Source organism: Equus przewalskii, chromosome X (assembly GCF_037783145.1).
Source record: "Equus przewalskii isolate Varuska chromosome X, EquPr2, whole genome shotgun sequence".
In the NCBI taxonomy this organism is placed as follows: domain Eukaryota; kingdom Metazoa; phylum Chordata; class Mammalia; order Perissodactyla; family Equidae; genus Equus; species Equus przewalskii.
In genome coordinates this window covers 1136475-1208563 of record NC_091863.1, presented here as the reverse complement: position 1 = coordinate 1208563, position 72089 = coordinate 1136475, and the positions used below count along the sequence as shown (strand labels likewise).

The 72089-nt window shown below is 42.9% G+C and overlaps 1 protein-coding gene and 1 long non-coding RNA gene across 3 annotated transcripts; both read right to left on the bottom strand.

Annotated features, from left to right (window-relative positions):
- Positions 1-11029: 11029 nt before the first annotated feature.
- Positions 11030-28070, bottom strand: LOC139080965 (uncharacterized). Its single transcript, XR_011535856.1, has 5 exons — positions 27797-28070; positions 16945-17248; positions 13955-14215; positions 12808-13295; positions 11030-12011 (listed from the first exon to the last, which is right to left on the bottom strand). It is a non-coding gene; the product is annotated as an uncharacterized lncRNA (long non-coding RNA).
- Positions 28071-41690: 13620 nt separating this feature from the next.
- ARSF (arylsulfatase F) lies at positions 41691-68123 on the bottom strand. Of its 2 annotated transcripts, XM_070606620.1 has the most exons (11): positions 67850-68123; positions 66381-66441; positions 65340-65489; positions 63392-63513; positions 62585-62707; positions 59142-59565; positions 55718-55854; positions 47870-48004; positions 46801-46963; positions 42555-42676; positions 41691-42154 (listed from the first exon to the last, which is right to left on the bottom strand). In XM_070606620.1, the coding sequence occupies exons 2-11, from the start codon at positions 66389-66391 to the stop codon at positions 41784-41786; spliced, it is 1758 nt and encodes a 585-aa protein (XP_070462721.1). In that variant the 5' UTR covers positions 66392-66441; positions 67850-68123; the 3' UTR covers positions 41691-41783. The 2 variants fall into 2 exon arrangements, with proteins under 2 accessions (XP_070462721.1, XP_070462722.1); XM_070606621.1 differs by lacking the exons at positions 63392-63513; positions 65340-65489; positions 66381-66441; positions 67850-68123 and adding an exon at positions 63205-63263 and having other exon boundaries at positions 62585-62962.
- Positions 68124-72089: the final 3966 nt, after the last annotated feature.

Here is a 72089-nt window from a genome sequence, read left to right as displayed (position 1 = left end):
TGTGAGCTCCACAATCTAAAAGACAAAGGAATGCTTCCACCCCCTAAAGGGCGGGGAAATGTAAAGATGTTTAACTGCCCGCTGAGAATGCAGATAGCCCTGGGGATAAGACACCCTGGAGTCGCCTTTTGTTCCCATTAACCATCTACACTAATGGCGTAAATGATTGAGGGAGGCAGGGATGGCTCCACCAGGATGTAACCAGACTGACTGCTGTCCTATCCGGAGGCCTGGACCTTCTCTCTTTGTTTTAACTTTACCATGAATCACAACAGATGCCTAGGTACCTATCTCCTTTAGCTTAGAGACAACAAACACTAGTTAATTGCGGAGAAGACTACCCTTAACCTTATGCTATGTAGAATGGAATGCTAATAAATATTCTTGTGCTCGTTTTTTACTTCCTTATCTCTCTGAGAATATTTGTAGAACTATTTCTGTACTAATCCTGAAAAATATATAAACGACACTTGTGCACAGTAAAGTCGGACTTGCTAACACCAACCCAAGTCTCACGTCCCCTTTATTTTCCCCTCATTGTGCCGACGCCGTCCATCCCTCAGGAACCTGGACTCAGCCGGGGCGGGACCCCGGCATTACCCCATATACTTCGTATGGGATCAGAATTGGCCCCACCAAAACGTGTCTATTTGGCATGTGTATTTTTAAGAACAAAAGACTGTGAAAGAAACTTTGACCTCCCCACAAGCTGTCTAAAAGAATTTAAGATACAAGGCCTGTTCCAGGATGGAGCTGACACTTGTATGATGTCAAATAAGTGTGATTCAAAAAGCACCAGCAAGACCATTTTTATTAAAGTTCTGTCTCCACGGACACATTGCTTATAGGCGGCCCAGCAAACCCTTGTTTAATGAATATTTGCATTTCCATCTCCAGGTAAATTGCCTTCTTCCCTGCTGAAGTCCCAAACCACTACCTTGGACATCTTGCATTGTCCTTTGCTGAAGATTGCATTTGAGGTGGTGGCTTCAGCCATTCTGGTGAAGTCTGGGTTTCTCCTTGCCTACATATTATAAAACTTTGTTTGATTTTCTCCTGTTGTTCTGTCTCATGTCAATTTAATTCTTAGATCAGCCACCAGAACGCACTGGGTAAAGGACTGGTCTTCCTCCCCTGCAACCTCAATGTGTGAAAATCTCCTGTCAATTGTAACAAATATTGATTCTAGATGCTAATCACAGTGGAAACTGTGGTGGTGCATGGCTACATGGGAACTCTCCGTACCTCTCTGCTTATTCTTCTGTAAACCTAAACTGCTCTAAAAATAATCTATCATGTAAAAACAAAAGGATTGCCCTCCATCGGTATGCTTGTATTTTCACCAGAAAATTTAGCTGGCTTTGGAAATGAGAAAGCCGAGTTTCTTTTGTTCCCCGTCTCCAGGAAATGCATATTCTCTGCAGACAAACAGTTCCATGCATCTCTTTTCCCCTATGTGCAAATAACAGACCTCCTTCCCCAGTCCCTTCAGGCTGTGGGATTTCGTGGGTGGTTAATTCTGTCTTTTCTCTTCCTTCTCCCCACGGGAAGTCCCCGGGAGGTCAGCACATGGGAGTCCAGCCCAAAGATCGGTTGCTTTCCTACAGCTCCATTTGGATCCTTAAGTGCTAATCTCCTTCAATTAAGAATATGGCTTTGGAGCAAGTTGATGGAAGTCTGTTTACGCCAAACAAGTTTTTTCTCTCTGCAAAGTAATGTGCCCCTTAGGTTGTTTCTTACTCCCTATTCATAATACCAAAGCAACTGTGACTTTTCCTGGCCTGGATGGCACCTTTCTTTCTTTGTTTGCATAACAAAAAAGGAGCTATTTGCTGAAAAGGAGAACAGAGGGGTTCAAAGGGCAAAGAGAGCCCTTGTTCTTTGAAGAGATAAACAGAGGCCACCAGAGAACTTGATTGATTTCTAGCTGGGGGCAGCCTCTGGCCATTTGCTCCCCTCTCTAAATTTCAGTGTTTTTATTTGCAAAACGGGATAAACAATGATACCACTGAGCTGAATGGGTAATAAGGTTCCAGCAGACTCTCCACCAGGCGTTAAGAACTCAACCAGCACCGGCTAACGCTAATAGGAGGAATCTTTGTAAAGGATTAGCAGGATGATTAACACGCAGTAACCTTTCATTATCGGTAGTAATTCATTATTTTGTCAAAAGAATCCACAGCCCACAAGACGTCTCTGTGGCCGCCAAATCCTTCTTTGCACAGGCAGGCATGCACCCATCCAACTTTCCCCCATCAGGAAGCGTAAAAGGGGAGGGCATTCCAGCCCTTTGTCCCCTACAAAGCCGCTTCTCCCTGGAGTTGTAAGAGGGGTAAGTTGTCACGTGTGGAGTGACATGCTCAGACCCTGCTTTCTGTGACATCTGGGGCTCTCCAGGGAAATAGAGCCGTTAGAGGTTCTGTGTAGCTATAGATATACATAAAGATACAGATATGGATACAGAAACAGATACAGATATATACACACACATATCCTATTGGTTATATATATATATAAAATCCTATATATAATACATATATAACATCCTATTGGTTTTATATACATATATACATATATATACATACAACACACATATATATAGTCAGTCAGACACTGCTTAACTGGGACACGTTCTGAGAAACGTGTCATTAGATGATTGAGTCACTGTGCAAACATTGTAGAGTGTGCTTCCACAAACCTAGATGGTATAGCCTCCTACACATCGAGGTTGTATGTACTAATCTTATGGGATCACCATAGTCTATGTGGGCCATCACTGGATGAAATGTGCTATGTGAGACTCTGTGTGTGTGTGCGTGTGTGTGTGTGTATGTCCCACAACCTACTGGGTATTTGTTTATACATATATATACATCTTATTGGTTATATACAGATATAGATATATACACACCCTCCTGCTGGTTATATATATATATCTGTATATGTATACACATACACACATACATTGATTACATACATATACATCTTGGTGGTTATATATATATGTATAAATACACACACACATTCTATTGGTTATATATACATACATATACACACCTCCTATTGGTTATATAAACATATGCAAACATCCTATAGATTATATGTATGTACATACACACATCCAATGGTTTTACATATACATGCACCTATCATATTGTTTCTATACAAGCACACATCCTATTGGTTCTATGTATACGCACTTTCTATTGGTTCTGTATATGCGCACATTCTATTGGTTCTGTAAATACACTCATCCTATTGGTTCTGTATATATGCACATCCTATTGGTTGTGTATATACACACATCCTATTGGTCCTACATATACACACATCCTATTGGTTCTGTATATATGCACATTCTATGGGTTCTGTATATACGCACATTCCATTGGGTCTATGTATACACTCATCCTATTGGTTCTGTATATACTCTCATCCTATTGGTTCTTTATATACTCTCAGCCTATTGGTTATTTATAATCTATTCCTATTGGTTCTGTATATAGTCTCATCCTATTCTATTTGTACACACATTCTATTGGTTCCATTTATACACACATTCTATTGGTTCTGTATATACTTATATCCTATTGGTTCTGTGTATACACAGATTCTATTGGTCCTGTATATACACACATCCTATTGGATCTAGTTATACCCACATTCTGTTGGTTCTTGTATACACGCACATCCTATTGGTTCTGCATATACGCAGATCCTATTGGTTGTGTATATACGCACATTCTAGTGGTCCTGTATATACGCGCATTCTGTTGCTTCTTATATATATGCACATTGTATTGGTTCCCTGTATACGCACATTCTATTGGTTCTGTATATACGCACATCCTATTGGTTCTGTATATACGCGCATCCTATTGGTTCTGTATATATGCGCATCCTATTGGTTCTGTATATACTCTCATCCTATTGGTTGTGTATATATGCATGTTCTCGTGGTTCTGTATATACACACATTCTATTGGTTCTGTATATACGCACATTCTATTCGTTCTGTACTTATGCACATCCTATTGGTTCTGTGTATATGCATGTTCTCTTGGTTCTGTATATACTCTCATCCTATTGGTTCCGTATATACTCTCATTCTATTGGTTGTGTGTATACGCACATTCTATTGGTTTTGTATATATGTACATTCTATTGGTTGTATATATACTCTCATCCTATTGGTTCGGTATATACTCTCATCCTATTGGTTTTGTATATACTCTCATCCTATTGGTTGTGTGTATAAGCACATTCTATTGGTTCTTTATATACGCACATTCTATTGGTTCTGTATATACGCATATCCTATTGATTCTGTATATACGCACATTCTCTTTGTTCGGTATATACTCTCATCCTATTGGTTCTGTATGTACGGATATTATATTGGTTCTGTATATACTCTCTTGCTATTGGTCCTGTATATACACACATCCTATTGGTTTTGTATGTACGGACATCCTATTGGTTCCCTATCTACTCTCAACCTATTAGTTCTGTATATACTCTCATCCTATTGGTTCTGTATATAGGCACATTCTCTTGGATCTGTATATAAGCACATCCTATTGGTTCTTTATATACGCACATCCTATTGGTTCTGTATATACTCTCATCCTATTGGTTCTCTATATACTCTCATCCTATTGGTTCTGTATATACGCACATTCTCTTGCTTCTGTATATACACCAATTCTATTTGTACTGTATGTACGCACATTCTCTTGGTTCTGTATATACTCTCATCCTATTGGATCTGTATATACGCACATCCTATTGGTTCTGTATATACGCACATCCTATTGGTTGTCAATATACTCTCATCCTATTGGTTCTGTATATACGCACATTCTATTTGTTCTCAATCCTATTGGTTCTGTATATGCGCACATTCTATTGGTTCTCGATATACTCTCATCCTATTGGTTCTGTATATACTCTCATCCTATTGGTTCTGTATATATGTACATACTTATTGTTCTGTATATGCGCACATCCTATTGGTTGTGTATATACACACATCCTATTGGTTCAGTATATACGCACATTCTATTGGTTCTGAATATATTCTCATCCTATTGGTTCTGTGTATACGCACATTCTATTGGTTTTGTATATATGCACATTCTATTGGTTCTGTATATATTCTTATCCTATTGGTTCTCTATATACTCTCAACCTATTAGTTCTGTATATTCTCTCATCCTATTGGTTCCATATATACGCACATTCTCTTGGTTGTGTATATACTCATCCTATTGGTTCTGTATATACGCACATCCTATTGGTTCTCTATATACTCTCATCCTATTGGTTCTGTATATATGCACGTTCTCTTGTTTCTGTATATATGCCAATTCTATTTGTACTGTACATACGCACATTCTCTTGGTTCTGTATATACTCTCATCCTATTGGTTCTGTATATACGCACATCCTATTGGTCCTGTATATACGCACATCCTATTGGTTCTGTATATATGTACATCGTATTGGTTCTGTATATACTCTCAGACTATTGGTTCTGTATATACGCACGTTCTCTTTGTTTGTTTATACTGTCATCCTATTGGTTCTGTATATACTCTCATCATATTGGTTGTGTGTATACGCACATTCTATTGGTTCTTCATGTACGCACATTCTATTGGTGCTACATATACGCACGTTGTCTTGCTTCTGTATATATGCACTTCCTATTGGTTCTGTATGTATGGACATTCTATTCGCTCTGTATATACTCTCTTCCTATTGGTTCTGTATATACACACATCCTATTGGTTCTGTATATACGCACGTTCTCTCAGTTCTGTATATCCGCACATTCTGTTGGTTCTGTATATGCTCTCAACCTATTGGTTCTGTATATACTCTCATCCTATTGGTTCCGTATTTAGGCACATTCTCTTGTTTCTGTATATACTCATCCTATTGGTTCTGTATATACGCACATCCTATTGGTTCTCTATATACTCTCATCCTATTCGTTCTGTATATATGCACGTTCTCTTGTTTCTGTATATACGCCAATTCTATTTGTACTGTATATACGCACATTCTCTTGGTTCTGTATATACTCTCATCCTATTGGTTCTGTATATACGCACATCCTATTGGTTGTGTATATACGCACATCCTATTGGTTCTGTATATACGCACATCCTATTGGTTCTGTATATACGCACATTCTATTGTTTCTGTATATACTCTCATCCTATTGGTTCTGTATATACACACATCCCATTGGTTCAGTATATACGCACATTCTATTGGTTCTGTATATACTCACATTCTATTGGTTCTGTATATAGTGTCCTCCTATTGGTTCTGTATATACACACATTCTTATCGTTCTGTATATACTCTCATCCTATTGGTTCTGTATATACACACATCCCATTGGTTCAGTATATACGCACATCCTATTGGTTCTGTATATACGCACGTTCTCTTGGTTCTCTATATACTCTCATTCTTGGTTCTGTATATACTCTCATCCTGTTCGTTGTTTATATATGCACATCCTATTGGTTCTGTATATACTGTCTTCCTATTGGTCGTGTATACACGCACAGCCTATTGGTTCTGTATGTACGAACGTTTTCTTTGTTCTGTATATACGCACATTCTATTGGTTCTGTATATACTCTCATCCTATTGGTTCTGTATATATGCACGTTCTCTTGCTTCTGTATATATGCTCATTCTATTGGTACTGTATATACCCACGTTCTCTTGGTTCTGTATATACTCTCATGGTATTGGTTCCGTATATGTGCACATTCTCTTGGCTCTGTATATAATCTCATGTTATTGTTTCCGCATATACTCTCATACTATTGGTTCCTTATATACGTACAGCCTTATGGTTCTGTATATACTCTCATCCTATTGGTTCTGTATATACGCACATCCTATTGGTTTTGTATACACGCACATCCTATTGGTTCTGTTTATACACACATTCTATTGGTTCTGAATATACTCTCATCCTATTGGTTCTTTATATACTCTCGTCCTATTGGTTCTGTATATACTCTCATCCTATTGGTTCTGAATATATTCTCATCCCATTGGTTCTGTATATAGGCACATCCTATTAGTTATCTATATACGCACATTCTATTGGTTCGGTATATACACACATTCCATTGGTTCTGTATATACGCACATTCTCTTGTTTCTTTATACACTCTCCTCCTATTGGTGCTGTATATACTCTCATCCTATTGGTTCCGTATATACGCACATCCTATTGGTTCTGTATATACTCTCACCCTATTGGTTCTGTGTATACACATGTTCTCTTGTTTCTGTAAAAACTGTCATCCTATTGGTTCTGTGTACACTCTCATCCTATTGGTTCTGTATATACTCTCATCCTATTGGTTCTGTATATACGCTCATCCTCTTGGTCCTGTATATAAGCATGTTCTCTTTGTTCTGTATATACTCTGATCCTGTTTGTACTGTATATATGCACGTTCTCTTGGTTCTGTATATACTCTCTTCATATTGGTTCTGTATATACGCACATCCTATTGGTTCTATATATACGCTCATCCTATTCGTCCTGTATATACGCACATTCTATTGGTTGTCTATATACTCTCAGCCTATTGGTTCCATACATACACACATCCTATTGGATCTGTATATGCGCTCATCCTATTTGTTCTGTATATACGCACATTCTATTGTTTCTGTATATACTCTCATCCTATTGGTTCTGTATATACACACATCCCATTGGTTCTGTACATACTCTCATCCTATTGGTTCTGTATATACACACATCCCACTGGTTCTGTATATACGCACATTCTATTATTTCTGTATATACGCTCATCCTATTGGTCTTGTATATAAGCATGTTCTCTGTGTTCTGTATATACTCTGATGCTATTTGTTCTGTATGTACACGCGTTCTCGCGGTTCTGTATATACTCTCATCCTACTGGTTCTTTATATATGCTCATCCTATTGGTTCTGTATATACGCACATTCTATTGCTTATGTATATACTCTCATCCTACTGGTTCTTTATATACTCTCATCCTATTGATTCTGTATATACGCACGTTCTCTTGCTTATGTATTTACACATATTCTATCGGTTCTGTATATACCCACGTTGTCTTGGTTTCGTATATACGCACATTCTATTGGTTCTGTATATACGCACATCCTATTGGTTCTTTATATACGCATGTTGTCTTTCTTCTGTATGTACGCACATCCTATTGCTTCTGTATATACGCACATCCTATTGGTTCTGTATGTATGCACATCCTATTGGTTCTCAATATACTCTCATCCTATTGGTTCTATATATATGCACATTCTATTGGTTCTCAATCCTATTGGTTCTGTATGTACGCACATTCTACTGGTTGTCAATATACTCTCATCCTATTGGTTCTGTATATACTTTCATCCTATTGGTTCTGTATATATGTACATCCTTATGGTTCTGTATATATTCACATCCTATTTTTTCTGTATATACGCACATCCTATTGGTTCTGAATATACTCTCATCCTATTGGTTGTGTGTATACGCACATTCTATTGGTTCTGTATATATGCACATTCTATTGGTTCTGTATATACTCTCATCCTATTGGTTCTGTATATAAACACGTTCTCTTGGTTCTGTATATACTCTCATCCTATTGGTTCTGTATATACGCACATTCTATTGGTTCTGTATATACTGCTGATCCTATTGGTTCTGTATATACGCACATCCTATTGGTTCTGTATATACGCATGTTCTCTTGGTTCTGTATATACGCACATCCTATTGGTTCTGTATATACTCTCATCCTATTGGTTCTGTATATACTCTCATCCTATTGGTTCTATATATACGCACATCCTATTGGTTCTATATATACGCACATCCTATTGGTTCTGAATATACTCTCATCCTATTGGTTGTGTGTATACGCACATTCTAGTTGTTTAGTATATACTCTCATCCTATTGGTTCTGTATATACGCACGTTCTCTTGGTTCTGTATAGACTCTCATCCTATTGGTTCTGTATATACGCATATTCTATTGGTTCTCTATATACTCTCATCCTATTGGTTATGTATATACGCACATCCTATTGGTTCTGTATATATGCACGTTCTCTTGTTTCTGTATATACCCTCATCCTATTGGTTCTGTTTATACTCTCATCCTATTGGTTCTGTATATATGCACATTCTCTTGCTTCTGTATGTATGCATATTATATTGGTTCTGTATATACGCACCTTCTATTATATATGATTTTGTATTCCTTGGCTCCAGTCCTAACGGTCATGCTGTGTCTACAATATATATGATAGTACGTGCCTTCTTTCCTGTCCTCCTGGTGAAGTTGAGAATACCATATAGTCATACCTTATATGACAGTGTACACCTTGGATACAGTCCTCCTGGTGAAGTGGAAACTATGGTTTATATATTAGTATATACTCTGGTATCACTCCTCCAGGTGTAGAGGAGTCTACCGTATGTATGATAGTATATGCCCTGGCTCTAGTCCTCCTGCTGATGTGGAGTCTACCGTTTGTATGACACTATATGCCCTATCTCCAGTCCTCCATGCGATGTGGAGTCTACCATATACATGAGAGTATATGCCTTGGTTCCACTCCTCCGTTTGAAGTGTAGTCAACCGTATATATGGTAGTATATGCCTTGCCTCCAGTCCTCCTAGTGAAGTGGAGTCTACTATATATATATATATATATCATAGTATATGCCTTGCCTCGAGTCTGCCTGCTGATGTGGAATCTACCTTATATATGAGAGTATATGCCCTGTCTGCAGTCCTAAGGTGATAGAGTCTACCGTATATATGATAGTATATGCCTGGCTCCACTCCTTCAGGTGAAGTGGAGTCTACCGGACACATGACAGTAGATGCCCAGACTCCAGTCCTCCAGGTGATGTAGAGTCTATCACATGTCGATAGTATATGACTTGGCTGCAGTCCTCCCGGTGAAGTGGAGTCTACCGTATATATCATAGTATATGCTCAGACGCCATTCCTCCAAGTGGCGTTGACTCTACCGAATAAATGATAAATGCTGGTGATATCTATTCAAGCTGGTCAGTTAAAATGCCAAAGTGATTATTCCCTCCTCAAAACGTTCTTTCTCTTTTTAATACCACCCTTGAGAATTTTATCAATTAAATTACGACAGCATTTCTTTACAATCGAATAGGAACATTTTGCAGTCTTTGCTGAATATGGCTCTTTCCCAAAATCTCAGTTGAATTTTATTTCCTTAAGTCATTTATCTTCCTAACTCGCTTCTGAAGGACCCACGTTTCCTCCCGGGCTAGAGTGTAAGTGAATGTTTAGAGTTCCAAGTGGTTTTGGCTTCGATGTTGACGTTGTAGCATCTTTACTAAATTTCTGTGCCCATATTTTCCCCGTCTTATTCAAAAAACACTTCTGGGAAAACCAAACATTACCTCATTCTGTGTTGGAATTCCTTGCTCTTCAAAAATTCTGGATAGTCACAGACTTCGTGGGCTCACAGTGTCTGGGCTTTGTCTGGTGCTGACAAGAAGTGGATGAATTCCTGACTCGTCAGAACTGGTTGTACGAATTGCTGTGTTTAAGCATCCACGGTGGCACAGAAGGCATGAAATCATAATTTATCCCATCTAGTCAAGACCAGTTTTCCCTACTTGTTCATTTTGATGGTCGTTGGTGTTTCCTGCTCACAAATTCTATATATGGCGTTAAGAAAATCCACCAGTTGTGTAGAAAGAAGGGATTAGTATCTTTTATTCGCACTGAAGTCCTTGGCTTTCTTCTTGTTTTTAATTCCTTATGAGGAAAGTGCAGTTACTAAGGAAATGTGATCGACACACAGGAGCCCTGCCAGCGAGAGTGTGGACTCACTCCTGGGGCTCTATTGTTTATTCTTTCTATCCTATTCTGAATAGGATTTTTTTTTCCCCAGAAAAGCATTTCACTGGCAAGAATCAGTATGAGTCAGAAGTTATAAATCTTCCTTAAAACAAGCCACTCTTTATTCAAACCTAATTATATTTTAAGTCAGTGCTCTCTTGGAGGGCCAGTAAATTCTTGATCATGGATCTTACACACACACACACACACACACACCCCTAAATTCAACTGTAGCCCCTAAATCATCACTGTCTCTATCCCATTATAGTCTCACATGAGCTCATTCACATTTCCTTTTTCCCCATTTTCTGGGTCTGATCTCTGGCTGCATCTGCCATGCTTTGGCCACTTCTAGACATATTTACAAACCGGGTACATTTCTCTTCCGCCCTCTTGCCTCTGCTACTTGCACCTCAGCACTTTATCCCTTAAAATTCAGCCCTGCCTCTGCCATGCTCACAATGCAGTTTTTTGTTCTGTCCGTTCTGAGGAGAGTAACCTGAAACTCCACTTCACAATGAGGTCTTGAGGGTTTCGGGAGGCAGAGAAAGCTTCTCAAAACACTCCGAGTTTGGGGCCTACAGAAGAATAAAAACACACACCATCGTTACACATGGTTTTCATCAAAAGGACTGAAATAATTCCAAAGAGGTCAGCATTTTTAGAATTAATTAGCGCTCTGCCTCTCGGTGGAAAACCAAAGGCTGGTCTGTTTCACAGCAAACTGAGGTCGAGTTCTTTTTCCTATTTTTCTAAGTCGAGCAGATGGTTTGCATTAAAAATGATACTTGCTAAGGGAGTTGCAGTCTTTGGGGAGACGCGTCTCTAAAGTTTCATGAGACGCTACTCCAACCTGAGCGAGTGTGTAGAGAGTAACTGAGCACAACAAGGCACCAGGGCAGTTCCTTTCTCTCCCGCATCATACTCCACGACAACATGTCCGAAGGTCACCAAGAGGCAGCTTGCCTCCTCCGAACAGATTGGGACCACTTCCCGGGAGCCTCTTTCTGGTGCACTTGAAGATGGAGCCACGCCCTGGAGGCAGAACGGTCATCGCAGACCTAGCTGATTTCCTCCAACACAGAAATTTGGAAAGGATGCAAGAGAGAGAATGAGTCAACAAATCATAGAATCAAAATTCCCTGAGCTCCCTTAAATGACCACTGTTCCCAAAAAACGATCCCAGATCTGCACCTTGGAGAGACTGAGCATGCAGACAAGACAATGGCTGGACCGTCTATAAAAACCTACAACCTACAGCAACCTGCCCAACATCCCTTGTGGCAATTGGCCCCAAATGGCCAGAACTTGATCAATAACTGCCAACATCCCTAATTTTTACCCCCCTTTCCAAATCAGGACCAACCAGAGAAGGGCAAAAATGCACCCCTAACCAATCCTGTAGGATGCCCTGCTTCTGGCTAGCCACCTCTAGCTTCTTCTCAATGCCAACAGCATCAATTTTAGCAATCAGGGCACGCCAGAACTTCCCTTTTATCCACTCCTCTGCCTGTCTTGAGTCTCTGCCAAGTGCAAGTGACGGCGGCTGCCTCCCTTGCTTGAGCAAGCTCTCAACCAAATAGCCTACGGCTGTCCTCACTTGCGTGGTCCTTGTTCGTGCCCACACCGTCATTTCTACATCCCTCCTTCTCTGCCCCCGCCTCCTACGTTCTATTCCTCCGATGTCTTCTCTCTCATGGCTCTGAGCCTGGGCACCTGCCATCGCCCTGCTCACAACCCAGAGCCCACCCCTTCCTTCTTCCCTCCAGGTTGTCCGGCCACCTGCCAATCATCTCCCAGGGCTCAGTTAGGTGACCGGCATCCAGAAAGTCTGCTCTGATCCCCTTACACCCAAGTCACTCAAGTCACCTGCCCAACACAACCTGTACCAGGTGCCATCACCGTCTGCTCATCCGTCTGCCCATCTTTCCTTCTGAGGTGGGAGCTCAAGAAAGTCAAGAAATCCATTCCGGTCTCCTTTGTACAGCTAACACCAAGCGCTGTGCCTGGCAGATCGTGCTTCCCCTAAAAGCATTTCTTGATGAACTAATGCATAAATTGTGAAGTCTCCTTTTTTGCACCCGGGCAACCGTTCTGTAATGAATCATCAACAGTGGGGATGAAAAGAGGAGTTTGCGCCAAGTTGGAGAAGCTACTTATTCTCTGCAGGTAAAGAGGCGAGCTTGGTTGAGAGCCGTTGAAACTTGTTTCCTGGCTGAAAAGATCACAGCTTGATTAATGGGTTGGGAGGGTGGAGTCAGCTTGTCTGTTTCTTCTGTCTGCGGAAAACAGAAGAGCAAGTCCACTTAGCTGGAAACCAGCGTCATCCTCCCTGGAGAGGATTTTTTTTTTTCCACCTGAAAGAGGAATTTGATAGCTATATATTGTAAACGGATGAATAAAACGTGCAAACACACAGACATGGTTATTTCATCAATTTTAAAAAGGTCTGATGATGGATACATGTCGGAGAACTATTTGAACAGTGTTCTGTTCTTAAGGCTTTCGTGAAATAGCGACATGCAGGATATAAGAGAAAGAGGCTTTTCTCTAATTTCTCTAATTTTCCAAATATTGCCTCTCCTCTTTCTTTTTTTCTCACTACCTTTTAGATAAATGCGTTAAAAACGCTGATGGTGAAAAAGAAAAGTTAAATACACAAACGCAGAGAAGAATGAAAACAAAAGAACACCTCTGCTATTTTTTTTTCACATTCCTATAATCTCAGTTATAATTTAACATATATCCTTTCCCTGGCAAAGTTTTAATTAACTTATTCATACAGTTTTTAGCATAAAGTGCATTATATTGCGCATACTCTTTGTAACTTGCTTATCTTCTCAATATATCATAACCTTTTCATTTTATCATATAAATAAACACCGGATCCTTTTTAACAGCTGTTGAATTTATTTAGTCTAATTGCTTTGTCCAATCTCCCACTGACAGATATTTATATTGTGTCTCTTTGTTATAAGGTCATATGCAACATCAGAGTAAATATTATTGCACCTACCGTTTAAAATGTTTCCTTGGGTTGCACTCCTGGGAGCGTCATTCCAAGAATCTGGACACACAGAAAGTGGCTTTTAGTTTGTCTACCAGGAGACCCTAATTTATACCACCGTGAATGCTTGAAACCGCCTTCTTTTCCAGGAGCTTTGCAGAAATAAGTTTGGGAGGAGGTTTGCTGGATTCTTCAAAGAGGCGAGTCTCAGCCTTGTAGGAGCTGCTAAAATGGCTGTGAAACGACGTTTTCCAGCTTCCCCAGGTGGGCCTGCAATATACAGACATACATCTATCAAGTAAACGAGCCATTCATTTTACAACTCTCCTGGTCGTATGGAAAGTGGACTTTCCTAATACTTTGGGTTTCATTAGGAACCACGTAACTCAAGAGTGGCTTCAAAATTCTCCTTGGAGCTGCAAGATTTTCTTCCGGGAGCCGGAAGTCCAGTATTTTATCCGTGGCGACATCAGTTACTTCCCCAAGCAAGAAAAAGAAGAGCTAATTGGATGCGACTGTGCATTTGCACAGAAAATGCACATTTCCAGCTTCCTACTGGTTTCTGACATACTGTAACTCATAACTCTAACCCTACAGGGCCACAGCCATTGAGTATAAACAGCCTGTTTAGGGATGATGTCTAACACTTTATAAATGGCTTCTTATACAGTGAAATCACATTTTTTAAAAAAAAATCGCTAAGCAAAACAAAACGATTATTCAAACGAGACGCATGCTTGAATATTCTAAAAAGACTGGTAGCTTATTTTTCCAAATGTCCCCTCTGTTGGGAGCTTCCCTTCTGGGTGGCTAGCACAGCAAGCCACACAGCGAGCAGTTCCCATAAAACATGTCAACTGTGAACGTTCTCAAGTTTTCCCACCCGGCTCACTGGGGTGCAACTCACAGATCGAAAGCAAGGTCCGCGAACAGCCAGGAGGCACAGGAAAAGGGGCTCGACATCACTAGTCATCAGGGAAATGCAAATCGAAAACACTTGAAGAATTTTCCCCAACTGTTAACTCTTTGACCCATCGTTCATCCGAACGCTTCACTGGAAACTGACCGTCTCCAGATGACCCCGGCTGACGGATGTTTCCTTTCTCCCAGGAGGCTCATCACTAGTATAAATGGCATAGTGGGGTCCCCAACAGGACTGGAAACCACCTGCGATAGTTTGCCAGTGACCAAGGCCTTATTAACCCTCACTTCTTCTCTTAACACTGGACTCTTCCATCGGTAAACCCCTCCCCGGCACACTTAACAGATATAAGCGTATGCAACAGACATAATAGAGGGAAGACACAGTAGATGATCTCAACACACCCTTCCAGGGAAAGGAAAACACATCAGCAGAGAATTCACTCCACATCCCGCCCCCAGACCCACCACCCTACCTGAGTCTTCCCCTCCCCTCATCTTATCACAGAAGATGATGGAAGATGAAAAGCAGGAACAATAATTTCCCTCTGTCCTTCTAGTTTCATGGCTGGGACCACCCCCCCTGCCCCCAATAAAAGATCAATGGGAGAAAAGCAAACAGAAGTTTAATAACATGGATACCTCCCATACACATGGGAGATATGCAGGGAAACTGAGTAACTCTCCAAAATGGTCCAAAGTAGCACCTTAAATACCATCTCCAGCTATAGACAGAAGAAAGATGTTCACGGGAGATGGATGGTGACCACTTATGGGAGGTGACCAGCAAAAGCACAGTAACAAGGATACGGTTCTTATAAAGAGTTAAGTCATTGCCTTCTCCGTGGATAAGAGAGGCCGAGATTGGAGCGATGTTTCTACAAGCCAAGCGCAGGGGTGGGGAAATCGCTTCCCTCTACCCTCCTAGGTTCTGTGCCTGGAGCCTGCAAATTAAACTGATAAAAGACAGATTAATCAGAGAATAGCTAGCTTTAATTATGTATTTACATGTGCCCAAGAGTTCATGAAGAAAGATGTTGGCTCAAGGAGGTGGTCAATTATTAGGGTTTATATACCGTCTTAGGATCAACAAAAAAAAAAGGGGTTTGGGGCGTCTGAGTGGGGAAAGAACAGTTATGGGAAGGCGGAGGGGGAAAATGTCTGATAAATAAGATCATCTTGTTACGCAGATAAGACTCACTCAGATGATGGAAGTTCTCTCTGGGAGTGGCTCTCTTCCTGGTACAGAGACATCTTTATAAACGGATGTTTCCTTTATTAATAGAAATTTCCTTTATAAAATAGGAAATTTATACTCTATTTTTCGGTAGTTAGGGGGAGGTGAAGAGCTTTTCCTACACCTGCAGGTTCTCAATTCCCTTTAGCTCAAAACAATTGACAAGAGATTGTTGACATATTGAGGTATATGGGGTAGCTTCTGGTTCAAACCTGATTCGTCTGGAACTAAAGAAATCTGACTTATGGCTTATCAAGCATCCATTGTACATCTGCTTTAACCAATCAAGCAAAGATTGCACTCACTTCCGATAAGAACGCATACTTCCTCCTCCCAAGCCCTATGGGTAAAGCGTTGACCTGCTAATTTGCAACTGAACACCTCTTTGAAACTTTGGTGAAAATGTATCCTGGGTATGTTTACCTTATGTTCTTTTTTCCAAAAAGATATAAGTCCATACTGACAGCCGTGCTTCTCCAGAATGCTTTCTTCCTTTCTGGAAAAGCCCTTCCCGGGTTATAATCCTCAGCCTGGCTCAAGCAAAACTCCCCTCCCCTCTCTGATCTATAGAACAGTTATGGACTACTTTGCATCAACAGGTGTAACGGGAGATGTGTGGCATCCAAGAAAATTTTCTTGATCTCCCCCCGCCCAAGAAAAAGGGAGATTAATATTTCTACTAACAGGAAGCAAACTAATGAGCCAGCAGGGAGTAGAAGCAGATTTTTATCCACTGTTGGGTTGGCTGTTACAAAGGCAATCGGTGGGCACAAGGGAAATAGCAGCAAAAAGCCACAGTGTTCAGAAATGTGAAAACGTGGCAGTTCTCCTCTCGCCTTACCCCTGGGGTCAAATGGACCACGGAAGTCACTTCCTCATTTTCTCTTTTTAGTTCTGGACGATCCTTTCTGAAATTCTCTGCAAGTAGGCACGCATCCATTGGGCAATTAACATTCAGCAGAATCTTGATTCCTCATTCGGAAATACACTCGATCTCCCTCTCCATCCAGCTCGTCCTCCAAATTGTTTCCAGTTACCTATTTTATGTTTCATTCTTCTGGTCACATCCATTGAATTCGAAAAAGAGGCTGAAACTTGTTTTTCTCGTTCAGCAAGTTCTAAGATGTTTCCAGCCAGACACCACTCTGTGAAATGTCAAGTTTAAATAAATCTGAATCAAAGTGGGGTCCACTGATGTCAACGATAACCCCTTTTGCATGTTCTCAGCTCGCCTACAAGTGTTTTATTTTATCTATTTTCCCCTCGCTTAGAGTCACTCAATTTTATTTCCTGCAGCACGGACGCAATTCCAGCGTCTTTGTGTCAAATGGCTTCAATTAGGCTTGAAAGCCGGTTCAGTCCAGTCATGCCTGCTGGTCACACCAAACGTGGACTCCCTTCCTTATTTCTCAAATCTCTAACCCCACAAAACACTCAAAAAAAAAAAAAAAAACAAAACCCAAAGAACATCAATTCCCTGCATCCCTGTGCAGGAGAAAATGCAATGCAATAAAAAGCCACACCCTGAATCCACAGGTTATTGACTAAAACTTAACACGCTTCAAGTTACATCTCCTGTCCTCTCACATCCACTCTGGAAGGCTTAAAAAAAAAAAAATAAATCGGAAATCCGCACTGTGTCCCGTGATTCTCAGAATAACAGCCTTCGCCTGACGGCTTTGAAACTTCTATTTCTCCTGGGAAAATAGGAATAAAATAGAGTGAAAGGAGAAAATAAAAAGGGGGGAAAATTCCCTTCCAGAACCAATCTTGAATGCCTGTGTGTATGTCTGTGAGTTTGTGTGCGTGTATGCATGTGTGTGCATGTGTGTTTGTGTCTGTATGTCTATGTACATGTATGTGCAGGTGTGTCCATGTGTATGCATTTGCGTGAATGTATTTGTGTCTTTGTGTGTCCATATGTTTGCATGTGTGTTTGTGTGTGTGAGTGTTTGCATGTGTGTCTCTGTGTATGTGTATTTGGGTGCGTACGTGAGCGTGTCTGTGTCTTTATGTGTGCGTATGTGGATGTATTTGTGTGAATGTCTGTGTCACTGTGTGTCTGTATGTGTGTAGGTGTGTTTGCATGTGTGTTTCTTTGTGTATGTGTGTTTGCGTGTGCATGTGTATGGGTATATGGTGGTATACGTTGCTTGTGTGTGGATGCGTGTCTATGGGGATGCGTCTGCGTGTGGATGTGTATGTCTGTGTGTGCATTTGTGTGTGTCTGTGTGTGTCTCTGTGTGTGTGTGTTTCACCAGGGTCTCCAGCTCCATGACCTGGTGGAAGGTGTGGACAAAACCTCACCCCATCCTTCCCAGCATGACGGCCTTGATACTTGGATTGCAAATAAAAAGTCAAACTTTGCAAACCAACAGAGGCCCCTGCTATTATTATGATGGTGACAAAAGTGTTGAGTTGCATTCTGATGCCACGGAGCCTCGCCCGGAGGTCAGAAGCGAATTACAGGCGTAAACTGCTGGGAAAAAGCCAACGGCCACATGGGACAGCACGGGATGCAGGAGGCTGGGTGCCCCTAATCCCCATAAAATGACTTGAATAACCCCTGGCAACCCTCAAGACGCACATCACGCCTTGATCGTGTGTCCCGGAAGCTTTGACAATTTGTGAACAGCTGTCCTCGCCCGGGGTGGGGAACCGGCCGTTCCAAACACCATAGGGGCAATGGAGACGTGCCCCCTTCATCCTGAAAAGGCCGATTGTCAACAAAACTAAAACCCTTAGATCTGACGAAGCAATGAAAGCAGGGAGATATATTGGAGGCCTGAGCAAGCCATTTGGTTTAAAACTCTGTCCGCCTGAGCTTGTTTTTCCAGAAAGCCCTGAAGTGGCCTGTTGGGCACGCCTTGTATATCTGCTTTAAACATCCACAATGTCCCAAAGCCAGGAATGATGCCGTTACAGGGAGGGTGCCTTCCCCCGTATCAGCATTTGTTTGAAGATAAGCATTTCTTCCCAGAAACTAAGGATTATTTCTGGTCTGCATTAACTCATCTCGTGACCGTGACCTGCTGACCACGGACCTGCTGTGCCAGCTAAGCGTCTCGTGACTATAGGAAAACAGATATTCCTGTCATAGGTGATGGATGCTCCTCGTTCCAGGATGGCGTCTAACCATATGCCGTGCACCTCGCGTCTTCGAAATGCTTCCTTCCTTGGGGAAGGCCACTCCCAGGCTATTCTCCTCAAAACTGGCTCGTATAATAAACTCATCTCCATTTTGATGGACAGATGGATTATGGCTGATTTGCACTGACAAATCAACAAATTCTTTTCACTTGGGAAATCCCTCTAGAATGCCGCTCGCAGGATCCCCGTGTGTATCATAGAACGACACTTTGCCCCACACGAGATTGAATTCATGGATCCTGGGGACAAAAACAGTGTCTTGAGAAATGGATCTATGGGGCATTCCTGCCCGAGGAGGAATGAGGGCCCTCTCCGAGCCTGGCCACAGGCTCCTAGTGGTCTGCACTCACCATCCCGGCTGACCAGGGTCTCCTCTCTCATTGCTTGTTTTCCAGGGAACAAAAACAGGAGAAAAGAGGCAGAACAGTACACAGAGGGCAAACGGATGCTGGCAGAACATGCTTAGTGCTGATTGTCCCTTTCCCATCTTTAGTGACCAGCACTCCCAGCCCGCTTCCTCCTTCTCCTCCTCCTTCTCCTCCTCCTTCTCCACCTCCTTCTCCTCCTCCATCTCCTCCTCCTTCTCCTCCTCCATCTCCTCCTCCATCTCCTCCTCCTTCTCCTCCTCCATCTCCTCCTCCATCTCCTCCTCCTCCCCTCCTCCTTCTCCTCCTCCATCTCCTCCTCCTCCATCTCCTCCTCCTTCTCCTCCTCCATCTCCTCCTCCTTCTCCTCCTCCTCCTTCTCCTCCTCCCCATCTCCTCCTCCTCCATCTCCTCCTCCATCTCCTCCTCCTTCTCCTCCTCCTTCTCCTCCTCCTCTCCTCCTCCTATCTCCTCCTCCTCCTCCTCCTCCTTCTCCTCCTCCTCCTCCTCCCCCTCCTCCTCCTTCTCCTCTCCTTTCTCTTCCCCCTCTCTCCCTCTTCTCTTCCTCCTCATCCTCTTTCTTCTCCTCTCCTTCTCTCTCTCTCTTCTCCTCCTCCTCCTCCACTTCCTCCTCTTTCTCCTCTCCGTCTTTCCTCCTCCCCCTCTCCTCCCCCTCTCCACCTCTTCCTCTTCCTTATCCTGCGTGCCCTTTCCCCCAGGGGCACTCATGATGCCTGGAGGTTGGGTTAGGGTCCTTTGTCTTCTGTCCCTGTCAGCTGGCCTCAGTCTTTCAGGGATGCTTGGCAAACTTAGAACTTCTGAAAGAGGAGGTTGTCTCTGGATGCCGTCCCTCCTGGGAAACCCCTAGGGTCTTTGTGTAAATGTGCCCATGCCCTGCAGGGCAAGTGTCCACTGGGCTTCCCTGGTGGAGTGGAGGGAGCATTGGGTCGGAAGAAGAAAGTGCTGATGAGGTTAATAGGCAATGAGGGAGGGAGAGAGGGAGATGGAGAGAGATGGAGAGAGAGATGGAGAGAGAGGGAGAGAGAGATGGAGAGACATGGAGAGAGAGATGGAGAGAAATGGAGGATAGATGGAGAGAGAGATGGAGAGAGATGGACAGAGATGGAGAGAGATAGAGAGACAGACGGAGAGAGATGGACAGAGATGGACAGAGATGGGGGATGGAGAAAGAGAAAAAGATGGAGAGAGATAGACAGAGATGGAGAGAGATGGAGAGAGATGGAGAGACAGATGGAGAGAGATGGAGAGAGATGGAGAGACAGATGGAGAGAGATGGAGAGATGGAGAAAGAGAAAAAGATGGAGAGAGAGACGGAGAGAGATGGAGAGATAGATGGAGAGAGATGGAGAGAGATGGAGAAAGAGAAAAACATGGAGAGAGAGAAAGAGAGAGATCCCACTCCTTGGGTAGCTATATTTTAAAAAGCCAACAGACCTCAGTCCTAGAGAAAGACAAAGTGGTATGAAACACATTCCATGTTCTTCAAGTAAATAGATATTTCTCTTTTCCTCAGGAGAGCCATGGAAAGCCCCTCATTATTTTCCTGAGTTCTGACTCACGGGACTTATAGGGGAAATTCCTCTTACATTCTGGCAGTAAGGAGTGTATCGGTCCTAATTCGGGTTCTATGAGAAGTCTGGGTCTCTCTCTCTCGTTTTGTGGTCCAGGCTGTATCAAGGATGCTAGTGAACTGCTCTTTAATTCGGGGTCCCCTTGCTGAAGACGGGAAACCGCACTCAGGTTGAGTACGGGGCCAACTTCCAGCTGCGGGCTTTATTTTGTGCTTTTATTGTCATTCTGACACTTTTATACCTTCTGGGTCTGACAAGGAGTTCTTTATGAATGCTTTCTCCCTCTTTCCCTCTCCCTCCACAGGCTTCTGAGGGGTAGTTCTCAAGACGGGGGGCGGCAGGACCCCTTGAGAGTGATTCAGAAATTGGGGGGAGCTTCTTGCTGTTTTCAAAATGATGAATGACTGACTGTCATTTGCAGGGGGAGTCCTGGGACTTTAGATCAGATAAGACGAGGTTCTCACATGACTGGGAACTGCCCATCACGGACCGCACAACTGTGAAACTGTCTCACCTGATGCTCGTGTAGAAAAACCTTAATATGGGATGAGCTTACAACTGCATATGGTTTTACATGGGAAGCAAGTTTTCATACAAATACAGGAAGATTTATCGAGAGCATACGTGTGGTTTATGGGTAATGCGTCAAAGAGAATGTCCCATTAACAGTCATTGATGGTAGATACAAAGGTTTCTCATACGTATGTAAAAACTCTTGAAATTACTTAACGGCAATAAAATATTTCTTTTCCCTACCATCATCTTCCGTGACACAGGTGGACCACGAGCCAAGTTTCAGAAACTTCAATTGGACATTTTAGCAACCGACCACTGATTCAAATGGACAAGTTTTGATTGCCGAAAAATCTTAGTGCAACACTCTACAAATCCACGTGTGCTGTTCTCAGAGTTGTTAATAAAGTTAAGAGGGTTCCCTTAAAGGATAGATTTTCATACACCATGGAGCAAGAGAGCTCTCCAGAAGAAATTGTTCTCAGACATTTTGTTCACTGTTTGAGGTATTTGCATCATTCTCGATTCAATTAAGTAGGAAAATCCAATTGTTAATCAATAAAGTAACTTGGTATGCACCTATCTATCCATTCATCCATCCATCAATTTATATCTATCATCTATCTTTCTATATCTATCATCCATTTATCCATTTTATCTATCCATATATCCATCCATCCATCTATCTATCATCTATCTATCATCCATCTATCATGTATCAACTATCATCTGTCAATAATCTATATTTATATCTACCTATCTATCCATATATCCATCCATCCATCTATCTATCATCTATCTATCATCCATCTATCATGTATCAACTATCATCTGTCAATAATCTATATTTATATCTACCTATCTATCCATATATCCATCCATCCATCTATTTATCATCTATCTATCATCCATCTATCATCTATCTATCAACTATCATCTGTCAATCATCTATCTATATTTATATCTACCTATCTATCCATTTATCTATCTATCTATCTATCTATCTATCTATCTTTCTATCCATCTATCTGTCTACATATCTATAATGTGCAATGAGGTGCTTTCTAAGCTGTGGAGACAGGAGATCCCTTTTGTTAAAATAAAGGGGATTGTCACAGGATTTATCACCATCCTTATTTATAAGTAATCTTGCTGGTTATTTCTGCCTTTACAGGAGTTAGATGTAGAAGGGTTTTAAAAAGCTGGTAGCAACAAATTTCTCTTTTTGGGAAGTTTAAAAGCACTTTGGATGTCAATCTTTTTGGATAATTAAAAAAACCCCACCTTCTTGGTTACATTGCAAATCTATTAGAGCCTACCACCGTGTTGGGTAATTAATCCATTAGCAATGATACGGAACATTGGCAGTATTTATTTTAGGATGAGCTAAATGAGCTGAAAAATAGCTTTGAAGCCAAAGCACAGTTGAATCAATCTAATTGGAAAGGTTTGGAGACGAGTCAAGACTTATTACCATTCTTTGGAGAATAATGGCACTATTGGCACAGCATTCCCAGCTCAGCATTTGTCAGGGCAGGAGTCACAGAATCTGAGAGCACACAATCAGACTTTAGACAACAAAAACCACAATCCGTGCTGGGAAAACCATGATGGACGTCATTGATGCATCGTTACACCTTCATTTTCCATCCTTTCTTTTTTTAAAAAAAAAAAATTACTTCATTGAAGTCACTTTGGTTTATAACATCGTGTAATTTCAGGTGTACATTACTAAATATCAGTTTCTGTATACACTGCTTCGTGTTCACCACCAATAGTCTAGTTTTTATCCATCACTGTATACCTGTCCCCCTTTACCCCTTTCACTCTCCCTCACTCCCTTTCCTCCAGTAATCACAAATGTGTTCTCCTTATCCATGTGTTTATCTTCCACACATGAGTGAAATCATATGGTGTTTGTCTTCCTCTGTCTGACTTATTTCACTTAACATTATACCCACACAGTCCATCCATGTTGTCACAAATGGCATGATTTTGTCTTTGTTTATGGCTGAGTAGTATTCCATTGTATATATATACCACATCATCTTTATCCATTCATCCATTGATGGGCACTTGGGTTGCTTCCACATCTTGGCTATTGTGAATAATGCTGCAATGAACACAGGGGTGCATATATCTTTTAGTGTGGATAGAAAACAGTATGGAGATTTCTCAAAAGATTAAAAATAGAAATACCATATGATCCAGCTATTCCACTTCTGGGTATTTATCTAAAGAACGTGAAAACGCTAATCCATCCTCTTTCCTACGCCATGCCCAGAAGACACCCTCAGGAATGCTCTGTGGTCTCTCTTTGTTTCTTTTCCCGATCGGTGCTCCATGCCCTGTTGCCCAAGGTCTCCATCAGCAACTGAGACCAGAAGTGAGGGATGGCAAGACAGGTGAGGAGCTTGGCTTCCATTGATCCTTGCACCATGCTTTTCATGATCAAAACATGCAAAGTGACCTTGATTCTATACATACAATAACGGCATCTCCACGGTGAACCTCTCTGATTTATTTCACATTTCCTCACCCTCTATCCTTTTTCTTGATCGGCAATGGCTATTTCAATTCAGTTGACATTCCTGGTGACTCTCCTAGGAACATACTTTTCACCTGCATTTATTTCTTTGAGCCCTTGTTTTTATTCAAGTGTCTATCCCTGTAGTTGTTTATTTGGCGCATGTACTCCTGATTCCTGTATAAATGGCTTCATAGCTTCCCATTTCTTTGAAACCCAGAAAGACACAGTGGAAGCCGACCTAGGCACATGGTTCCTTTACCATAATTTTTGTAAAATCATGCACAAGCATTTACATGGAAATACAAAGACAATAACAGAAATCATTCACCCTTGGGGTGAGCCCCATGGTGGAGTGGTTAAGTTCCCGAACTCTGCTTCATTGGCCCTGGGTTTCACGGGTTCAGATCCGGGGTGTGGACATGGCACCGCTCATCAGGCCATGCTGAGGTGGCATCCCACAATGCACAACCAGAAAGACCTACAACTAGAATCTACAACTATGTACTGGGGGGGGGGGGGGTGGGACTTTGGGGAGAAGAAGAAGAAAAAAAAAGAAGATTGGCAACAGATGTTAGGTCAGGTGCCAATCCTTAGGAAAAAAAGGTAATCATTCACCCTTAATTCTCTTCTGTTGCAGGTAGATATTGCATTTCCTTCTTTATTCATTTGCACAAGGAGAGGTTATATGGCCTGGGGACTTCAGTTTAGGACCGGGAGGGAGTTGCAAGTCACTAATTCTGAGAAGGAGCCCCAGAGAGCTGAACGGAAGGGCATCTGAAGATGCAGAACACCGTCTAGGATTCCCATGTCAACCCACACGTCCAGTACAGACAGGGAAGAGAGAGACCCAGTGAGTTCCCCAGAGCCCCTCAGAGGTTCGCAACACCTCTTTATATTAGCGAAGATCTGACAACACCCACGACCTTTTTGTGTTTTATCTGGTTGCCCAAAACTGTAAGATAGAGTGAAATCCACATAAGATGTTCGAGAGAAAGGAGGGAATTCTTTACCATCACACACACGGCCAGGTGAAAACTCACATCTTCTCCCACGTGACCACAGAACCAGGCAGAATATTCAACTCATTAAATTATCCCCCATCTCATTTGATTTCTCTAATAGGTTTGTTTATACAAGGCGTTTATCCAAAATGGTTTGGGCCTTCTCCTCAACTCATCCATAGGATGTGTAATAAAACAGAAGGCAGAGACAGTGCAACATGAATTATGACTATGAATGGCTCTGTCCTTATTTCCCAAACAGGTTACTCACATAAGGCCATTTAACTAACAGGAAATCTCAGCTGCGGGATTTCCACCTGTCCAAGAGCATGTGATTGGCCACTTCAGTGACCCTAAAGGTCAACAGCAGATTCTGGGGTTTCCTGAAGCAAATACAGACTTAAACGACATGGGGCTTGTGCAAAAGGGCTCCTGGACCCAATTCCAATGTGTGCGTGTATGTCTTAAGGCTTCCCCACACCAACAAGCAGTCTTGGATGCCAGCAGGTGTCAGAGAAGTCAACTCAGTTCTGACACTATCTACCCAGAGGTAGGATCAGAGTCCACAGGCTAAGGGCTCAGTACAACAAGACTGCCCTCCTGTTCAGATGCCGGTAGGAAGCCCAGGTGGTTACTGTGGTTCTGATCAACCAGCTGCTGTCAACAGAAATAACCTATAACCAATCTATAAATTGAAATTGGGGTGAGTTTATTAGGAGCCAAGTTGAGGACCACAGCTCGGGAGAAGTTTTCCATCAAAGAAGGGAGCTCTCCGAAGAACTGGGGTGTACAGAGCGGTTACATACTGTCTTGGAACAAAGAGCATCCATCCCATATAACAGGAATATTTCTTTTACTACAGTCGTGAGATGCTTTCCTAGCACAGCAGGTCAGTTGTCACGAGATGAGTTAAAGCAGGTCAGCAATTAATCCTTAGTTTCTGGGAAGAAATGCTTGTCTTTAAAGAACTGCTCATATGGGGGAGGCAACATCCCCATCTGGAAGGGCACCATTTTTGGCTTTGGGACGTTGCAAATGTTTAAAGCAGACGCACAACTCATGCTCAACAGGCCACGTCAGCCCTTCCTGGAAAAGCAAGTTCAGGCCGAATTAGTTTCAAACCAAATGCCTTCCTCATATCCTCCTGTAACCAGAGGACCAGGAACAGGATTTGTCACCCCGAAATATGCCTCTTTGGCATAAGAATTATTTTAGGCTGATGATTTTTAAGAAACAGCAGACACAGGGAAAAGCTCTGAAAACCCAGCAGAAGTAACCCGTTTGTAAGAGAAATTTACATCGATAAGAGAAATCTCCATTTGTAAGGACGCCTCCCTCTCTGGGTGGGGCAAGCAGCAATCAGATAACTCTAAATCTCTAAAAACTGTTATCAATAGAGAAGGCAATGACTTAAATCTCCATAACGAGTTCACGCTTGTTTCCTGTGCTGAGCTCATCTTAACAACAGAATCTTAAGGCTGTTTTTCAGGGGTAGCGAGCCAACCAGGACTGTGCACAGAAGATTTGGATCTGCCAATGGAGACTTATCTTGCTAGCACTTCTGCATACCAGCCAGCCCTCCCTGAGGCCCATATACCCTGGCTCCAGGAGACAGATTTGGGAGCCCACCCTCCTGTCTCCTTGCCAATTGATTGTGTAATAAACTTTCTTCCATCAAAGAGTAGTGTACAGGGTATCTATCAGCTTCCACACGCACGGGTGGAGAGAGCCCTGTGTAACCGCAGGCCCATTTAGAGCCAGTTCGAACAGCCCTTATCCCTTACCAACAAAGTGATGAAGGATTGTCTTTCAGAAAAACTGCCAAGCCTCAAAGCCAGAGCATGCATAAAAGAAGAAACCTGGACCAGAAATGATCTCAGAACTAAAGATCCTCCTCCCCATGGAACTCAAGGACCAGGACACGACCGAAACTTGAAAGTGAGACTCTTATCCGAAGCGAGGGGTCCCTCATCCAGCAAGATCGGGTGTTCAACTTCCTTCCCCACTCATCAAAGATGTTGAGAACTCCATCATAAATGCTTAGAACCCTGTCATAAATGTTTCAAACCTTACCGTAAATAGTTGAAGCTCACCAAAAGCCCGTCCCACCAGCATTTCTGTGTGCCAGCCTGTTCTCCCTAACCTCTTAAATTTCGCCCCAAATCCTGAATCCAGGAGACAGATCTGAGGGCACTTGCCCCCCGCCTCCCTACATATCAACCTTGCAACATAAAAGGTGCTCTCTCCCCTCCAAGGCTGATGCCATAATTAATTGCCTTGTGCATTGGGCAGAGAGTCCCAATTTTGTGTGCTTCACGCTTGCTTGGTAACACTCCAAAATATCCTATTGCTTTTGATTTATTCATCACTACACCTGGAGGTTCCAAGACCCCCTCCATCTCAGGGTGCCAATCCCAAGTCCAGGTCGTTACCTGTGCTTCTGATGGACTGGCTACAAATCAGAGGTTCCCACAACCAGCTCCTTGAGTTCAATTAATTTGCTAGAACGGCTCACGGAACTCAAGAAAACCCATTTACTCACTTCATTATTGATCTGAATCAACAGCCAGATGAAGAGACAGGCAGGATGAAGTCCTGAGCAAGGAAGCACGTATCCTCATGGAGCTTGGGGCCCAGCATGGTGCCATGTGGAAGTGGTTCCCCGCCATTAAAGTTCTCTGATCGAGAGGAGCCAACCAGCTGTGGTTTAGGGTTTTTGTGGAGGCTTCATTACGTACTCACGACCGACTAATTTGTTGGCCATTGGCAATTGATTCAACCTCCAGCTGTCCTCCATTCCCTGGAAATCAGAGAGTAGGATTGAAATTTCTAATCTGATCACTTGGCTGGTTCTCCTGGCAACCAGCCCCCTTCCTTTGGGTGGGGTTCAAAAGTCACCTTTATTAGCATAAACGTGACGCCTGTGTCACTTTCAACACTTAGGAAATTCCAAGGGGTTTGGGAGCTGTGATCCAGGAACAGTGGACAAAGACCAAATATACATGAGAAATATATTTTGGCCATCTGAGTGACCAAACATATATTTCTTATAAGTCACCATACGGCAACTTGCAATTCAGGATGCTCACACTCATAGCCTGCCTGAACTTGGATTCTCTGAGCTCCCTGGCAAAACCAGGATGTTACGATCTAATTCAGCAGGATGAGAGAATTAAAGGAGATAATGCAAATAAGATGTCTGACATGTGGTGGTCATTCAAGCATTGCTTTGACCAAAAAAAAAAAAAAAAAAGGTTTCATTTCCAAGAAAATAACTCAGGATGTTAATTTAAAAAATTTATTATCAGCTCCATACTGTATGATTCCAACTGTATGACATTCTGGAAAAGGCAAAACTTTGGAGGCAGTAGAAAGGTCGGGGGTTGCAGAGAAGGCAGGATGAACAGACGGAGCACAGAGGAAATTTAGGGCGGTAAAATACTCTAAGATATTATATGGTGGATACAGGTCCTTATGCATTTGTCTAAACCCATGAAATGTACAGCACCAAGAGTGAACCCTCATGGAAACTACGGACTCTGGGTGACAATGATGTATTAATGAAGGTGCATCAATTGTGACAAATGTACCACCCGGTGGGGGATATTGACAATGAGGGAGGCTCTGTGTGTGTAGGGGCAGAAGGCGGATGGGAAGTTTCTATATTTTCTGGTTAATTTCTCCGTGAACCTAAAACTTCTCTAAAAAATAAAGTCCATTTAAAAAGATAATAAGCAATTTTATTATCTAGGAAAACCTTGATGTACATTAAAAAATGTTGTATTGCACCCTGTGGCAAGCAACATATGGATTATTGTCAGTCGTTTCAAATGATTTGTTTGTTCATTCAACAAACTCTACTTGAATGTCTGTTATGTGATATGAACTCCAAGTGCATGGGATCCAAGAGAGAAAATCCCCAATGTTTTCGCATATCTGCTTGGAAGCAAAGCTCTAAACAAGTCAGAATCACATATTTTTTAAAAAATTGCTTAACTTTTGAGTCAATGGCTGTTTTTTGTCTCAAAGCAACTGGTTCGATGACTCAATCCTGGTTCACCAAAAGTGATTTCTGTGCAAGGCCAAGACGTTGCACGTTTGAATGTGTTCGCTTCAGTCTGGGTGCCTTGTGAGTGCCGTTATGAAATACGATGCCCGATATTGAACGGGACATTCTAGGAGGTTGGGGGAGGTGAGAAGGTTTGCTGAAATCACACCCTGATGGAGGAGCAGAGCCCACATTAAGACGCAGGTCTAAACCGCCTCAAAGGCCTGCTCTTTGTACATCTCTCACGGGGTCGTCAAGCTTTGCCACTGGCTGGATGGAGGAAAGTGGGGGTTCCTGGCATGCTCTTGTGACCCGTAAAGAACAGGAAGCCATGTGGAGGTGAGTAGGAAAGGCTGAGGTCACGCAGGGCAGAGACGCAGCCAGACAGCTGCCACTGCAGCCAAAATGCAACCCCTCCTTGTCCCCGGTCCACCTCTTGGCAGCTTTTCAATTCTGCTTTTATGGTTGTGTCCTGACTGCAGAGGCCTCGGCATTGGGGCTGGCGTTTCTCGTGTAAAGATGCCCCTCGCTGCAGAGAATGGTTAGGTCTCAGTGTGAGAGACACGGGAGTGAAAAGCCTGAGACCTCCCCTGGCACCTGAGAGGAACCACGGCTAGTGCTGTTTCCGATGCAGAGGGGCAGTTGAGGTCCAAAATGTTTATTCTGTCCTTTGTCCTGTTTCCAGACATTTTGCAATACTTATTTATATCTATTTATCATCTGTCTGTCTGTCTGTCTATCTATCATCTATCTATGTCTATCTATCATCTGTCTATATCTATCATCTGTCTATCTACCTATATCTACCTATCTATCATCTATATCTATCTACCTATCCATCTATCTATCTATCATCTGTCTATTTCTATCATCCATATTTCCGTCTATCTATCATCTATTTATCCATCTATCAATCTATCTATCATCTATCTACCTATATCTATCTATCTATCTATCATCTGTCTATATCTATCTATATCTATGATCTATCTACCTATCCATCTGTTGATCTATCTTGATCTAACCATCTACTGATCTGTTGATCTACCCATCTGTCTATCATCTATCTATATCTATCTGTTTGTCTATGTATCTATCATCTATCTACCTATTACCTATCCATCTATCGATCTATTGATTTGTCTATCATCTACCTATATCTATCTATTTGTCTATCTATCATCTATCTATCTATCTATCTATCTATCTATCTATCTACATACCTATCACCTGCCTCTCTCTCTCTCTCTGTCTGAGTCCGTTCCAGCTTCCATAACAAAATACTGCAGATTGGGTGGCTGATAAACAACAGAATTTACTTCTCACAGTTCTGGAGGCCGGAAGTCCAAGACCAAAGTGTCAGAATGGTCGCATGCTGGCGAGGGCCCTCTTCCTGGTTCATGGCCTGCCCCTTCTCGCTGCGTCCTCATGTGGCAGAAGGGATGAGGGAGTTCTCTGAGGTCTGTTTGACAAGTGCACTAATCCCAGTCATGGGGGCAGAACCTTTATGACCTAATCATCTTCCAAAGGCCCTAAGTCACAACACTATCATATTGGGGGTTAAGATTCAACTTAAGAATTTTGGAAGGACACAAGGATTCAGATCATAGCATTATATGATCTCTCTCTCTCTCTCTGTTTCTCACCTATCTATATATCTTCTATCTACATCTATCTATCTATTTTTATCTCTATCTCTCTATTACCTCTCTATCCATCCATCTATCCAAGAATCCATTCAACCAACCACTTTCCCATCCATCCATCCATCTATCAACTATCTATCTATCTATCTGCAAGGTTTCATCATTTTTCCAAGTCACCACATGGATGCGATGGTGTAAAACCAAGTAGCCACTACATTTTCAACAGAATGTGCTGTGTAGGAGGCATTTGCAAAGAGTTCACATTCCTCTCACTCCAGGAAGTGATCAGAGCCCTTTGACGTGGAGGCCAGCTAAGCTGTGATTCCATTTGGACTTAATCAACGTTTCCATGTAACTCTGCAAAAACAACAAGTGAGTCCAGATTTCATGCACAGTGTCACAAGATCTGGGATATGCATTAACCAGAGGCAATGATTAACTTAACATTTGTCTGATATAAATAAAATTTGCCATAGGTCTTTCTTTGTGTGTGATCCAACTATAGTTTCATCATCAGATTTTAAAATGACTCTCTCCTGCTTTTGATCAGGGTCATTGACCATATGGTTTGTGGTCTATCCATCTGTTCAGAATTTCTCCAGATTTTAACAATTTCCGTTAATATTTCAACTCTACAACAGACGATTAGAGAGCTAAAGAGTTTAGACTGAGTTGATTCCAGTGTGTCAAAAGCACCAGTTGGGCTGACACTATTTGAAGGGGTAGAACTCTTTTCACGGGAGTGGAATTTCCGCATGGTTTTAAAAAAGCATTTGGGATCCCTCAAATGCAAGATAATAGACTTCCTCTAGAATCGAGGTTGGGTGTGCACCAAGCGTTTGCAAACCCAGAAAGACACCGTAACAAGGAGTGCTTGTTTAATTTTACCGACAACCAGAACCGGTGTTGATGGGCATGTTTCTTCGTATGCAGGATCCCGTGTGGATGTGTAAAATGTGGATCCCTATGCATTTCGTGAGCTCCAACATTGCACAGCTCGATCAGATGGACGTGACCGAAGGGGAGTTTCAAAGAACCATTTCAGAGTTGTCTTTTACAAAGATGCCACTTTCATATGTTCAGCCATACTTTTGCTGCCAATATTAATCCATTCACTCCAAATCTTAGAATTCCTTCCTTTACCAAAAAATGCATTTCACATTCCTTTATCTCTGAACCCACAAGCTTTGTTTTTAATGAAAGGAAATCTTGAAAATCACTCTCTATTCATTTCCTTAGCCTTGTCCATTCAGCCACTTTTTCCAGTGATGTCGATGTGTACATGGAAGTGTGTTCTCTCAGAAATTAGATTTCTTTTGCTGCTTCTGAAGCATTAAGAATCTTCAGACTTGGTGAGCTGGCAGGAGGTAGTGAGATTTTTAACGATTTTTAACTTTTCCCTCTAATTGATCCAAGTCTCAAACCAAACCTTTAACAGCCGATTCCCTGCGGTGCATTGTAAAGATTCGTTAAGCAAATCTAGGGAATTTTAACTTTGCTAAAATACCAAGTGGTATGTCAGGATTAGCAGTTTAATTACTGCTCCCTTTTCGACCTTTAAAAGCACACAGAAACCCAGTTTAATCCACTGGCCACTGGGCAAATACCTAACATAAAATCTATAGCGGGTTTCAGGGTGACTTCTAAAAGATTTGTCCAAGTCCTGACCCCAGAACCTTTGAGAGTGACATTACTTAGAGAAAACATTTTTGCAGATGAAATGAAGTCAAGGATCTTGAGATGAGGCCATCCCGGATGAGGGTGGCCCTTCATCCAATGACTACTGTCTTTAGAAGGGACGAAAGAGGAGAGACACAGAGGAGAAGCCACGTCAAGATGCGGCCACCAGCCAATGGACGCCTGGAGGCCTCAGAAACTGGAAGAGGCAGGAAGGACCCTCTCTTGGAGCCTCCAGAGGGAGCGTGGCCCTGTGATACCTTCTTCTCAGACTCCTGGTCTCCAGGACTGGGAGAGAATGAATTCTTGTGGCTTTAAGCCACTCAGTTTGTGTAACTTGTTACAGCAGCCACAGAAAACTCAGACGCTTCCTCAGGACACCTAGCTTCTTTTTAGCAACACCTATCTCCTTGGTCCCTTAATGTAGGAACCACTCCTGGAAAAGGAGAAGTCTGGGCACCTGTGTGTGTGTTTGGAAGTGTGGCTATGCGAGCCCGGGCCTCATGTGCATCACAATATAGCTCTCAAAGAACGTGTGTGGGCGTCCACCTGAGTCTTGTTTTCATGGCATGATAAAATTGTTCCTTGCAGCTGCTCCCCTCTCTGCTATATCTTGCCTGCCTTGTCATCTCTACTCTAGAGAAAGCCAAACAATTGCACAAGTGAGAACAGAGTTGGCACACCCATCTGCTGATTTTCAACTGTAAGAGTTGCTTCATGTATGAAATTAACCCGTGGGGGTGGAACGTCTTCCCTTTATCAGAAAGTAGGAAGAGTAGAGGCATATGGGAAAAAGAATCCAGTTTAGAAATAGTAAGGATGCTGTGTTTAGCATAAGAGTGTTTCCCAAGTGAGTGCATTTTGGGGGAATTTATAGATGGAAATGACTGTCATCATGCTAATGAAAAGACTGGCTTTCAATCCAGGAGCAAGTCTGATTTTGAAACTACTTCATTAACGCTGGTGCACGCTCTCTCTTATTCTTGTGCCCGCTTGTGCTTGCAGCAGGACAACTGGAGGATCCTGCAAACCCTTCTTCAAGTTTGAGAGGGGCCCCCAAGTGGTCTCTCCTGGGCTCACATACACAGCAGACAGAGCTACGCCATGCAGGATGAGAACATGCTCCTCTGTCTTTGCTGTTTGCTCTGTGAGGGGGCCAGGGGAATCTAGCCCAAGCCCAAAGTTTTGCATAGCTCTTTCTTCCCTCCTCTTGGTTCTTGCCTTTCCTCATGAAGCCTGTAGATGGATAGGTCAGAACATGTAGTAATGGGATGACCCCATTCGCTAAATATCTTGACAACGTAGCTTTCGGGATGTCCAAATGACTAACACCGCAGGGCGTTACATACACATTGGAGGCATAAAAGTCAAGGTACAACTCTTAGAGCCTCCTCACATTTTGGTAGACTCTTATTCAACATTTGGTCAAGGGCGGATGCCTCCTTTCAAGAAACAGTTGGATGGAGAGACTACAGAGAGAACGGAAGAGGTAAAGAGGTGGAGAACACAGTTCAGAAGAAAAAGAACTCTGAGTGGTGAATGTCGCTTCAAAGAGCAGAGTCAAGACATGTGACTGAGTCAAGAGTTTTGTGTGAGGGCCGTCGTGGGATGATCTTAGGATCATTATTTTCCATCTCCATAGGCGTTCGAGGCCGAAATGAGAGGAAGGTGCACTCTAGCACGAGGACGGAGCAGGCTATGGAAGCGTGTGGGTGATTTCCTCCATCCAAAGCGTTAAGTAGCGAGCTCCGCAGAGACCTTCCCACCGAACATTTCCGTGAACTTGCCTCAAGTCATGAAATCAGCTATAGAGCCAAGACTGGAGTTCACAGTGCCCCAGAGCCCAATTAGCTGTGCATTACAGGAAATGACAGCAGTCCTTGACTTGACATTTGGAAGAGAAATATGGTCCGAATTAGACTAACTACCTGTCCAAGCCAGAACTTTTGCTCATATCACCCTGACAAAATGTGTTATGAAAGGACAACCTCCAGATCTGGAAGCTGTTTCTCTATAATTCATTGGGTGACCACAGGTTTCATCACATCAAACTACTTTCCCTCCAGCATCCCACAAAATTCCCCAGGAGACGGGCTGGCTGCCATGGTACAGTGGTTAAGTTCACGCACTCCGCTTTGGTGGCCCGGGGTTCACAGGTTCGGATCCTGGGTATGGAGCCCCACATCGCCAATCAAACCATGCTGCGGTGGCATCCTGTATACAAAATAGAGGAAGATGGGCACAGACGTTAGTTTAGGGACAATCTTCCTCAAGGAAAAAGAGGAAGATTGGCAACAGAGGTTAGCTCAGGGCCAATCTTCCTCACACACAAAGAAAATTTCCCAGGATACCAGGGTGAGGATCAGCCATTTGCCAAGCCTTGATGTGGTTCCATATTGCCTTTTATTAATGGAAGAAAAGCTCAAAGGAGACCCCTCGTGATGGTACTAATCGCTTCTCAAAGACGGTCCTGAACAAGGAGACAGGAAAAATAATATTGAAGTCGATTTATCCAAGGATGTGAATATCATCTAATTGTGCTGCCTGTGGCTTTAATCTAAATGTCTCCCTGGACCAGGCTACACCCTTCCAGCTCTAGTGCCAACACCCAGGTTGAAGGCTGCATCATCTCTTACTTTTCTGACTACAATGTCTTCCTAACTAGCACCTTTCCCCTGGCCCATCTTGGTCCCAAACCCACTCGACAGCCAGGAGGACGTAATTGTGGATCTGTCTAGGTTGCATTCTGTGCAAATACACTTCTCCCAACGCGAATTCAGGAGGAACTGCTGACTTTGTTACCATCGCACCCCCTTATGCTGGGGGGTTACGTTCCAAGACCCCCATTGGATGCCTGAAACCACAGATGGTACCGAACCCTACATAGACTATGTTTTTTCCTGTACATACATCCCTATGATAAAGTTTAGTTTATAAATTAGGTACAGTGGGAGATTAGCAACAATAATTCCTCTTTGTCATATCCAAATTGCCAGCATCACTTCTCTTGTGCTTTGGGGCCATTACTAAGTAAAATAAGGGTGACTTGAACCCAAGCACTGCAATACTATGACAGTTGATTTGATAACAGAGACGGCAATTGAGTGACTCACGGGCGGGTGGCATCTACAGTGTGGATCCGCTGAACCAAAGAGATGACTCACATCCCAGGAGGGACGGAGCAGGACGGTGCGAGATTTCATCCTGCTCCTCAGAATGGCACACAATTTAAAACCTATGAATCGTTGACTTCTCAAATTTTCCGTTTAAGATTTTTGGATCGCGGTTGAACACAGGAAACTGAAACTGCAGAAAGTGAAACCTTGGGTACAGGAGGACAGTACTGGTCTGTTCCTCCCTTCGAATGTAAGATGAAGACAGGGATGATGTCCGCATCATCCCTCTCATCTTTCAGGGTCAGCCTAAAGATAGCTCTTCCCTTAAACATTAAGCATCTAAGGACAGGTTCATCCTTGTCCAGCCCCACCCAAAATTTCAGAGATGCTTTCGATAAGCACTGAAGCTTGTCCAAGAACGCCAGTGCAAGTTCAAGAAGAGATTCAGAAGGATATCACCCAAAATTGGGGAAGTCTTCACGACGTGCTCCCTGATCTGTCATGCAGAGCCCTTCTCGTGGAAGGGATGACCACGCTTGGCTTAAGGCTCTGCAGTCACCAGCTCACAATTCTTAAGAATTTTGGAAGAAGGAGCCCAGCATTTTCATTCTGCACGGGGCCCCGCAAATTATATAGCCAGTCCTGACCGCAGAAGAGACAGCCCCTAAACTAAACTCGCATAGGTCATTATTACCCAGACTGAAAACCCACAAGGGTGGGTTTAGATATACGAAGCACTGCTCTCAAATGTGCACATTTCTTGCATCTAGATATTTGGGACATTCCCTCAGCAATGACCGAAATTCGGCTCTCAGGGTGAAAGTGAGGGCGTCTGAATCAATGATTAAAATTCTGCTAAGAAGCAGCAAGGATTTCTTTCAAAGGAAGGATCCAAGTGAGGGAGATGTGGGAGGATATTTAGCATTTTCCTAGTGGAAGTTTTCTTAATGCCATGGAAAATTGAGTAGGGCATCCTTGGGGAGGCAGAAGCAAGCTGTCTGCATCAGAAATCTACATTTTTCTTCGTGTTGCCCACCCTGCAAAATGCCACTGGAAAAATGTCCTTTGCTCCGTTACCATCACCCACAGTTTGCTGCACAGCTGTCCACACCCAATAGCTTTCGCCCCGAGGTATCCGGCAATCCATGTAGATTGCACTTCTAGGAGATTCGAGCTGTCTACATCTCCCACTGTTTTCTGGAACCGTGTTAAGCAAACTCACTCTGGCCAGAAGCTGGGTTTCAGGAGCTCCTCGCTGACCCGAGTAACAGAGTTCCCATAACCCTAGCCAGAGGAGTCTTTACCATCTGTAAACCAGCCCAGTTAGCCTTTTCTCCAGAAAACCAGTAGCACCCATGGTCAAATTTCAGAAAAAAATTCTGATTTTAAAATGCCATTCTAGGGTGATGCACTGTTTCCTTAGATAAGTTATACCCAAGATTGAAAGCACGGGTGCTGTTGGCAGCACAGCATATTGAAATTATTAGCGTGCATATCTCAACTCTAATTCTCTTTTTATTTCCATTCCTGGAGGAAAATGGTCTCTGGACAGAAGAAACGATGCATCTTTGCTCCACAGTGAGCTCAATGCCTGAATTCTTCTATGTGTTCCATTAAGGCTCACCATTGATGGGATGGATGAGTAAAAGAGATCAAGTTGGAATCCACATATTATTGCTTAGAAAATCCCAGGTGATACACTGTGCGCTTTCATCGTTCCCTCTCTGTCTGTCTGTCTTTCATTTTTGCTTTCTGCTGTTCCCGTCAGAAAATTAAGGCTACACACACCATCCCATCGGTTTGAGGGGCGTATGTAACATGCTCACCCTTGGAGATGCGTAAGGCAGATGGGGGTGAATTCCTTGATCCCATCAGAGATGATACATTGCAAAGGGAGTCGGTCCCTTGCAAATTCCTTTTTCAGGAATGGAAACTTAAACTTATGCAACTGTCGGGGCCCAGGGCAGGCCACCCCAAAATGTCCCACAAGAGCAGATTGATTGTTTCAAATTAAAGTTACCTAAGAAGCAAGAGGGGCATTCTGACCCTCCTGTCTCTGTTCCTTCTGAAAGCGAGAAATAAACCTCCCACGTGAAAGACACTCTCTTTACATCCTCATCTCCTGAGCTGAGGAATTCAGCGCTCCGAAGTCTGTATAAATAAACCTTGCTAACGTACTACCTCAAGCCTAGATTCTGCTGAAATGCCTCCCTGATTACGTAACTCGAATCTAAATTTCTCCGTCCTGTCAATTCTTCACAAATTTATTGCTTCTTTGTGTAAAAGATAGATACACTCCTTGCTTTGTTCACCCTCCGAGCATCATTTCCCTACGATCTCCAACATGGACGTATTAAACCGGGATTTCCTTCTGTTAATCTGCTCTTGTGTCAATTTTATTACTAGCCCAGCCGTAAGAACATGAAAAGGGAATAAAAAGGGATTCCCCCGGACCCATGCACACTACTTTTATAAAATGAAAAAGATGTATACATTTAAAACATTTTTTGGTTTTTAGAGATCTTGATTCAGCGGTGCACACAGCTATATCAGTGTGTCCCCTAGTGGTTAAATTATTCTAATGATTAAAAACATCTAATGTTCAGTCGGCCTTAGATTATTAGATACTGGGGATGGGAGAAAGGAAAGAATTTTTTTTTTCCTTTGTGAGGAAGATTCGCCCTGAGCTAACATCTGATGCCAATCCTCCTCTTTTTTTTGCTTGAGGAAGATTAGCCCTGAGCTAACATCTGTGCCGATCTTCCTCTATTTTGTATGCGGGATGCCACCACAGTGTGGCTGATGAGTGGAGTAGGTCTGTGCCCAGGATTTGAACCTGTGAACTCAGGCCGCTGAAGCAGAGTGCACAGAACTTTAACCAGTCAGCCACAGGGCCAGACCCAGGAAAGAATGTTGTGTATATTCAAAGACCTTTTCCTCATAAGGCAATTTCAGGTTTACCACAATATTGATACTGCCATATACCCCTTGTCCCCACACACGCATAGCCTCCCCAAGTATCAACACAGAATTTTTTTTTAAGTAACTGCATATGTAGACAGAATTTTATCATTGATATCTTCCTTTGGGGACAATGGTTAATTAACTACCCAGTTTGGTGTGTTTTGATGAATGGCAAAGGTTTGTATCATCTTGATATGACATACCTTCCATTTGCAACTCAAGATAGCTTCAAAACACCTAACAGAAAAGCAAATATTTACCTAGTGTTCTACATGCGGCTGTGTGCTACATCTTTTATAGGAATTGTCCCCGTGAACCTTCACAACAATCTCGTGATGTCGGTACAGTTATTATTGGGGGTTGACAAATAGAACAGTCGAAACAAGAAGTTGCCCAAAGATATCTAGCTGGCAGAAACACAACTGCTATTGAATCCAGGTGTCAAACCCTGTAGACGATTTTTTTTTCATCTCTATAGATACTACTGGGCAGAAAAGAAAATGTTTCTTGGCTCTATATGGCTTGCTTTCCCTGATAGCCTTCTGTTCAACCGCTGACTAGGGGAAGTAGAGTGAGGGAGGGGAATTTGGAATTAGATGCCAAGAAGCTGGGGTCCGGCTCACTGTACCACGTGGCCTGGGTTAAGCCCCTTCATATCTCTCCACTCTGTTTTCTTCATCCATAAAATAATGAGATGATCTCAGAAGTCTTTCTCAGGCTAAAATCCCAAGATTCTGCGCTGTGACATCCTAAATTCTAAAAGAATGCTCTCCCAGGATGCACATGAAAAGATCTTCAACGTCACTAGTTATCAGTGAAACGCAAGTCAAACCCACAAGGAGCTAACATGTCACGCCCGTCAGAATGGGTATAATTAATGACGAGAAACAACAAATGTTGGAGAGGACATGGAGGAAAGGGAACCCTCATACTCTGCTGGTGGGAATGCCAAACTGGTGCAGCCACTATGGAAAACAATATGGAGATTCCTCAAAAAATTAAAAATAGAAATACCTTACGACCCAGCTATCCCACTTCGGGATATTTATGCAAAGAACATGAAAACCCGAATTTGAAAAGATTTATGCACCTCTATGTTCATCGCAACTTTATTCACAATAGCCAAGACTTGGAAACAAATGGAGTGCCCTTCAATGGACAAATGAATAAGAAAGTTGTGGTATCTATATTTGATGGAATACTACTCAGCCACACACACACACAAAAAAACGAAATCTTGCCATTTGCAACAACATGGGTGGACCTTGAGGGTAGAATGTTAAGCAAAATAAGTCAGATGGAGAAAGACAAATGCCGCATGATTTCACTCGTATGTGGAAGATAAACAAACACATGGACAAAGAGAACAGATTGGTACTTACCAGAGGGGAAGGGGTTGGGGGACGGGCGAAAGGGGTAAAGAGGAATATATGTATGGTGATGGATGGAAACGAGACTTTTGGTTGTGAACACAATGCAGTCTATATAGAAGGTGAAAAATTATTATGCATGCCTTTAGTTTACACAATATTATAAGCCAATGTGACCTCAATGAAAAAAGGGAAAAAAAATGAATGTTCTCCTAAGATATATAATAATGTAAGGGTGGGTTGAAAACCTTAGAACAAGGAGGGGTAGAGAAATGACTCAGCCTTTGTAAATAATCCTTTTGTGGACTAATAAGTTCTAAGGTGCTTACCTAGGATCACTTAGGAGAAAAAAAATATCCTTGTTCAATATTCAATATTAATACAGTTGTTTATGTTTGACTTCAGGTTTTCCTGTTATTCCTTAGAAAAGAGAATCAAAGAACAGAGGTATGTTGAAAAGGGATCAAATGCACATAACTGTGTTGCTCCTGAAGTTAATCCTTGGGGATTTGGGGTTTGGTGTGGTCAGGGGTTCAATCGTAGTCCCAAAACTTATGAGCTGTGTTCCCTTGAGAGGGTGATAGAACATAGCCAAGCTGTAGATACTTCACCTGTTACATAGGGTGTAGTAGGTTTAATTACATCCCCCGAAAAGATATATTGAAGTCCTAAACCCTGCTACCTGTGAATGTGACCTTATTTGGAAATAGGGTCTTTGCAGATGTGATCAAGTTAAGATGAGGTCCTAGTGCGTTAAGGTGAACTCTAATCCAATGACGGGCGTCCTTATAAAGAGAGGGAAATTTGGACGCAGTTACACAGAGAGGGAAGACGGCCAGGAGAGGACGGAGGCAGAATTAGGGCAGTGCATCTACAACCAAGGAACGCCAAGGATCGCCAGCCACCCCTAGAAGCGAAAAGAGATGCAATCAAGGATTCCACCCAGAGCATCAGAGAGAACATGGCCTCACTGACACCTTGATTTTGGACTTCTGACCTCCAGAAAGGTAGAAGACTAAGTATCTGTTTTCAGCCACTACTTTGTGGGGATTTGTCAGGGCTCCCTGAGACACACATGCATGGGGTTCTCCCTAAACCGTAAAGGTGAAGTAAGGAAGAAATAAGACACTCCATCAAAGTTCGGGCATATCCCCCCAGGGAAAATCAATGCAGGCGCCTCTCCCAGGTTTCTAACTGTCTTCCTGCTGCTCTCAGGAATCTCCGTGCTCTGGACAGTGTTTTCTCAACTATCTGAGCATCTTCCAGGATGTCAGAAACCAACTGCTCTCTAGACCTCTTATCCTGTTGTGCCAAAACATTGTATCACTCTTGATTCATTTTCTGTATTTTGTGGACAAAAATAAATCCTGGCTGCTGAGACTACATACTTTCAATGCGTTATGATTTAAATGGTGGGTATTTTGCCCCTGCTGATCAATGAGTTGGGAGCACACAGGATCTTGCATGTGGAGTTTGTTTAAAGAGGAACAGAACCCATGGGACTAATAGCCTTCGAGTCTTGATTCTTGGCACTGAAAGGAATGTTTAAAAGCTTGGGAATTAGCTAAATACTTATCACCAAGAATCCCAGAAAAACCCCGCAATGGACATTTAATAATTGGAGATGGTAGTGGAATTTATTGGCTCTCAAATTCATTCCTCGAGTATCGGAAAGTGCGTTGCGTCTCCCGCTCTCCGTCGTTCCTTCTCATGATGAGCTCGCGGCTGAGGAGTTCCCCTCCTTGTCACACAGACAAAATGGGAACACCCCACAGCAAGGCTTCAGCCACACATTCCCCTCATTCGATCCTGACAGCTGCTGAAGGACGGGTTTGATGCTTTCCTTGTGGCGCTTCACGGCGGCAGCCACCGTTCTGATGACTAAATCGTAGAGGGGCTCTGTGTCCCGCGTTAGAGGTGTGGACTCAGAGGGGTCCCTGGAGAGATCGAAGAGCAGAGGGGGGTTGTGGGAGGTGACCAGTTTCCCTGAACATTGGCAGAAGATGGTCTCATAGCAGGCCAGAGCTCCTGGCGGCTGGAATACTGGGGTCATATAATGAGCCTTCCACACGGCCTCGCCTGGAGAAGAAAAGACACATCAGAGACATCCAGTCTATGTGCCAACTGCCCCCATCTCCTTCTACTTTCTCAAGCATTTTTCTGGTTTTTCTCTTGGCCAACGGGTGAAAGCTAAATATCATTCAGTCTTTAGAATATCAGAATCTCCTAGCACGAATTGACACATCTTTTGCAATAGACGTTAGTTCTGTTTCTCCCAATTTTTATTCCTTAGAGATATCCCCCCGCCTTTTGAAGGACAGCAATTCTTAGAAACTTTTCCAAGAAAGTGTTTTCAGTGGCAACCCTAGAAGGGAAGGACTGACGTGGGGGGATGAAAAGGAAGAAGCAAGTCTTGGGAATCCATTTGAGTGGCTCTACTCTTGGCGTCCTCGGAGAGCAGGGGCTGGTGGGTACTCACTGTCCTTCGGGTGCCAGCGCACGGCGTGGAGGTACACACCGCAATAGTGGAACAGGAACTCATGCTCTGAGCGCTGAGTGTCACCCCGAAGCAAGGGCATGAGGTCTCGGCCATCAATCACCCTGCAGACACACACGATGGAGGGAGGTCAAGCGATGCTGGCCACCAGGCTATTTGAAAGATGCTCAATGCATTCTGTGACACTCCCTGGGCCCCAAGTATGGTGCACTGACTACTCAGGAAATCCGTGTGTGCTCTAAGGGACATTACGTTCCCGCAAGAGAGAGAAAAAAACCTAAGCTTTTACGGTGAAATGACAAGACAGAGGAACACATGCATGCACACCCATCTAAAGAGCTACAGAAGGACTCACATGCTCCGTGTTCCTAATGATTTCAGAAACCACAGTTTCATTCGCAATGGCATTGCTACCTTGAAAAGGGGTTTTGTAGAATCTCTCAAAAACCATACGCTTTTTATTTTATGTCAGAAAATGTATCTTTTACCTTATTTTAGAAAACTATATTATAAAACCTACCTCGTAATAGAAAATAGAATAAGTCCCAGATAATCCTAGAAATGATCATAAAAGAAATAAAACTGTCTTGATTCACAGGTTAAATGATTGCCTGCATTGAGAAGCCCTTCGGAAGCTACGGGAACGAAGAAGTAAGTTTAGCAAGGTCATAAGATACGAGACCAACTTTAAAAAATCAATTTTAATGCCCGAGGACATCATCAGAGACATGTCAAGCTGCAAAAGAGGCTTCGACTCTGACATCTAGAAATGTTGACTGGCTGGCCCCTGGGCTCAGGAAATGATTTATAATTTGCTCCAACCATTAACCTTGTTTTTCTTTTTATTTCCATAGAAATACTTATTAAATACCTGATTGCTTGCTTCCAAAATATAAGCCTAACGTTGGGAGCGCACCTGCATCACCGCCTTCTAAAATGGATTTAACTGGACTGGTCTATTACCAGGACTAAAAAATGTGTTCAGTGAGATGAAACAATCTACCACTCAGATTCTGGGCCATAAAACTTATTAAAGTTTCAAAGGACTGTGAAACTTAAAACTTTCAAAGGTGGGACTGTGGGGGGGCTGGAATTTGTCTTTAACTCAGGGTGGTATTTAAGGTGGTGGCTCACCACCTTTTTGGTGAGTTGCTCAGTTTGCCTGAGCCTCTCCCATGTATACATGTTATAAAGCTTTGTTTCATTTTCTCCTGTTAAAAAAAAAAAATCAATTTTATTTCCATATATTAGCAATGAACAAGGACAAGTCACATTTTTTTTAAAGTATCATTTACTACAGCCACAAAACCCATGAAATATCTAGGGATTTCTTCTTTTTTATGTGTGTGAGGAAGATTGGCCTTGAGCTACATCTGTTGTCAACCTTCCTCTTTCTGCTTGAGGAAGATTGTCACTGAGCTAACATCTGTGCCAATCTTCCTCTATGTTGTGTGGGATGCTGCCACAATGTGGCTTGATGAGCGGTGCTAGGTCCACACCTGGGATCTGAACCCACAACCCCCAGGCCCCTGAAGCAGAGAGTGTGTGAACTTAACCACTGTGCCACCAAGCCAGCTCCAATACCTTCTTGTTTTTTAAGGGTAAAAGTTTGTATGCTGAAAATCACAAAACATCTGATAAGAGAAATAAATGGAGAGATAAGCCATGGTCATGGATTGGAAGACTCAAAAGTGCTAAGAAGTCAATTTGCTGCAAATTGATCCATAGATTTCATGCGATCTCAATCAAAATCTCAGCAAAGTCTTGAGCCCAGCCTGGTGGCTGAGTGGTTAAAGTTCTGTGTGTTCCACTTTGGTGGCCCAGGGTTTGTGGGTTCGGATCCTGGGCATGGACATACTCTGCTCACCAGCCACGATGTGGAGGGGTCCCACATACAAAAAAAATAGAGGAACATTGGCAATGGATTTAGCTCAGGGCAATCTTCCTCAGCAAAAAAAAAAAAAAAAAAAAAGAAGAAAAAGAAAAAGAAAGAAAGAAAAAGAGAAGAAAAAAATCTCAGAAGGGTCTTTTGTAGAAATTCAGAAGTTATTCATATTTACATGGGAAAACAAAGAAACTAGAATAGCTTAAACAATTTTGCAAAAGAAATAAAACAGTTTCACACTACGTGATTTCAAAATAGACTACAAAGCTACAGTAATTGCGAGAGGGTGGTATTGACGTCAGGATGGCTATATGGATCAATGGAACAGGAGAGAGAGAGTCTGTAAGTAGACCAACATGTATACTGTCAATTGATTTTCCACAAATGCCCAAGGTAATTCAGTAGATGAAGGACAGTCTTTCAAAAAACGGCATGAGAAAAATGGGGTATCTTAATGCAAGAAAAATAAATCTCAACCTATACCTCACACTGTATAAAAAATGCTCTCAACATGGTCTATAAGCCTAAATGTAAAACCTCAAACTATAAGACCACAAGAAGAAACCCTAGGAGAACATCTTTCTTACCTTGGAATAGGAAAATACTTTTTAGATGTATCACCAAAAGTCGCAATTTATAAAACAAAATTGATAAATTGGCCCTTATCAGAATTGAAAACTTGGGTTTTTCAAATGACAATGTAAGAAAACGAAAAGACACCCCAGGAATGGAAGATAATATTGGCAAAACACATATCTGATAAAGAACTTGTATCCAGAATATATAAAGAACTCTTATAATTCAACAATTAGAAAATAAAATGCCCCATTAAAAACTGGACAAAAGATTTGAACACTTCACAAAGAAGAGATATGGATGGGAAGGAAGTACACGGAGAGGTGTTTAGCATCATTAGTCACTAGGGAAACACAAATTAACACCACAATGAGATTCTAGAACACACTTATTATAACGGCTAAAATTAAAGACTGGCCATCTCAAGTGTTGTCAAGGATGTGGAGCAACTGGAACTCTCAGATAGTGCTGATGGGAATGCCAAATGGTGCAGCTGCTTTGGAAATCAATTTGACAGGTTCTCATAAAGTTAAATATATATGTATAATAAGACCCAGAATTCCCACACCTGGGCATTTTCCCAAAGGAAATAAAAAATTTACGTCCACAGAAAGCCCTCTATGTGATTGTCCAATGCAACTTTAATCACAATAGGCAAATCTGTTTCTCCAAAGCAAGAATGCATTTTGGAATTCTGTGCAAGAATTTGCCTCAGTTTCCCACTGAAAAGTGAAATATGGAGGGAATGAAGATGTGACATTTTCAGAGCTAATTCTGGAAAAAGTAAAAATCAAGTCATTTCTACAAAGGAAAATCCTAATCAAAGCTCAAACAGCAATGTTACCAGAGACTGGGATTCTGCATAACTCTTGTGAGTCCAAAATATAGACTATAGCAATGTCCCAAAGTCAGTGCACCCCATCGATATCTTGAAAAATTACTTTTACGACTGTGATTGGCTCAGCAACTTAAAAAAAATTACACTTACACTAATATTATACATTTTTTTAAACAATGGGCCATTTAACTCAAAATGATAAATACTCTTCTTCTGAGTAGAAGGGAGCTCTATTCTGTAATTATTTTATACAAACTTACAATAAATCTACTTATTGGCTAAAACGAAGGTAAAAAAATTGAGGAGTTCTTTTTTGTTTGTTTGTTTCTCGTTAGCTTTGGGAGCCATTCTGTTTTCTTTCAGAAATAAGTGAGCTCCATTACACGAAGAAAGAAACATTAGAGTAACTTTCGGGGCTTAGAAGGGAGAAATGGCGTGGATCCGATCCATTGGATGACTTTACAGAGCTGGGATCAATTAACTCTCAGAAAATCAGCTTTAAACCTACCTGGGTCAAACCTACCTGGAACTCCTCTTGATGGAATTCAAAATATTTATAACAGAGCTCCAAGTATCCATCAAACGACTTACCTTCATCGCAGCCTCCGGATACGCACACCAGAAAACTAGGAAACTGGTTTTTTTTCTCTTGTATGGAGGAATGAGTTTTACCGGTCATATTCTCATTCCCAAAACCGTCCCATCTCCATCTTCCTCACAAATGAAAACTACAAAGGGTCTAAGATGGGCCATGGTCGTGTAAGACCGATGCCTGGTACACAAATAACATGGCCATCTACAAAGGCAAAATCATCTAGGGATTGAGGAGAAAGTGTACCTCCCAAGACAGGCTTTGTCTCCTTTGTCCCAAATTCTCTCAAGACCAAGGAGGATCCAAAGGGACTTGTTAACAGATCATTTCACATCACCTGTCCTGAGGGACAGTTGCTCCCGCCAGTGCTGCGACAGTTGGCAAAATATCCATTAGACTCGTGGGCTCCTCAATCACTTTTCCAGCTGGCAATTTTCCAGGCCATCGCACAAGTCCCGGGACGCGGATTCCGCCTTCCCATCCTCCCATGCCTTTGCCACCTACGGGGAAAGACGATGAAGTTCCTATTAAAATCGTCACTGTGGCCAGAGTGTTAAAAAATGTAAATTAAGACCAGTACAGACAATCTTTGCTCAGTGCCTACCATGTACACAGTCCTGATGGGGTCAACAGCACACGTGGATGGAATTATTTTTTCTTGGACTCTTGATAGGTTTTTGATCAACTAGTGAATCACATTCAATACGAGGCATTGGCACTGGCTATTTCTGCCTAGAATGCTATTATCCCCAGATATCCACCTGTTTCATCCCCGGCCTCTTTCACACCTCTGCTCAAAAGCATCTTCTCATTAAGCTTTGCAGGTACACTTATTTAAAGTGGGAAGCCCATCCCACAATTTTTTTCAGCTGTATTTTTCTCCACCTTTGTTTCTGCTCCGTTTTTCTGTAATATTTACTGCCTTATAACATATATGATTTCTGTTTTATTCACTGCTGAATCCAGCACCCTGAAAACTAATCGAGTGAAATCGTATGGGTAGATGCTAGTTTATTGTCCAAACCAGGCCATTACTGAGTATGGAAGGAAGAGGGAATATTAAAGACATCAGGACAACAGTCTTGTAGTTGTAATCCATGAGTAGACATTCAACCCATTGAAAGACTCCCTTAAAAGCATCTGCTTATGTTAATATTCTGTCATCTCATTGGCTCACCAGCGAGGCAAATTTCTAGATACCCCTTCTAGCATTTCCTAGAACTGTTTGCAGATTGAAGGCCAATTTCTTTGGTTACCGGCCCTACACTTTATTTTTTATCAAGAGTCGAATATAATGAACTCGTTCAGTTTTTCATGCATTCATCTCTCCATTCCATGAATTTTCATTCTAATGAGCAAAAGAGCTTATTCACCACCAAATCACCCACAAGACTTCCTCTCCTCACCTTTGTATATTCCATTCCATCCACCAAGCTGGGCATGGCCCAGCCTCGCCTCCAGATGTCCTCCATGGTCTGATGTAAAGTAGACTAGAGTGTGGTCCCTCAAACCAAAATCATCGAGGGCATCAAGAATCTTCCCTGAAACAATAAAAAAAGGGACACATAAAACCAACGACTTTAGGAGCTTCAGCCATTCAGAGCATTCCCAATTGTCGTACGTTTACTTGGGATCCGTTGCAAAAATGCTTCTCATCTAAGAGGTACCATCTTGTACTCCCAAGCAGAATGTGTGAGTGGGCCTGTTTTCTCAGTTCTTCATCAGCATCTCATGTTTCAGAGGTGATCAGGTCAAATGAGGAATGAAAATGGATTGCTTCCTATGCTGACACTGACATCGGTACCTTTTAATCTGCAACTTACGGGTAGCTCTTCCTGATTTTTCTTTTGCGGCTTGTATGTTTCCATGATTGATTTATCAGGACTCCCTTTTTAAGGAACTGAAACAATGTCACATTCTTGTTCATATTTCCTCAGTTTACAAGAGGCCCTGCATATGCTGTTTAAGTGTATATTTTCGATATTTTGTGAAATCGAAAGATCTTTGCCTTTATCACGACTTCTGTGGTTTTTACTAGCTCTGTACCTCATGCAGAGAAAAACTTAATATTTCACTGGAGTTTCTTCCAGCTTTTTTTTTCACTCCATTCAAGGTCCTTACTTTGCATGGGAAAGAATGCCCGTTGAATTGATGACGGTTTTTCCTTACCCAACTGTGTAGGTTTCCATGGGCTGCTGTGTCAAATTTCTATAAGCTTGGTGGGCTTGAAACAACAGAGATTTATTCTCTCAGTCAAGGCTCCCGAGAAGGATGCTTCCTTGCCTCTTCCTAGCTCCTGATGGTGGCTGTCAATCTTTAGGTCCTTGGCTTGTGGATGCATCATTTCCATCTCTGCCTTCATCGTCATGTGGTCTTCCCACCCCCGTGTCTCTCTGTGTCTTCACATGGCACGCTCCTCTGTGGTCTATCTCTGTGCCTCTCTTCTCTTCTTGTAAGGACGCCTGTCATATTGCATTAGGGTCCTGCCCTAAGGACCTCATCTCGACTTGATTACATCCGCAAAGGCCCTATTTCCAAATAAGGTTACACTCACAGGTTCTGGGAGTTAGGACACGGACATATCTTTTTGGGGAACACAACGTAACGCAGAACACCAACTCTCCCCAATGTAGCCCATCCCTGCCGCTTCGAATTAGAAAGTTTCCTGGCTCCTAAGTCCTCTTCCTCACTGGTCCCGCTCCAAGGCTATCTATTTCTGCTTTTCTGACCTAAAAGTCACATCTTGCACATGTACTTCTGAGTTTTAATTTCTGTAGTTTTATTTTGGATAGTGCTTTCCTTGTGATTACAGAATACTTCTTTATCTTTTGTACCAACCTCGCTACCATCAGATATCCTTGGAAAGTTTCATTTCTCACCAGTTTGTGCTTCTAGGTGTATTTCCTCAACATCTTTATAATGAACGTTCTCCAGATAATAGTAATCGTCTTAATTAGAATCAAACGAGACCTTAAGGTTAATTTCAGAATGACTAATATTATAAGAGTCACTCTTCCCATCCAGAATATGGTATATTTCCATGTATTAAAGTTTCCTTTCATGAGTCAGATGTCTTCAATATGATCATTTTTTTTTAGAAACTCATCTCTAAATATTTAATTGTTGGTATTGGAGCTACCATGAATAGTATCTTGTTGCCTATTGTACCTTGAAAGGGGTTATTTTGGACACAAAGAAGAAGTGTTAATTTTGATGCATATATCGAATACAGAGAAACATTTTACAAGATATGTGTCTGTACCTATATTTAGGGTATGTATAATTAACTATACTGTTACACTAATATTATACTAATAGTATACTATATAATTATCTCGATATCTCATACGTTATCTCAACACATATTACCACAACTATTAGTATAATATATTATAATATAAAATATACTAACAATATATGTATACATTATAGTCTATATAGCATGACCTATTATGTAATAGATACGTGTAAATGTATATATTGAGATAGATGATGGTAGAAAGCATGTAAACATTTTTGTGGTTATGAGCTGCAGTCATGCCCCACTTCATGATGGGGAAATGTTCCGGGAAATGCGTCTTTCGGCGATTTTGTCATTTTGCAAACATCACAGAGCGTACTGACGCAAAGCTAGATGGTATAGCCCATTACACACCTAGGTTGTATGGCACAGCCTCTTGCTCTTGGGCTACCAACCTGTACAACATGTTGCTGTCTGAAGACTGTAGGCAACCGTAAAACGTTGGTAGGTGTTGCGTATCTGAACATAGCTAAACAAAGAAAAGGTACAGGAAAAATACGGGATAAAAGATAAGAAACGGTACACCTCTATAGGCCCTCACCATGAAAGGAGCTTGCAGGACTGGACGTGGCTCTGGGTGAGTCAGTGAGTGAGGGGGCAGTGAACGCGGAGGCCCGGGACAGCCCTGGGCACCACTGCAGAATTTGTATACACTGTGCACTTCGGCCACGTGAAATCTATAAACAAAAATTTTCCTTTCTTCAATAATACATTAACCTTGGCTTAGCATAATTTTTTACTTGACAAACTTTTGCATTTTTTTGACTTTTTGACTCTTTTTGAAAAGCACTTCCTTAAAACACAAACACATTGGACAGCTGTACAAAAGTATTTTCTTTCTTTATAGCCTTAGTCTATCAGCTTTTTCTAGTTTAAATTTTTTTTTTTTTTTTTACTTTTTAAACTTTTTTTGTTAAAGACGAGGACACAAACACTCACATTAGCCTAGGTCAAGGGTCAGGGTCAGGATCGTCAATGTCACTGTCTTCCATCTCCACATCTTGTCCCACTGGAAGGTCATCAGGGGCAATAACACACACATGGAGCTGTCATCTGCTGTGAGAGCAATGCCTTCCTCTGGAATACCTCCTGAGGGACCCACTTAAAGCTCTTTTAAGGAAGTGTCACTCTTTTCAGAAAGATGTCCCTGGTGGTTTGGTTGGTTGGTTTCTTCTTTTCGTCATTGATTTGCTTATCAGCAGATAATGAATTCCTCTCAATCAATGAAAACCTTTCAGTGTTGGGATCCGTGTTTCCAAAATTTTTGAGGAGCTTGTTGAGGTCTGCAAAACCTTCTGATAAACCCTTCACTGTGAATTTTCTTGGGGGTTTTTCTTTCTCTTCTCTTGCAGTTTCCTTTTCTCTGGCCTCTTCTTCAGCTCTGTGTTCCCGCTCCTGTTCCAACAACTCCTCAGGAGTCAACTCCTTAGGAACCACTTCTGGGAGCTCTTCAATGTCATCCTCACCCACACCCAGGTTAAAGTTGTGTGCCATCTTGTCCACAGCCTTGTTGATTTTTACAACCTCCTTCTCTTTGGCAAATCCCTTGAAGTCATGAATTATTCTCCCTGAGTGTCATTTTCCAGGTGCCATTCATACACTCCTTGGTAAAATCACCCCAAGCCCAAGGAAGTTTCCTGATGAAGTCAGAGATGTTGTAATCCTGCCAGAACTGCACCAGTGCATTCCTCAGTTACAGCAATAACTTGGGCAAAGGTCCTCCTTAAGTAGCAGACATTAAAAGCTGCTATAACTCCTTAATCCATTGGTTGAATCAAAGAGGTAGGGTTTGGAGGGACAAACGCCACTTTGATATTGGGATGAAGATCGCCAATAAAAGGAGGATGTCCGGGAGCATTATCAACAATAAGCCAAATCTTGAAAGGTATGTTACTCTCCCAACACTACTTTTCCATTTCACTGGCAAAGCAATTCAGGAGGGCATCTTGGGAAAGGAGCGGGGTCATCCATGACTTCTTGTTGTTCCTAAAGTACATTGGCATTGTGTCCTCATTAATACGCCTCAAGGCCCTAAGGTTCTCACTGTGCCAGGTCACAAAGCATTTCAATTTATAGCCTGCCACTCTGCCCCCAAGCGGGACTGTTATCCTGTCCTTAAAAGGCTTGAAATCTGGCATTGACTTGGCTCCTTATGGATGAAAGTCCTTTCAGGCATCCATTTCCAGAATAGAGAGGTTTCATCCATAATGAATATTTGTTCTGGGAGGTAATTTTCCTCCACCCTCAGCCTATCTAGAGTCTCCACTTACAGACTCATCGCTGACCTTCACACAGTTGTAATGAATAATGGTTCTTGAATTGTTTAAACCACCCCCCCCCACCGAGGTAGCAGTAAACCCCACATTATAATTGGGTCCAACCTTTCCTTTCAACGTCGCAAACAAACTTTGTGCTTTGGCTGTGCTCATCACGGTGCAGAGAGAGACCAGCTTCTGCATCTGGACTTCAATCCAAGTCATCAGAAGTGTCTCCACGTCTGATACAGGCCCTGCTCAAGTTTTTGTTAGTCTCATTGTCTTCAATGCAGCAGATCCTTTAACAGCTTCCGTCACTTTATTCCTGTTCTTCAAGATCATAGCTGTGGCGGAATGGGACATGCTTGAGATCAAGAACCATCACTGATTTTCCAGCTTTGTTGTCCTGAACCACTTTTCATTCTATTTCCAGGTCAATTACTCCATATGGCCTCTTACTGGCAACATGAGCAGTAGCATTTGTACACTTAGGGGCCATGATGACCAGAACAATATAAAATTAAATCAAGCACGAGAGAAAATGTTGTAATCAAGAGATGTGGTAAACATGAGATGTATGTGGCTGTTGCCAGGGTAACAGGGCATGCTGTTTTACAATAAACTTGTTTTTCCATAAGTAGAAAGAGTGCATAATGTGTTTATAATATTATATATAATGATAATTATATACATTATTAATTATTATGATGCATAACTGAAATGTACTATTGTATAGTAATATCCTAATAATATAATTACATTATATGTTAGATGTGATACGACATAATTATAAGTATTTTACAAGATATGCAATATATATACTAATGTTTGTTTTATTAGACTTTAGGATTTTCAACATAGAAAATTGTATTCTTTACAGATATTAAGTTACTTTGAGGTGTTTCTATTCTTAATATTTAGAGAGATTAAAAAAATAAGTAGATAGTAGACATGGAAATGGTTAACACTTTTCTATAAACATAAATATTATAAATATTACATATACTTCTAGCCTCCACTGAAATATATATAAATTTATATACATTAAATATATTTATAAGATATTAAATTTATATTACATATTATACATGTATTATATATTTTATATAGCATATGTAATATAAACTTATGTATACAACATAAATTTCAGTTGATGCTAAAAGATATGTTACCCTTTCCATGGCCACCGTCTAATTACATTTTACTCTCTCTAAATATTAAGAATGGAAATATCTCAAAGTAACTTGATATCTGAGAAGGAAATAATTGTCTATGTTGGAAACCTTGAGATTTCAGTTAATGCTAGAAATCTATATTGTATTTTAAATATATATTGATATTTAAAACGTATATCTTTAATAATTTTAATAATATATCTTTCGTAATTTTATTACATGTACAATTGATAATTGTTTATTATTAATATTATATAATATATAAGTACGTACTATTCTATATCTCTCTTTCTAAGACAGTTTTGCACTCTGCTGGGCACTGTGGAGGTGCCCCAGCGCTCCTGTGACACTGAGACACCCCTGCCTTGGAAACCGCCTTTCAACCCTCACAGCCGCCGAACAGGTCCAGCCCAGATTCCCCGGGCCCCATCTCCCATTTCCCTTCCTCATGTTGGACACTCATCCTCTTTTCACCGTTTCTGAGAAACCTGCTCTTGAGAGAAGAGCTGCTGAATTCTCACCCACTGGGGATGGGGATGCATGACCAATGAGGCACCAGAGATGTTCCCCTGCCTGGGGTGGGAGATGTCATTTGCAGTGGAGGCCTTCAACGGGGTATGAGTCAGCCAGAAGCCAGGCTGGGGGCGAGTTTCTGGAGCTTTCCTGATATCTGTGAAATGACAGCGTATGGGAGTCTGAGGGATTAGGAGATACTTCCAAAGAACGCAGCTCTCTTCCCAAATCTCTGTTCATAACCTCTTTGCCCTAAGCATATGGCCACTGAGCTACAGAGCCAGTGTCCAGGTTCCAATCCTGGCTCACCTGGACCTGTCCTGTAACCTTGACCAGGCCACCAGGTGTCTTGTGCTTTAGTTTCCTCATCTGTTAAGGAAGATAATGATGATGACGAAGATGGTACCCATCTCCTAGAATGTTTACGACACTGGAACAGTGCACGTTCCATACCAAGTGCCATGTGTGGGATTTGCAGTATTGTTATAGCTTCCAGGGTAGATATTTTGGGGATAAGTAAACTTTTTAGCATTTCTGAAATTTCACCTTGAAACAGATGATTATTCTTCCTAAAGGTTCGATTCTGAATTTGCACACCTGTGCCAGGTGAATCTCTGTTGCATTTTTTTCAAAATACGGCTTTCAAATATTGTGGTATGTCCACCCATACTCAACACACCACTTCTTTGTGGAACAGGATCTGAATGCCACTGGATCAAAATCCCACTGAAGGCAGATCACACCCAAAGTGCCTTATTTGGCGCCTTCGTGCCACATCATCAATATTATGAACTTAGATATTTTGGAAACTTTTTATCAATTTTAAATTTTAAAGCAAATAGTAATCTCATTTGTTTGTTTTCACTTATCACATCCTGAGTTGGAATTAGCTACTTCATTCCCCTTCAAGAAGACACAATGACGAGCAGGATGGCCAAAGTTTTTGAGGAAGAGCGTGATGTTAGGGATACGCATTTTAAGCGCATGACGTGGTGTCTTGTCCTGGTGGAAGTATGAACTGGGAGAGGGACACACACACACCCCCAACAGACACACCACACACACATACACCACACCCACCACACGCACATCACAGACACACACACACACATCATACACATACACGTGCACACCACACACACACACATACACCACATATGCAACACACACACACCATGTACATACACACCCACCCCCCCACACATACACACACACCCCTCACCACACACACATACACCACACATACACCACACCTACCACACACATACTCCAATGCCACACACACACCATACATGCCCCCCCACACACCCCACACATACACACACACATACCACATACACACACATATGCCTACATAAACGTACGCCTTTGTACATATATCTGCTTAAAATAGTATTTATACTTAAAATAATTTTTAAATATTTTCTACTTTTAAGACGGCATGAAGGGACAGTGTTTGAACGGCTTCCCCTTGGTCAGGCTTGATTTCCCAAGTGTCTCTTTGTTTACTGAAATCTTTCCTACCGACCTCCCATATTTGGAGAATATTTTAACCATGTTTGGGTCCCACAAACCCGTGAGACCCATCACGCTCTTTCGTCATTCCTGTTGGAAAGTCGAATCTGTTTCTCTGACCACTATGTGTACCGCGGAAGCACCAGGAATCCACACTTCCTACTTGCTCTCTCTCCCTCTCCAGTCTGAGTTTACCGGGGTTCTGGATTCTGACTCACCCCTGTACCCCGACTCCAGACTCAGATCTCGGTCCTCAGCAGACCTGAAATAAGGTTTTGCTGTTTAACCAACGAGCGCTGACATCTGATTTGAGGTTGGACCTGTTACATCGTTTACATGGAAGACCAAGCCTCCCTCCGTGGCAGGAATGATTGATTCTCTTTGTACTTCAGAGGATCATCCTAAGCTTTTCCTTCAGAAGCTGGCCAGGGGCGGTGTCCAGGTGTCGGAACTATCAAGACATGGAGGTCTCGTCTACTAGGTCTGGCCACTTACCCAACATGGAGTCCATCTCCTGCACATGATCACCGTACAAGCCGTGTTTGCTGGTGCCTATGAACTCCGTCGTCGTGGGGAGGGGTGTGTGAACGTGGAGAAAGGAGAAAAAGAGGAGGAAAGGTCCTTTACGGTTCCTGCGAAGACATCAACCACATTGCTTGAGTTTTCAACGTCTGGGAAACTGAACAACATTGCTCCCTGTCACTCACATACAGTTCCTTGCTCTCCACGCCCCATGAGAGGGGACGCAGGCAAGAGGCAGCTCCCACGGCTCCTGGTCGGAGTGGCTTCCGGGATCCTCCAGCATCTGGACAGCTCCCCCCAGTTTGGGGTGACACCACCATAGTTTCTTTGATTCTCAGACGCCAGGACACACGTGGGACCACTTCACCCAGAAGTAGCCCCGCCTCTGGCCACAGAGCTGAAACTCAAATCCAGCCCTGCCTGGCACACTTGCCCATGGCTCATGAAGTCTCAGATTACAGTCACACCCCATGAGGCACCAATGGATAGTGGCACGGGAGTGACTACCTAGAAACTTCACTCCTTTCACAACCCTCGAGCAAGCACGGACAGAGACCTCTTGGCAAGCTGTCTGGGCAGCTTTGCTTATCATCTGAGGTCACAGGGGATGAGGCTCACCTACTTCAAGTTCTGACAATCCGTCTGCGTGAAAGCTACATCCTCAGCTAACCAGGGCAGCACACGCCATAAAGCCCACTTTTTGGGAAATGTCTGCTCTGATGAGACACCAGCGAGGATGTGGAAACACGGTCTTTGACGATATAATTGGTTAAGAAGAGGTCATGTAGAAGGAGAATGGGCCCGGAATCCAATAATTGGTGTCCTTCTAAGAAAAGGCAATTAGGAGACCCACAGACACACACAGAGGGAAGATGGCCATGTGAAGACAGAGGCAGAAACTGGAGTGACGCATTTATAAGGCAAGGAGCAGCAAGGATGGCTGGTACCCCCCAGAAGCGGGGAGAGACAAGAAAACACCCTCCCACAGAGCCTTCAGAGGGAGCACGGCTCTGAAGACACCTTGATTTTGACCTTCTGGTCTCCAGAACTACGGGAGAATAAATGTCTTCTGTTTTAAAGCCCTCTCATAGTGGCACTTTTTTATGGCAACCCTAGGAAACTAATATTCGTGGTGATGGAGAATGAGATTACACACTTTTCTATGACATATTTTAAAGGGGAGACAGAAAATAATAATAAATGGGGAGGCTGGTTGTCAGAGACAAACAAGATGGACCTGAGTTCTGTAGTATTTTTTCACTCTATGGCTTCAGAAATGTTGACCAGGGAATATAGTTTTCCACGTCAGAGTTGACTGGGTTGCATTCAATGTCTTTCAGAAAATGTCGTTCTTAAAACCTAAATTAGGAAGACAAGGGTGGGGGCAGGGTATCTCACACCTACAGCACTTGCCAGTGTTAGAAGCACTTAGCGTCGCAAACTGAGCTGCCAAAACGAAGAGGGATGCTCAGGGTGGTTGGCGGAATAACGCGTCAGCCCAAAGATGTCTGTACGCTGATCCCCAGAACCTCTGAATACGTAGCCTTACTCAGCAAAAGAGGCTTTTGCAGATGGGATCCAGTCACGGATCTTGAGAGGAGGAGGAGACTCTAGATTATGTGGGTGGATTCAATGCAACCACAAGTGTTCTCATAAGACAGAGACAATCGGGTCAACACGAGGGGAAAAAAGAGGATTTGTTTCAATAGAAGTGCAGGTGGGAGTGACACAGCTACAAGCCCAGCAAGACAGGCGGCCTCTAGAAGCTGGAAGAGACAAGGAACAGATTCTCTCCGAAGCCTCTGGAAGGAACCCGCCTTGCCAACACCTTCATTTTCAGCCCCAGAAGATTAATTTCTGACTTTTGACCTCAAGAACCTATGACAATAAATGTGTGTTATTTTAAGCCACTAAATTTTTGGCTATGTGTTACCATAGCCATAGGAAACACATACAATGGGAATCCAGAAGAAAACAATTTCTAGCCTTTGTGAACCTGAGCCACCTACTTTTGGTCAAATTGTTAATCAACAGAGTTGCTCCCAAATCTTTGGATTCCCGTTCAATATTGTGTCACTCTGGATCCCACAGAACTTTTGAAACTCAACAGAGCTTTTGACGATGAAAGTACGTTTCCACACCAGCATTTGTTCTTGAAATACACATGGAAAATAGTAAGCCACGAGGTATGGGGTATGTAAAGACTTGCGCTGGCTGACAGAATGGAACAGGATGGCTCATCTTTAAATTTAAATTTCAGAGTGGCGCATGCCACAACGTGCTAACATTCCCTTTGCAAAACTTCCTAAACTCTGCACATTTGCAAAGGTTGCAGAGTCTAAAAGAGTTTGCCTTAGGTGAAACCAGCCATTCATTTCTCTCTCTCCCACACTCTGAATTTTGATGGTCTCCACCTGAGCTATGGGTTAAGGACAAAGCTAGTTATCAGGTTACACAAAATCCTTTACGACCTCAATCAATCTTGCTCATGCTTGCACTTCTGCAAGTAATGCCTGCCTGCCCACTCCTTCCTTCATCTTGGTATTACTTGCCTTTGAAGATTCAGCTAAGATTGCATTTTCTCAAGTGTGGCTTCCCTGAGATCTTGCAAGTTCCCTATCATATGGAAAAATACCACCCTGGACTTATGCCCATTGACCTATTTCTTATCATGTGCTTGCACATCCAGTTGTCATCAGTAAATGTGAACTCATCCTTGAGGTCCAGATCCCAGGACGGCAATTGGTAAAGAGAAAGCCCCAGTCAGTGTTGAAAGAGAGAGTGAAAAACGTGTTCACAACTTTGTCCTAAAAGATGGTCCAACGGCTAGAGGACGGTAAATGTGGCTCCTCGGAAAGTTTCCAGCTGTTGTGTTCTGGGTACACTGGGCTTTACAAGGATCACCATTAACCTCATCCACATAATATCCCTTCCATATCATGTGCTCATCTGATCAACTAGCCCTCTGATTTTAACTTCTCAAGTAGCTTTTTCCCGAACAGGGGAACAAGGCAATAGCCAACTTATTCCATTGCCTAGTACCCTGGAAAATATATTTCTCTTTGTAAGTTAATAGCCTGACAATATGCATTATAAATTAATAAGCCCAATTTATGAGTCTGAGTCTAGTGTGAGACTGCCTGCTTGGTCTAACCAAATATGAATTTCAGGGCCAACAGAGAGGCTATGATTTTAATAACAAGGACTCAAACAAGACACCACCTCTTTAGCACTGTCTGAAGCACCCAGCCGGCTTCCAAAACACTTCATCTTCTTGTCTAGACAGTGTTTAACAATATGGCACTTCTTGACTCAATATCATTAGAGTCGTCACCCCCATTTTTAAAAAATACTCATTTTTAGCATAATTACATGGATTTTAAGAAATTATCTTTACCTTTCTAAAAATGAAACTGCCTCCTTCACCATGATGGACCCGGCTCGTTCTGCCTTCATGGGCTGCTCGGTGATCTCATGGTCTCGCATGAGGAGGCAATTCCAGTACAGAGGAGATGTGTAACTGGAGAACCAAAAATAGCTCAGGAGGAAAATAAAAAGAACCATGGAGAGGATGAGAGACCAGGGAACAGAGACCCAGCGACTCAATTTCCCAATGGTGAAGGTAAGCACAGCAATGGCGACCAGCTGCACACAGAGCCAGATTTTGCTCTCAATGGCTAATTCCGTGTCACGTGAAGGATCCGGCCAGCAAGGTTCAATCAGAGTGAGTGGCATGCCATAGAAGTAATCAAACCCATAATTATGTGGATGGTGGCAGTGGTCGCTTCGAGATTGGCAATTTAAGCCTTGATGCCATTTGCCTGAAATTAAACACACACACACACAAATAAAACATAATATGCTCACACATCTCAAAGACCATGTGATCATTTTTCACTGGAAACAATCAGCTAATGCACAAAACTGGTGCAGTAAAGATTTTTCCTTTGTTTAAAAATCTGAGTTCGGCATAGCCTCATTTTTCACTCTTCTTTAGTTCACAGAAGCTTGTGTTAAGATCTGGTTTGAGTGAGCAGATAGGATAAAAAATAAAAGGAGGATGATAGAATTGTGAGTTCATAGCAAAGATATGAACTGGGCAGCTTCTCATTCACAGAGAGGACAAAGTTATAGAAACAAAGATAGATACGTGATAGAGACAAGGGAGATTATAGATAATGGATAGATCATAGGCAGACAGATAGTAGATTATGAGATAGATAAGCTAGAAGATGATGAATGAGTGGGTGAATGGATGGATAGATAGAAAGGTGGATGAATGGATGGCTAGATGGATGGTGGGTGGATAGATAGAAAGATAGATAGTTAGATATAAATTATAGCCAAAAGATAGATAAATGATAGAGACAAGATAGATGATAATGATAAATAGATAGGCAGGCAATGGATGGATGGATGAATGGGTGGATGGATGGATAGATAGATGAATGGTGGATGAATGAATGTATGTATGTATGGATGGATGGATGGATAGATGGATGGGCAGATGGATAGATAGAGAGATAGATAGCTGTAAATTATACCTACAAAGATAGACAAATGACAGAGACAAGCTAAATGATACATGATGAATAGATATATAAATGATGAATGGGTGGATGGATCAATAGAAAGATAGATAGGATAGATCCAAATAAATGATGGAAGATAGATGGGGCATATTTGGATGTATGGATGGATGGATAGATGAGTAGATAGATATATGATAGGTAGATATATGGGTGGATGGGTGGGTGGGTGGATAGTTGGGTAGATAGATAATACACAGATAGATGACCGATATAGATAAATGATGGAGGATGGACTGAACATGGGTGAATGGGTGGACGGATAGCTGGCTGGCTGGAAATCCTAGAGTCTCCCACCAGAGTTCATTGAAATAAGGGATTTATTCAGTAAAACTTACCACACCTTGGATGCTAACCAAAAGATGCATATGAGTTCTGCTGGCATGTGAACTCTAAGAGAATATAACAATGTGTATCTACCAAAATGTTAATAATTTTCTGCATGCAGTCAAGGCCACATCAAAGATGCACATCCCCAAATCTCTAGGTAATGAGGGGCTAGGTAGATGAGAGGCGATGCTGCTGGCTTAGGTTTTTGTGCCCTGCAACTCCACTAAGATCGTCTTCTCTTATCGATGCCAAATGGATTACAAAAATCAAAGGAGTTTAAAGTAACTTGTTATTCTCATGCCATTTGAAACCTAGACCTCTCAGCTAGGCCCAGTAGATTCAGCTCCAAAGGGTTTCATCATTAGTTTACTTCTATCATCTTTGGCAGTGAGAAGAAGGACATCCACGTGGTCCAGTTTTAATAAAATAATGAGGTGGGCGAGAGAGCATACAGTCAGTGAACATGCAAGGCACAGAGAACCTGACAAGTTTGATCTTCTGATTGTGCAACACTGGCTTTCATCCATCACATAGGTCCCTCAGCCTCAGGAAGAATCAATTTCCTGTCTCTAAAATCAGGGAGATGGGTTCTGTCGGACATCCCTTCCACTCGTAATTATCAATGCTTCTGTCGGTGTCCAATGTCCTTTCACTGCAATGCAACTAACCAGGGACTACGATCGTTGTCAAAAGGAACGCCAGGATTCCTCCCCTGAGCTGACCTTCATGCAGCAGCAGCAGAGAAAGGAGGAGCTAAGACAGAAGGACAGATGGGGAGGAGCCAAGGGGAGCTTTCAGAGGCAATGTCCATGCTCCTTGCCTTGGTTGGGTGACAGAGTTAGGGTGTAGACATTTTTCAAAAGTCTTTTTCTTTTTGCTGTTTGGGTAATGGATAGAGGGTGTAGACATTTTCTATGGAGTCAAAAGTTGACACTCCATAAAAAGTCAGTGATGCAGAAAGCTGTGCATTCTTGGGAGCACTTGTTACATTCCTTAAAGTATGCATAGTGGCTGAGGTGAAGGGTTTCAGAGTCTGCAGAGAATAATGTAGAAACAGCACATCGTAGGACAGTGGGGTCTGTGGAAAGATGAAGTGATGCAGAAACAGGTCGGAGGGACACCAGGCAAGACCTGGGGCTCAGGCGGAAAGTAGTATTCAGGCATGCCTGACCTATGTCAGAAAAGGATGGATAGATGCCATTTAGGAAGGAGTGTGCATGTGTGTGGAGGGGGATGGAATTGCAACACAAGATCCCGTGTGAGCAATGACGACAGAGAGTTCTGGAGGACGCAGGGGCACATTTGCCTGCAAAGGATCCAATGAGATAGAAGCAGCTTAATTGTAGAGATTCAAGAGACAGGTAGGAGGTGGCCACTGAAATGGCAGAGGTGGAGCCCAGATCTCCTAGAGAGCAGAGGGTCTTATCTGTCATAGCCAAGACGCAAACTTGTTTTTTCCCTTTTTTGGTGAGAAGGATTGGCCCTGAGCTAACGTCTGTGCCAATCTTCCTCTTTTTGCTTGAGGAAGATTCTCCCTGAGCTAACATCTGTGCCAGTTTTCCTCTATTTTATATGTAGGTGGCCACCGCAGTATGGCTTGATGAGTGGTATAGGTCCATGTCCGGGATCCGAACCTGTGAACCCTGGGCCACCAATGTGGAATGCATGAACTTAACCACTACACCACCCGGCCAGCCTTAAAGTCATTTTTTTTTGGTGAGGAAGATTGGCCCTGAGCTAATGTCTGTTGCCAATCTTCCTCTATTTTGTATGTGGGATGCCACCACAGCATGGCTTAATGAGTGGTATGTGGGTCCATAAATTCATTTTGAAATAGTTTCCAAGAAAACAATAAGCAGGGATAGAACAATGCCTGTCATTAGTTTAGCATGAATGAGTCATACCAATGACGGTAACTTACCCACGAGACCGGTGGTGTATCCCTGCTTTTTGAGTAAAGCAGCAAATGTTATTTCATTAAGAGGGAGTCCGGAACAGTCTCCAAGCGTTGTGATGACACGGACCTCTGTATCAGAAACCATTCCTAAGTGTAACGTAAAATAGAACACACAATGATGAGTGGCTGCTGGTCAGCTGAAGAGGGAGTCGTGGAGAGTTCACGGCTGGAAGATGGAGAGATGAGGTGCCATCTTGGAAGGAAGAGAAGACCATCCTTCGAGAGTCAGCTGCCTGGGTTTAAATATCGCCTACGATGACTCAAGACGTGAAACCCTCTACATCTCCTTCTATGAGGTGAGGAAGACTAGTTTTACATAAAGTCAGCAGCGCTTTCTTCCTACTACAAGAAAAAAAAAAAAAGAGAGAATAACCAGAGGTTTATTGGACCTCCTCGACCTTTGCATCAGCCAAGGCAGATACTGTAAACCTCATAGGACATAAAAGTTTACCTGACGCCCTCAAGAGCTGAAGGGAACCCCCAATCCTATTTAAAAGTGGACACAAATAATGGTCTCTCTGAATCGTAGGCCTTACTCTTAAACTACAGAATCTGTGCCCGGAAACCAAGACCTCTCTGCTCACCTTTAAAAATACAGCCATACGACCCAGCCATTCCGTTCCTGGCTATGTACCCAAAAGAATTAAAAATGAGTGTTGAGACACAAACTTGTACAGACATGTTCACAGCAGAAAGATTCCTAAGAGTCAAAAGGCAGGAAGAACCCACGTGCAACAGCAGGACTCAGCCGAGCCTTCTCCACGTACACACCTGAACGGACTGGGTACCTTCCCGTCAGGAAGGCCGACCGGCTCGGGGTGCACATTGAGGCTGCAGCGATGTTTTGGGTCAGCCGCACACCTTCCCTGGCTAAGCGGTCCACGTGAGGCGTCCTGGAGGGAGAGAGAGAGGGGAAAATCAGAGAGCGGGGGGCAGGGAGGGGAGAAAGAGAAACGCAGAGGAACAGGGAGAGAGCTGGAGGTAAAGAGGACCTCTTTCCTCAACTCCCTGAGCTCAGAACCGGAGAAAAAGAGCCTGCACACAACGCCCCTTCTTCTTTTCCTGCCCACGCCTGGGTGCAAACATAGCCGAGCCTTCAGGCAGCTCTTTGCTGCCGGATTGGTACAATTTGGTAATGTGTATGGCGTCTATCGAGTATAGGACTGCCCTTTAAAATACACACATAAAATATTTGTGCTCCAGACTGCGTAATTAAGGCCAATTACTTACGGACCTTAGTGACAACTAGCTACTGACAGACCGAAGGATGAGTTCAACCCACACGTTGGAGTGGTAAAAGTCCTTGCTCTACACACAGATGGTCCCCCAAACTGCCAGATGATTAAACATAAAGATATGCGGGGGTTCACGGGAGTTAAAAGAGAGACTTCTAGAGAAGAGAGACAGCCGGCTCCTTGGATGAAAATGAACTAGAAAGAGACTCAGATTCATTCATGAGAGAGATTATGAACAGCAGCTTGCTGCGTCAAGTTCCAGCTTTTAGCAACGCAATTCTCTGATTCTTTGTTGAAATGTGAAAAATCAGCAAGTGTCTTTTAAAGTAAGGTTCCATTTGCAAAGGAAACACTGATTTGTAAATTGCATTTCTGGCTCATACCTGCCTCATAAATCTTGCTTCTCAAGCAGCTAGTATTTTCAGCAAAATATTTACACCTGCCTCTACACACTGTCTGCAAATCGCTGATATTTATTTCCTCAAGCATCTTTTTGCGACTTAACTGCTTTCATCAGATGCAAGAATTAATTTGGACCCCTACGTTTTGTTGACTCACAATTTCTGCGGTGGAAAGCAGAAATTAGTAGCTTTGGCATCTATTGGTAAAACAACAGAAAAAGTTTCTAAGTGTACAATTCACATGTTTTATGGTGATGTATAATGACGTCCAAAGCTTTGTATGAGCACAGCTCGTTACCTGGTTTTTATAATCGACCAGAACACTCTGAGTTTCAGTTTCATATTCTTTTTCCTCTTTCAGAATGTCCGTTATTAAGATAGAAGGACATCGGGGCCGGCCCCGCAGCCAAGTGGTTAAGTTCACGCGCCCCGCTGCAGGCGGCCCAGTGTTTCGTTGGTTCGAATCCTGGGCTTGGACATGGCACCGCTCATTGAGCCATGCTGAGGCGGCGTCCCACATGCCACAACTAGAAGGACCCACAACGAAGAGAATATACAACTACATACGGGGACGGCTTTGGGGAGAAAAAGGAAAAAAGTTAACTCTTTTAGAAAAGAAAAAAGATAGAAGGACATTGCCTTAAAAGGGCTGTTGGCTTTGAAAATTAGTAAGCATGAAATGACTAATTCTGCCAAGTCAAAATATGTGGAAGAATTACCACTCCTCTTGATAGTCTATACCGTAGAGAACTAACTCACTCTGTGCCATGGCACTATTCTGTGCGCTGTGCTTATTATATGAGCTCAGATGTATATACTATTCACCTGGGCTCTCAACGGAATAGAAAAGGAAGACACACTGAGGTCATGTAACCGGTCCGAGATTTCACTGTTCCTAAGCACAAAACCAAGATTCAAATCCAGACAGTCTTGATTTTAATATTATTTACTTCTTTAAAAAAAAAAATCCCAACAAATCCATTTGGTTTTGCATGTGGATGCAGTCCTGAAATGTATCAACTTCCAAACAAGAGCGATAGGTAAAAAAAAAAAAAAAAAGTATGATTCAATAGGAAGCCGTACCTCATTGTACCATTGCCATAGCAACCCAGATCTCCAATCCCGAGATCATCCACCATTATCAGGACAACATTGGGCCTGTCATCATTCGCCTCCCGCGACTGGCATGTGTTTAAGAACAAACACATCCAAGACAGGGAGGTCAAGAGGCTCCTGTAAGGCAAGCACGGATTTCATGGTAAACACACGGCTCCCTCGGGGTGGCTTCAGGAGCCACGTTCCATTCCAACGTCGTCTTTCAAGAACGCAGCGGGGCTCATTGGAAACCAGGCTCATCTCCCAAAAGACAGGCACAAATTTCTCTTTCCAAGGATTGACCATCTCTGTGGCGTGGTCCCAGCGGTACTCAAGGGGCTCCACTTCACCATTTTGCTCAGTCCCAACTAAAGTCCCGTTTTCTCAAAGAAATATACAATAGATATATATAATTCTCTTCCCACTGGATCCCTACTCGATTATCAGGGGATGAACATTCGACTTGCGAACGATTGGTTCAATCTCTCTCTCATCTTTATTCATATTTTAAGACCCACCTCAAACATTTCCTCCAGGAGGGATGAAAGAAATAGTCGCGACCCCCATCTGTTCCCAGAGCGCTTTACCAATATTCTGAAACAATGGTGACGCTGTGAAATTGCAACTCTTTGCTTTACCCAAACATATCCACCGAGACTGGCAACTTCCTGAAGGCGGGCACTCTAGCCTAGGGCTTTTCCTATTGCCAAATCGAGACAATTACAGATATGGTTTTCATTGGCCCAAAGTTGGTTGAACTGTTTTCCCCACTTTCTATTTCTACGATATTTTAAAATAACACAAGTGGGTTGGAAATTTGCAGTTTATACTTGTATGAATTGCCTACATCGCTCCTACTTTATTATAGACTTAGCAAATTCAGAGTATCAATTCAGACATCTTATGGCCAATCATATAAAGAAAAAAAGGCGATATTGACACCTCTATCTGTAAAGCTGAATCCACAAATGTCACAAAATTGTCCATTAGATTCAATGCGTTTGCAATATAGCTTATTACTTCACTTACCTGAGCTTCATCACGTAGCCCCGAGTGGCTTCCTAGTTTCTTTGGCCAAAGATAAAATGTCCTGAAAAGAAAAATGTGTTTATCAAGTTAGTTCTCACTGGAAAATTCTCACAAGATTAAGGACACTTATCTCCACTTCCCTCTGCTTCCAATATTTCAAATCTGGCTTTCCAAATCTGTCATGGCATAAACCCTGCTGTCTCGATGACTTGCTCTGTTGGCCCGTTTTTAAAGAGTTCACGCTCTGCCAGTTCCTGAGGCCCCCTGTCTCTTTTTGGCTCTTGAGTGAACTGGCTCAGTCTGTATGATGTGGATTAAGGCTGCCCCAGCTAGAGAAGCCTAAGGTGACCTGGCCTACATGCCAAACTATATGACCCAGTGGACTTTGTTTATGGTATGAATTAGGACTGCCCCAGGGAGAGAAGCCCAGGGCATCCTCACCTACATGCCGATCTATATGGCCAGATTCGTATCTAAAGTTATATGACTGCACAATAACCAGACCCCATCTGCACTGAAATCATTTAATGACTTTTTACATCATCTTTTCTTTTCTCCAGTAAAAATAAGTCACGTACCCATGCCCTATAAAATTAGCCCTAACCCTCAACTCGGGGCAGCAGCAGGAGCTCTGACTGCCCGTGGGTCTTGTCCCACACACCAGCTCTGCCTGCCCATGGGCCCTGTCCCCATGCCAGCGGGGGCAGCAGAAGCGGCGGCAGCAGAAGCTCTGACTGCCCATGGGTCCTGTCCCCATGCTATTCCACACTATTCTCTAAATAAAAGAGCACTACTGCCAGATCTTGAGCGTCTAAGAAATCTTTCTTTTGACTCCTTGGCTCACCGACCCCGCATCATGCACACCTCCACCCAAAATGACTGGATGACAGTATGATCTCAAGGAGTTGCCGAATTTACGAGCTTAAACTCAGAACGTCTGTGCGGATGCTTGAATTTATCCACTTCTTTGGTTTTGCATTAGTCCAAAACCAGATCACTATATGGTGATTTTAGGGTACCTAGTGGTTGTATATAATTGGAAAAGGGGGCTGAGTATGATGACCAAGTGATATGACAGCGAAATTCATTGCAATGAAAACAAGGAAATACGTACCTTCTGTCAGCATACGATTACTCATATTTGTACCTTAAAAATCACTACGAATGTCGTACCAACCTCCTCTTTCAAAATGCCACCTTGTTCAAAAGCAAGATGATAGAGACCGCAAACAGAGCTATTGACTAAGAAAGAGAAAGGATGCAAGAAAAGAAGGGAAGGAGAGAGACAGGAGAGAAACTTTAGCAAGAGTTGGTTTGGAATCAACTTCTCAACGCCTAAGCAGAGCCATCCAGCTTTAGAAAGTAACCAAGGGAGCCTTGAAAACCCCGAGCCCATCAACCCTGCCCATCATATCAGAAAGAAAGAAAAAAGAGCTGAGAATGTCTAACAGAAGCCTTCCCCAACTCACCTGTCAGTGCTGTTGTCTACCTGATGTGTAGGGCAAGATGAAAAACCAGTCCTGAGGCAGTTCTGACTCTCCTCACAGCCACCCAGAGTCACTACCTAAATGATAGACTGCTGGCTCCACCTCCCTCCGCAACCGGGAAGTTAGTCCATGCTGCGCTCCCCAAAGGCATTCAAGCTTATGATATGCAAACAAGGAAATCTGCACCTCTGATTTGCATCTCTTTCTACAAGCGCAGAAGAAAGAATTACATCCAGCAGAACACCTGCAGACTCCCTTGCAGGGCGTGAGTGTTCTCTGCGTCTACCACCAAAATGATTCATCAAGCAGAAGTGAGGAACAATCCTTTTCGTTCCGGCCATTGGATTCCGACGACCTCCCGGTCTCCAGCATTGCCTCAGAGTCATCTGTGCAGCTAAATAAAGGAGAGAAAATACAATATCTCCCCCCCAGGAATATTTCCGAATTATGTTGAGTAAGAGAGATGACAGAGGACGATTCATGGCCAGTGGCTACGCTCTTTGTCAACACCGTGTCCCAAAGGGATTGCTAGTAAACAGCAAGTGAAGAGTAGCAAAACAGCCTTTCCCTCAGCATTATCAGTAAAGATTTGGGCATTTATGAACCAAGGCATCATCATCCTACACACAAAGAAAAGTTCATGAACACCTGGGTAAGCAAACCAGAGCAGTTTGCTCTCTGGATTTGCTACACGTAGTCTCGCTGTACAGCCTCCTTTCACTAGAACACTGGGGTTTTTTTGAGGTGAAACATGCTATTAGAGATGCCGCCGTGTGATTCCATCAGCTCTAGATACCAGATCCCGGACCGTCAGGTCAAAAATACAGCGATCTCTAGGTCGACGTGTGTGGAGGGGAACTTTGCACTGGAATTGTATGAAAACACCAAAAGGATATGTCCAGAAGGTTTGAACCCAATCTCCGGAAGGAGAGCAACAAAGAGCATACAAGTTTTCATCCCGAACAATGGCATGTGAAGAATAAAACTGTCTTAATCCAGATTCCCATGGCAGCTCTATAATAAGCTACTTTAAAATCTCGTCAGTGTACTAAGTAAAGGATTCTTCTCCTTCTAGCTTCCAGCGCTTTCTTTATGCATTCCACGTTTCTTTGTGGGGTGAGTCTTCACTTTGGGGAGTTGCTCAAAATCCTTACTGATAAGCCCAGCAATGTGGCCAAAGTCTGTCAAATTTTGATTGATGCTATGTACTTAGCCATGTTTCTTTAATGCAATAGAGCCCTTGTAGGCAACTGTGTGAAAGCCCAGAGAAGACAAGCTGCAAGCCTTTGGCCAAACTGGGATGATGCTCCTCGAGTTGCGTAAATAAGATACAAACCCACTGATGATCATGATTTGAAACGCCCTGTCCTCAAATTGGGTAGTTGTGGGGATGTGATGGAAAAACCTGATTTTACCTAAACAGTTCAGATTTGTCACTTGGCTACTATGCCTAGAAGAGACAGGTGACAGACAGAAGTGACAGATATAAACCTAAAATGTCCCTTCCTGATTTTTTCAGTAGGACATTGAGTATATGCAAATGTCCGCCTCCTGTGATGGCCCTTGTGAAGATTAACGTCTCCCAGATAAATTGATTGATTGCCATGGCTAAACTTCTTAAACTCTCGGAGTTCGCTTTCCTCATAGATGAAATCATTGCATTTTTATCTTTGCATAGGCGTTGTCGTACAGACAACGCTCTGAAGGACTCTCTTCAGCCACGTTCCCTGATAATTTCGGGTGCCCCTCTAAAAGGGTGTCATCTCAGGTGACACGGGATCAGCTCTCCTACTCTGCTTAGAGATGAATGGAGCGCGTGGCAGATAATAGTTATTAGTTGCTCTGCGGAGCAAAGTCAAAGGCAAGGAGTGACTCAAAATCACTCCTTGCCCAACGAGAGTCTTAAAATCCACAATAGGAGAGAGAGAGATGCAGAAGTGCAATAAAGGATTACGGAAGAAAAAGTGAGCTCATCCAGGGTTGAAATTAAAACAGATTAGAACCTGGACAAATTGTACCTGGAATAACCAGGTGGAATCTTAGAAAAGGTAACTCTCGTACTAAAGTCCTGATGAGAGCGAATTTAAGGCAGGTGAGAAGGTGGTGGAATGAAAGGGAGAAATACAAGTAACAAAGGAGGAAATCACGAACCATAAAATGCTGGTGATGTGGATTAAGGCTGCCCCAGCTAGAGAAGCCCAAGGTGACCTGGCCTACATGCCAAACTATATGACCCAGTGGACTTTGTTTATGGTATGAATTAGGACCGCCCCAGGGAGAGAAGCCCGGGGCATCCTCACCTACATGCCGATCTATATGGCCATTTTCGTATCTAAAGTTATATGACCGCACAATAACCAGATCCCATCTGCACTGAAATCATTTAATGACTTTTTACATCATCTTTTCTTTTCTCCAGTAAAAATAAGTCACGTACCCATGCCTTATAAAATTAGCCCTAACCCTCAACTCGGGGCAGCAGCAGGAGCTCTGCCTGCCCGTTGGTCCTGTCCCCACGCACCAGCTCTGCCTGCCCATGGGCCCTGTCCCCATGCCAGCGGGGGCAGCAGAAGCGGCAGCAACAGGAGCTCTAACTGCCCGTGGGTCTTGTCCCCACACACCAGCTCTGACTGCCCATGGGCCCTGTCCCCATGCCAGCGGGGGCAGCAGAAGCGGCGGCAGCAGAAGCTCTGACTGCCCGTGGGTCCTGTCCCCATGCTATTCCACACTATTCTCTAAATAAAAGAGCACTACTGCCAGATCTTGAGAGTCTAAGAAATCTTTCTTTTGACTCCTCGGCTCACCGACCCCGCATCATTTCTGGTGGCCCGTACGGGGACTTGCTTCATCGGCTTGTGAGCTCGAGTTCTGGTAAGTGCCCTTTTCTTCCTTGTGCCTTTCTCTTTTTCAAGGATGGATCTAAATTCACTTCTCCATCGGGAACTTTCTCGGACAGCTGTATGAATCCACGTTTGCTGCCCATGGCTACTCTATGGGGCAACTTGTGGCATTCAGCCTGAAGAGAATCAGTACCTTAAGCCTGAGGGTGATGGAAAATGAATTAATCCATTCCTTCCTGCTCTTTTTCAAGGATGGATCTAGATTCACTGCTCCATCGGGAACTTTCTGGGACAGCTGTATGAATCCACGTTTGCTGCCCATGGCTACTCTATGGGGCAAATTGTGGCATTCAGCTTGAAGAGAATCAGTACCTTAAGCCTCAGGGTGATGGAGAATGAATTAATCCATTCCTTCCTGACTCTATCTCTAATAGACAAGTTTTACGTGGGCGCGGGTTGGCCACTTAAGTCATTAGGACGGCCGCCAATCTCCAAGACTCCCGTGGAAGGTTTCTTTTCCTAAGGCTGGATTGGGATCCCTCCCTCTGGCACCTGACCACACTCTGAACTGCGAGGAAAGTCCCACTCGGGACTCCAGTTCAAGGAAAGTACCAAACTCTAACCTCTGGTGGAGTATGGGAACCCCTTCTTGGGAGAATGGCTCCAGGATGCAATTGGGTAGAATGTCCCCCAGACTGGAGGAAAATTCCTCACTGTCTTTCTCTTTCTCACTGTCTTTGTCCTTTTATCCTGGGGCCCATTCACCAGGCACCTATTCCTGCCAGGCAGAATAGGGAAGATGTTCAAGGGATGCCCCCATCATCCCTTGCTACAGGAACTCCATTGGGGGGATTTTCAAGGTAATGGCTCCCTTTCTCTGGGACCATTCACCAGGCACCTATTCCTGCCAGGCAGAATAGGGAAGATGTTCAAGGGATGCCCCCATCATCCCTTGCTACAGGAACTCCATTGGGGGGATTTTCAAGGTAATGGCTCCCTTTCTCTGGGACCATACGCCAGGCACCTATTCCTGCCAGGCAGAATAGGGAAGATGTTCAAGGGATGCCCCCATCATCCCTTGCTACAGGAACTCCATTGGGGGGATTTTCAAGGTAATGGCTCCCTTTCTCTGGGACCATACGCCAGGCACCTATTCCTGCCAGGCGGAATAGGGAAGATGTTCGAGGGATGCCCCCATCATCCCTTGCTACAGGAACCCCAATGGGGGAATTTTCAAGGTAATGGCCCCTTTTCTTTCTCCTTTTCTCTCTGGGACCATTTGCCAGGCACCTATTACTGTCAGGCAGAATAGGCAAGATGTTCAAGGGATGCCCCCATCATCCCTTGCTACAGGAACCCCAATGGGGGGATTTTCGAGGTAA

Bases quoted from the DNA above. Each gene is read 5' to 3' on its own strand.
- ARSF (XM_070606620.1), bottom strand. The intron at 55,855-59,141 runs GTAAAGATAATT...ATGTCTTCGCAG, and splicing joins GCAGTTTCATTTTTAGAAAG to GAACCGTAAAGGACCTTTCC. The intron at 48,005-55,717 runs GTAAGTGGCCAG...TTATTGTTTCAG, and splicing joins GGAGATGGACTCCATGTTGG to GGAAGATTCTTGATGCCCTC.